The 72,089-nt window shown below is 33.4% G+C and overlaps 1 protein-coding gene across 1 annotated transcript; it reads left to right on the plus strand.

The window, feature by feature from the left end:
- The first annotated feature begins 4,356 nt into the window (after positions 1-4,356).
- GNAT3 (G protein subunit alpha transducin 3) lies at positions 4,357-53,629 on the plus strand. Its single transcript, XM_054563941.1, has 8 exons — positions 4,357-4,474; positions 17,783-17,825; positions 24,031-24,172; positions 35,805-35,962; positions 40,133-40,261; positions 50,012-50,141; positions 50,318-50,471; positions 53,388-53,629. The coding sequence occupies exons 1-8, from the start codon at positions 4,357-4,359 to the stop codon at positions 53,576-53,578; spliced, it is 1,065 nt and encodes a 354-aa protein (XP_054419916.1). The 3' UTR covers positions 53,579-53,629.
- Positions 53,630-72,089: the final 18,460 nt, after the last annotated feature.

Raw genomic sequence — 72,089 nt, forward strand, 5'->3', positions numbered from 1 at the left:
AGAAGCATGAGTGAAAGCTAATTTGGGACCCCCAATTAGAAATGAGACAATAACCCAGCTAAAATAGAGAATGTTAGGAAAAATAATGGGAAATATATTTGTATAGTTGGGTTCTGCGAACTAGATTATTGAGTGCACAGTGGCAGGACTAAGATAGGAGGCCGTAAGAAATAAGGACTTCTTTGTTTTCTCAAAAAGAATAATAATAAAACTTGGGTTTTAGAGAATTTAACCTAGCACATTCAGGTTTCACTGAGATAAGGCACAGACTAGAATCAGAACCTAAGTGGAAGCTGGTCGCAATAATCAGGACTGAAAATACTGAGAAATAAGAGTAAGGGAACATACAGTGAAAATGGTGTATTAAAGAGATATATAAAAAGTCTTGGAAGAGACAGTTTGGGACAAAAAGAGGTATAATTATTTCCAAAAATTATTATATTTAGTCATATCTTAATTCATAAAGAAGAGTATGTAACATAATGTAGAAATCATGTCCAATGAATAAAAATACATGTTTATATTAACTGAAGACATAAGAGCTGCATAATGTTGGCATTGTAAACTTATTGTATTATCTGAAAGCACTAATTTGAAACAGAAAGTTTTGTAGCCCTGGCTGGTGTTTTGTGTGCCTCTTCTCTCAAGAAAAAAAAGACTTCTTTCAGAAGTCCCCAAAGACATGAACTATCTGGAGGAAATACCATGCACAGAGCTCCCAGAAGTGCACATTTGAGTACCATTAGCAAAGGAGGGAGGGTTTGCCTCAAATTTCATGGGAATATGCGAGGATAAAGGTCATTGCTAAGGCAGCCAGGACTCAAACCACCCAGGGACCCGATGCTTAAAGTCAACAACTTCTATAAGATATGAAAACAATATAAAAATGGTACAGATAGCAGACTGTATTGATAATTTCCAGAGGAAATTGAGCCTTTGGAGCCACTTATTGTAGTCAGCCACATGTCACATGCTCAGGGGAAGTCAAGCCTGATGACTGTAGAAGCCCAGGTACTTCTGGCAAAAGACACATTTGCAAAAGTAGAGGCTGAAATATCAATATTAAAAGCAGGTGGGATATAATTGCCTGTCATCTCAAGCTAGGCATTGAATTATAAATTTAAAATAATGACTATTCAATGTTTCCCAAAGCTAATGTTTTCTTCTGAAGATTTCACAGATGGCCTGACCCAAGTAGCATGAAAAAAATTACTCATTACATGTGAGCTTGTGGTTTTTTTTCAGTGACCTTTAGAGCTGAGGGCTTAATCTCTGTATTTTACTCTCAGTCAATGTTTCTTTCTTGCACAGCCTGGTGCCAAAAGATGGTATTCCCAATCGTGCAATGTTGTGATTCCAAAAACCAAAACCAAACAAACAAAAAACCAAGTTTCTTAGAAGTTATTCTCAATGATTATTCTAGCCGAGACTGGTGTGGCTGAATGGGTTGGGTGTCCTCCTACAAACCAAAAGTCCTCCCTCTCATTTCCCAGGCAGGGCACATGCTGGGTTGCAGGCCAATTCCCCTGCTGGAGGCGTGCAAGAGGCAACCGGTGGATGTTTCTCTCCCTCTCTTCTTCCCTCCCCTCTTCCCTCCCTTCCCCTCTCTCTCAAAATAAATAAATAATTTAAAATTATTATTCTAAAAAAATCACGATACTCCAGCACAATGCCTCTTACTTTCTGTGCATGTGCATGGGTTGTGAATGCCAGTGTGTGTGTGTGCTTGCGCGGGTACACAGGGCACTCCGTCTCTTTTCACTGGCTAGTATATGAAACTCACTCATGATAGTGTCTGGGACAGTATCTTGCATTCCAGAACAAACAAAATTTATCGCCACACATTTCCCTGAATAAAAAGCATCTAATTTTCCTATTGTCACCTTCTATCAATTTATCACTATGGAACAAAATGTAAGGATAGAAAAGAAGGGTGCTGGTGTTATTTTTATGGCTGATAGAAAGTATAAATGTTGGGCTAACAGTTGTAATTGCATATATTGACATTATTTCAGACTAACACTAGATTTTTCATTGAACTTTTTAATCACTCTAAAATTTCTAGGGTATTAAAAGAGACCAACTATGATATTAAACCTTGAGAAGAAACTCTAACTATACTGTCACTTCAGCATAACACAATAAGAATAAAGGACTTTAGGCCTCTATCAATTCATTAGCAGTAAATAATTTTTTTGGCATTCTCTATGGCTAGACCAGTGCCAAATAATGTAGAGGGCATCCAAGCTAATGAGCTATTGTCACCACTCTAGTAGAATTTATTATTTTATTTTTATCATTTTCTTAAGTCCGAAATGCTATATCCTAAGTGAAGCAACATAAACAACTTTAGTTTATTGGTGAAGATGTGTCCCAGGCACCCATGGGAAAAAGCTAAGAAAGGGACCTTTCTTTTCCTGGTTCACCCCAAACTCCCTTCCCTAAATATGGATACATCTTGAATTTTATGTCAAGAGTCCTCAGTCACTGATGAAAAAAAATCACATCATAATCTCATAAAGTCAATGATTAAACTTTCTGGGTTACACAGAAAAGTGATGATTCATAATTTTATATGATGAAGAATATGTACATTTCTACTCCTAAAATGGTTGGTCTGTTTTAGTCAGTAACCCTCTTAGGAACTCATAGCAAAATGCATATCCTTTCAAAGCCAGGGTATGTCCCCACCAAAAAACTATGAGGTATATTTATTTGAATACAAATACAGAAAGCATCAAGTCATTCATAATTGCTGTAGAATCTATGAATGTACAAGAATCTTGTATATTCAGGGTCTCATGCATATTTAATTTTGATATAAGAACAATAAGCAAAAAGATTTATTTTAATGTCCGTGGTTTTTTGTGTTGCTATCAGAGTGGACTCTGTTCATGGAGCATAAATAAACTTATTGGTGTGACTCTTGTTCCTTTGGGGCAGGTCCTTTACATTGTAAATGCAATATCACATGATTTGCACAAACCCTTGCATACCTGCTATTCCACAGCTTTACACTATCACAACATGGCTCTGGAGGGATAAAATCCAGAAAGTTTTGACTATGCTTGTGTATCTGCAGCATAATATATTTTTGTGAAAGAGTAAACAAAGCAGGCATATGTATTTAATTTGGCAGCCCATTTCCTTCTTGTATGAATATGTAAAAACCCACCTGTTCAAACTTTGCAGTGATCCCACAAGACAAATACCACTGACATGTTGATAGATGACTATATTCTAACATTTTCTGGTTAGGCCCATTTACAGATCCCAAAATGTCCATTGAAAGATTTGCCTGCTGCCACAGGTAGTCAAATCTGTTTCTAAGAAAAAAATTGACTACCTAAGAAGAACTTCATGTACAATAAAAACATTGTACAGCATAATCTCTGTCCCCAAGCTTGCAGATCTTCAAGAAGTTCATGATATCTGTTGTGGTAACTGAAAGGCAAGGAACATATTTGAATATATCTATTTCTCTTACTTTCCTGTTTCAAAGAACATTGCTTTTTGTTCCATGGGTACCAAATCAATAAAAGCCCTTCCAGAACAGCAACTGCTGCTTAATGGCCCAAAGAGTTAATGCACTGCCTAAACTGAACACAGTTCAGTGTCTATACCAAGTGGGTCCTCAATTAAGGTTGATGGATTGACTTTCTCATGAGCAGTAAAAACTCAGTTTATAGAGATGCATCCTGTGAGACTAAATATCAATAATTTAAGAGCACTATGCACTGAATTCTAAGTGGCAATACAACAATATGTATAAACATAAAAATGACATCTTTTTCCATTTTTTAAAGTTGTTTTCTAGTTCACTGACAATGAGATTCTCAATAATGTTGAATCATAATCTAATCATAGACTATAAATTTGGATGATTCAATGTAAATATACTGATAGCAATATTAGAGTAATTATAAAGAACTTGAAGACTCAAACGTCTTGAAAATAAGATGTAAGTTTGCTATTTAATTATCAGAAGTTAAAATCACAGTAATGAAGATTATCTATTAGTGTGAAACATTCATTTGAACTACTCATTGCATATTATCTTTAGCATATAGATTTTGACAACTTTCTATATTATTGTATGCCATTGTTTAAGGAAGATGAGCAGGTTTGTAAAGAGGTACCAGAAATGCCCATTTAATGTGATCAGGTGACACTCTTTGATCAGGTGAGAGCCCAGAAATCATCTACTTAGTCAAAGCAGAATCTTAGAGCCTGAGGGAATGGGCTGTTGGGTACTTTAGCAGAGGATTGCTTTTGCATCCTGCACTCAAGCCAGAACTGTGCTCTACATCTGAAAAAGTTTGAGCAAACAAACTGAGCTACATTTAACACCACAAGATGGGAAACGGAATTAGTTCAGAGAGTAAGGAGTCAGCCAAAAGATCAAAAGAACTGGAGAAAAAGCTTCAGGAGGATGCTGAACGAGATGCAAGAACTGTAAAGTTGCTGTTACTAGGTAGTATTTTATTTCTTTTTGCTTTCAACCCCTAATGTTGTCTTCAGTTGTGTTGTATTTACTTTTTCAAATTTTAAGTGTATTACCATATGGAATATTTATTATGAAAATGTTTGAAAACAAATGAAATTTATGTGCACTTCACAAATATTTACTAATTTTTATTTAGTATTTTATTACATGATGTTTTGTTAAGTAGAGAAACAAATATTTGATGACTCAATTCTGTCAATAATACAATTTACTATTATTAAGTGAAAACTCACATATGTTTATTATTTTATTGATCCTAATAATTTCTTAATGTTAGCTTTTTAATACTGAAAACAATCCTTTAATTACAAGTTATAAAGGTTTACATTATTTTGTTTGAGAAGAAATATGTTGTTTGATATCCAATTTAATGTTATTGAATTACTTGTGCTGCTAAAGCCAATTAGTCTGAAGTTATTTTACAAGTAATGATAAGGAACTTTAAATTAATTAATAATATTATTCGGGTTTCTGAATACTACCTGTGATATTGTCTGTATACTTGAAAAATACTCCATTTAAATGCTTTTAGAATAAAGCTAAGCATCCCTATACATGCGTTCTCTGTACTTTTTGAACTAAGAACAGTGCTATAAAAGCAGTGATAAAATGTATTAAAAATCCATGTTTCAATAAAATTTCAAAAGAATAGACACATTTTTACCGATTATTATTTTTTTATTAAAGTGACAGGTTAGATCAGAAGAAAAGGTAACTTTTGGTACCACAGATATAAAAGAATCATTAGTGGTACTATTAAATCTTTTACTTTCCCCAAGACAATAACAATTTTATGAATTCACTTCCAGTGTTACCATATAATATGCTTGGATTTATTTGGTTTCAACAATGTGTGCACTGAACTTCTCAGTCCCATCTTATTTATACAAAATGAATCAAATTCTCTGAAGCTTGCCCTGTTTCAATAATATTCTAAACATTTGACTAAGTTTTTCTTTCTGGACTATATTTGAATTCTTTAGGGTGATTAAGTTGTTAAAATTTCAAAACAACAAAGTGTTGTAACAACATTGCTTCAGTTTTCATATTTCTAATTAAACTAATTTAACCGAACACAAATATTCAATTAGGCCCCATTAACACATTATAAAAGCATTCAGTGGAACTATACTAAACCTTCTTGTACTCTCATCCTCAAATCTCCTTATCACTGAAATGTAAGTATATTTTTCCTGTCATTTAAACAATGATTCTCATCTATCAGTTTGGACTTAATAACAGTTTTTAAAATTTATCAGTGCGTATATAATGTGGTACTAACCAGTTAATGTTCTTAGTAATGAGATCCTCAGACTAGCTTTATTTTTATACAAAGTAGAAATCTAAAAAAAAAAAAATTTGACAGAATTTATTCTTTTGTATTGATCTTCTTATTATCCAATGAATTTCCAGGTACTTAAACACATAGCACAACTTTTCAAATTTAACATGTAATATAAAGTAAATGTACCAATTGGAATTACCGGACACAAGATATCGCCGAATCTAGAGGTATCAAAGTGCTACCTTATAAATAAAAAAGATCACCTTGCAGACAGATTTATTTTTTATTACACTTTTCAGACATTTAGTAAAATCAGAGAAGAGACTCCAGATCTGTTTCTTTAGCAAAAAATAGGCTTTTAAGGAACATTAGAGATGATTCATCTATTCCTTATTTTATATCTGCTATTAAGACAATACTGTTATGTGCTTTAAAAAGTTAGCCTGTAAAGATATCCCAGGGTGCATTTTAATAAGAAAAACAAATTATAATGAATAAAATGTCCCCTTTTGTAGACTTCTGTTAGTTTTTTTGTCTTTACTTATAAATATTTGATTAAACTTTAATTCTATTCAAAAAAGATATATGTCATTTAATAGTAGGATCAGTATGGATCATGTTTCCATTTTTACTGTCTCTTTTTTTTTATTTTTTATTTTAAATTTCAGATACAATTGATTTATGTTGCCACATCACTTCCTTTTTTTACTTTTGCAAATTTTCACCATAAGAGTTCATTAGATCCAGAGCTCCATGGGAGGAATAGGGAAAAAAATAAGCTTTTTATTTATATTTGAAATTCTGTCATGTTCACTCTAATTCTCAGTCATGATACTGTAATTAGCTGTTAACCAGTGATTTCCAGAGCTGTCATGGACTGCTCATCATTGGTGTTCTTTTCCTTCAGTTCTAAAATCTTTAATTCTTTCTTCTTCTATGCACTATATTATAAACATCACACTATATTTTTTAAATGGTGCCATCTGAGTTTTATTGTTTTAAAATATATTTCAATTATCTGGCTCCTTGCATTTACTTATAAAAGATGGCGGATGGCAACACCTAACAGCTTGCTATAATGCCCCTTTTTCCCAACAGGCAAAAAGCACTTAGACTAATGTTTTGCATATATTGGGTTGTTTGTTTTAGATTAATTTATCTCTAATAATCAGGACATCTTAAACATAGACTCACAAGTCTGTCACATAAAATATTCAAACCATTTATTAAGGTATTCCATATTTAGCCAAATGACAGTACTTGTTAATGAGATTAAATAACCTGTCCTGCTGAGAATGAGTTTGTTAATTTAAGAGAACTTCTTTATCTAGTTATATCACAGAGCATTTCTATATTTACTTTTTCATTCAAACACTGAACTATTGATTGAAGAACAATGCTATACATTTTAAAACATTTATATAAGCAACATGAGCAGTTAACAAAGTTGTTTACTCCTCCAAACTGTTAGAAGGAGTGTAGTGAGATCTTTGCGTGTGTAGAGGCCCCGAGTTTTACATAAAATAAAATAAACTATGCCTCCTGTTAAGATTTTGGATGCAAATTCAGAATCCACCCTTTTTTTTAAGCTTCCTCCAAATATTGATACTTAAATACATCAAACAGAATTTGAAACCGAAGTATTTAGGATTCAAGGTGAAATTGAGGGTGAGACCCATCAAGGTACAAAAATATTCATTCTATTTATATAATCCTGATGCAAATAAAGTAGAAGACATGGGTTTAATCCCAGCCACAATATTTCATATTAAAGTATAATAAATTTGTTATTTGGAATTGTTCCTCTTTTAAGGTACCTGGAAATGTCACTCTCTATTATTTTATATTCTATCATCTCTCATACTTTCCCACACTTAGGGACTTAGTTTTTTGACTCATTATATTTATTTTAATCAGAGTCAGCCATATTAGTTATGTTTGTTCTAAAATTCTGAAATACTCTGTCCCCTTAAACCTCTACCGTAATTGACATCATAACCAACCCTGTATAATCCCTCAAGGTTCTCCTTTTACCATTGTTCTAACACACTATTCCCAGTGATTTCCTCCTAAGTGATCCCATTTAATACTGTTTCAGGCCATGTAAACTCCTAATTCTCTTCATCTCTAGGTAATACAGAATAAAATGATAGACCATTTTCAGTTTTCTGGCTGACTAATTCCTGACTTTTAATTTTAGCTGGGCTGATAATTATTTTGCTTATTCCTACTTTACTACTAAGATGCTGCAAAAGGCAGATGCGTCCACATTCCCAGCCTCACTTTCATTCAGAATCTCCTCCCCTCCCAGCTCAGCCTAGATGACTACTCGTGTGCAAGGTAGATCAATCACCTACTTCAGCCAGTTTTAACAAAGTGGTGCTATTCTGTTTTCATTTAAGGCTAATTTCAGCCTTTGTGCTATACATTTTGTCTCTTTCCATGCCTAATAAACTTTGTATTATGAATTATTTTGTCTATTTGCCATTTCAAAATTGTTCTATACCGGGTCTTTCCTCTTGGCACCTACCTCTCCATTAGCCTAAAAACCTGACTCCATAAACTCCTTGAATTCACCTTACAAGATATTTATTTAAATGTTAAAATCAAAGTACTTCCAAAGTAGTTCATGCTTTACTGCTTCTATTTTATTATCCTCTTCAGTCTCTTCAGTTAATTATAATCTTATTTTTGTACTTTTCTCTCAATTCACAAAATTCAGACCTCAATAATTTTGAATTTCTCTTTTTTCTTAACTCCTGTTACATTGCAATACCTTCTCATTTTTCATATCCCTTCACTCTCCACTTCAATTATACTGTTCCTCTCTATTTCTAAGTGGTTTCACTCATCAAGGTTTGTCTTTGGACCTTTTTGTTTTATACTTTTTTACTCTCTTGGGGACCTCATATCAGGGCTAAACTATCACTTCGAAGAATGACCCTAATGTCCTCTCTTTTGCCCAGTTTCTTGATCCATATTTGCAAATTTCTGTTATTTATCAATGACCTGATTGCGCTTTGGGAAATGTCAAAATAATTTTCTGAGTTTATCTTGCTGTCTATTCATCCCCAAACTTTATGGTTTTATGAGTTCCCCATTATATTTTTTCTCATTATATCAAATCAATATTTCAATCTTCTTCAGCTCCTTTATTCTTGATCTTTTGCCACAGAGTTTAGTTATAGCTCTCTCTCTGACAAAATGAATCTCAAATTCTGTTTTTTTCCACTGTTTCTTTTATTGTTTTCAGTCTAAAAGAAAACCCTATAAAATACTATTATTTTGGTTATTTAGAGAAGAAGAACATGAGAACTCAGGAAGGTAATTTACTTTCTAAGATCACAAATTAGTTTACAGGAGAACAAATACTTTAACTTTTATCTGTGTCAGTTTTAAATGAGTACCTGGATTCTAAGTACTGTGAAAACAGAGAACATGTCTGGTTTTGCACTTCAGTGAATTCCACTTAGAACAGCATGCTTCACACAAGAAAGCATGAATGCATAGGGTATAAAAGAATGACAGAATCCGAATGTAAAATATTTCTATAAGTTGTTCATAGTGATTAAAGCATATACATACATTTGGCATGTGGAAATCGAGCTAGAAAAGAGCAATCTATGTCATTCATAAGGAGTTTGATTTTTAAGGCAATAGGAAGATGTTGATAGTTTTTAAGAATGTGAGGGTAACACTTGGATTTTTGGGGGGGTGGTTTTTTTTTTTGGTCAAAGTTCATCCTGGGTATATTATGAGACAAAGATTTTATGAGGATGAATGACATAGGCAGGCTAATTAGGAAATTACCAATCAAATACTTGATGAGACTGTGAATTAAGGCAAAAATTGCAAGTATGGAAGTAATATTTGAAGGACATTAGGAAACAAAATTAACATCATTTGGTGGCTGACTGAAAGTGAGAGAAATAATTAAGGGCAGAATCAGGTATGGTGATTATTTGATTCATCATTATGTGAAAATATAGGATAAAGTTTAGGTTGTGGAAAAATGAAAAAAGTAAAAATAATTTGAGATATTCAAATTTGTGATGCTTATAGCACAACCAAGTAAAAATCTATACAGTAGAGTGTATATATGGACCTGGAAACTAGAAGGGGTAATTCAAGGAGGAGTTATAGATTTGATATACTCAATTACCTGTTGCCCCTCTTGCAGATATCCAGTGTGTATAGGATAACCATGCAATTAACCAAGGCCTTTTTTTGGAGGCATTAATTTATACAAAAAGCTGCATGTGTGACTCCTCCCACAATTAATGAACACTTTTACAATATCTATCTATCTGTCTGTCTATCATAATTATCTGTTCCTATCTAAAATAGGCATATGTAAGAAAAGTGACATAATTCTATGTTTAGGGGATTTTTAGCCTAACAGATATATTAATAGGATAAGAAAGATGCAATTTTTAAAAAATACTTCAAAATCCAAGAATACTCAAATACTGTTTTAAATACAGGGTTAGGCAAAAGTAGATTTACAGTTTATTACAGTTATGAGTATGTAAAACCATAAACCTACTTATGTCCAACCCTGTACTGTCAGATATTTTCAAAACAAGTATAAAATTGGAAGTATTCAAATAAAACTTCATTAGAAAGAGAAGATAGTACATAGCCACAACATTTTTTCTCACAAATATATCTGATATCATAAGCTTACTGCTGTGATGCACTGAAAAAAACAAAGTTACAGCATATTTTTGATAAAATACTTACATTGACTTTAATCATCAGACAGATACAGATTATTGGACATTACATTGAAATTTATTTGAGACAAAACTAATGAAAATTGCCAGCAAGCAAGATTTCAAATGCTCCTGAGAATAACACTTTTGCAGTTCATTTTACGCTTTTGAGATTAAGGAGGGAATGTAAAGAAAGATATATGGAGGTGGGAAAAAGCAAGGTTTGGATTGGATTATAGGACAGTTAAAAAGATTATGTGCTCTCTTGAGGGTGGTTACTTATTTCAAAGGTATTTCAAAGGTTTATTAACATAAAACATACAAAAGCAAAGGACAGGTCTTGCTTAAGACAAAGATAAATCTTTTACTAAGGAAGGTATATGACTAGGGCACAACTACCTGCCATGACATGCCCAGTAAGGAATTTATTATTAGATCACCCTGTGAGGGTATTTTGCATGGAACCCCTTTTTCTTCCATGATAAGGGGGTAGAAGAAGTTATGCCAAGAATTCCTGGTTGAAATATTATTACAATATTAGTTAATATTATTCACTATATTGTCAAATTAAAGAAGAAATGTCATTACTATATCAGGAGATACAAACACGCAAGCACACATGCACAATAGATAAACTTATCCATTTCTGATAAAAAGTCTCATCAAACTAGAAAGAGAAGGCAATTTCCTTAACCAGATAAACAGCATGTACAAAAACCTCCAGCAATAATCATACTTAATGGGATACATTTAAAATTGTTGACTATTGTTAGCGAACTTGAGGACTTATGATGATTAATGGGAATTACATAGTTTCTTGCCCTTGACCTTTTCCTTTTCAATGCTTTCTCAAAGATTTGAGTAAAGGTGGATAAGACAGCATTTCACACTTGAGTAAGATTCAGAGTTTGGGAGAAAGTATATAGTGACAGACAAAGTAAAAATTCCACGTGATCTCAACAAGCAGAAATATTTAGGCCAAATGAGCAAAATGGAATTTAATTGACATCTTTAATCAGGGTTCAAAATCACTTATACACATACATTATGTGGAAGAATCTGTTTGCTAAGAGGGGATGTGAAAAAGAAATTAGAAAAATTTAACTGCTACAAACTCAATACAAGAGTTTCATAAACAGTTTAAGTTACAAAAATGGATAAAGAAGACAAACTAATCATGATCTCTATTAAGAAAAGTGATCTATTTATTTATTTTTAAAGATTTTACTTATTTATTTTTAGAGAGAGGGAAAGGGAAGGAGAAAGAGAGAGGAAACCATACATCGGTTGCCTCTTGTACACATCCCCAACACGCCCCCACCGAGGACCAAACCTGCAACCCAGGCTTGTGTCCTGACCAGGATTTGAACCAGCAACCTTGTGCTTTGCAGGATGATGCCCAACCAAATGAGTGACACTGGCCTGTGTAAAAGTGTTCTATTGGGTTGGCAAAAAAAATCATTTAGTTTTTTTCCATAGGATGGCTCTAGTAGTGTTTACTTGTTTTTAACCTATTACACTTTATTATTTCAAGAAAAGTAAAAACACCACTGAAATGCAAAAAAAAAAAAAAAATTAAAAAAAGATTTGTGCAGTGTATGGAGAAGGTGCTGTGATTGATCGAAAGTGTCAAAAGTGGTTTACAAAGTTTCTTGGTACTATTGACATTTTGGCCAAATAATTCTTTGCCGTGGTGTTGTCTTATGCATTGGAAGATGTTTAGCAGTACCCCTGGCCTCTACCCACTAGGAGCCAATAGTGGGAGAGAGCCAACATGCTAAAAATATCTAAATCAATAAAGTTATTGGTGAAAATGAAAAATGTATCTTTTATTTTATGGAAAAAACTGATTGGACTTTTTGGCCAACCCAATATTTAAATACAAGTACCATGAACAAGGCAGACCTAGGCTCTATTCCTGTTGTACTACATCAGATTATCAGTGCTGTTGATGAACCTGCTGATATCTACAGCAAAATTTCAGTGCCAGTGTTTCAAAAGGACGTTGGTTTCTTCAAGGATGGTAAGGGGTATAAAAGTTATATTCTAGAAGAAAGGGTTAAAAGAATGGAACTTTTTAAACTTCAAAAATGTCTTAGAAAAAGGGGCTTGCTTCCAACACAAGAAAGAGTTGAAAGTTCACTGTATGTTAGAGTATTTTCTAGGTATTTTATATCTGTAATTTAATCTTCCCAAACTCTAAGAGGCAGATATTAATAATCCTTTTATAAAAAAAGATACTGACTCTCAGATTAAATATGATCAAGATACCCAGTCTATGTCAGAAATGAGTACAAGTTCATATATAGTTAATTCAAAAACATCATTTCTGTACCCTAAGTCTAGAATATTTGTCATGTTGCAGAGACAGACACTTTAGTTATTGCTCCATGAGAAAGAGTAGAAGAAAGTTAAATTAATAAAAAAAAGACTACCTTACGAATCTTAAGTGTCAACAGTCTGCAAACAGGTGACAGACACTGCATACCAATATATCCGTGAAAGTACACTGATTTCATATTAATTTAAAATAAGTAAATTTGAAATAATCTATGTGTCTAAAGCATTTTGATTTGAAATTAGTAGTGCATACTTAAAAACAAAGCAATATTAAGGCAGGAAATAGGAGTTAGGTGATCTAATTTCTTTGCCTTAAACTAAATCTGGGATTTTGGATGAGTACCGTAATCTCTGCTGGACTCATTTTTCTCCTGCTAGAATGAACACATGTGCATAGCTACTTGATTTCTAAGGTTTCTTTCTACTGTGCCATTAGTGATTTTAAAACTACCTAGGAAATGCATTATGCATGATAATAAAAAGTCAATGTGTTTATTCTCATTTTTCCTGTTTTAACAAGTTCTATCAAATGAGCATGCAACCCTTGAGTGTGTTCACTTGAAGTTCAGTTATAGGTATAGATATCATGAGGCTTTAAAATTGTTTTGACATTTGCAAATAGAACATAGAACAAAATTCCTAATTTATTCTTACTAAGAATAAAATAATTTATGAGTATTAAAGTATGAATTAAGTATAAACTTAAATATTTAATTAATTAAAATGTCTAATTAAAGAAACATATGCATATTTTGTTAAAAGTCCCTCGTATCCCTTGACCCAGAAAATAATTTTAGTGATGACTACAGTTGGAAGGAAGAAGTTTTTCCAGGATGCCCTAAGCCTATGCGACATGCTGTTTTGATATCTATATTTGGCATTGTAACATGATCTCATATTACAAAAATGGGATGGTTACTGTGAACTAAGACCTAGAATCAGTGTGAGAATGGGACTCAATAATTTGTTCCTGAAATAGTTTTGCAATAGAGTTCCAAATAAGAAATGAGATTTTGGAAATTGGCTTTTCTTCAGGAATTTTGTTATGTTAGTTTAGTACTGTGGTTGACTCTCCTGGACCTTCATACAGAACAAAGAAGTCACTATAAAAAATAAGGAATAATTCAGATACCTTTAGTAAAGCCTTCCAATGGAAATATTAATGTTTTATATATAGTTTCACAAGAAAACTATAAGGTATTTAAAAGGACCAAGTCAAGGAATATGTATAAAGGACTCATGGCCAAAGACAATGGTGGGGAGGATTTAAAGTGGGAGGTGGGACGTTGGTAGGGCAGGGGAGAGTAATGGGGGAAAATGGGGACAACTGTATCTGAACAATAAAAAACTGCTTACTTCCTCTGCTGACCTGGGACACATCATGAATAACCAGCTAAATCATAGACTCCTTCTATAACAATATGCCACCTAACCTCAGAAATACCTTTGGAAACTTGCCAGATGTCATCAGTATGATTGCCAAAAGACCATATTTATGAAGTACAGACAATCATCCTGAATGTACCTTAATTCTCTGACACAGTCAAAAAGTCACTTTTCTCCTGTTATGATAAAATTTGACTAGGCAGTCATACAGAATGAATATAATAAAACTTCGGTGTGATTATTTAGAATTTTTAAAAATATTTTATTTATTTTTAGAAAAAGGGGAGGGATAGAAACATCAATGTGTGGTCGCCTGTCACAAGCTCCCTACTGGGGACCTGATCCGCACCCCAGACATGTGCCCTGATTGGGAATCGAACAGGTGACCCTTTGATTCACAGGCTAGCACTCAATCCACTAAGCTAGACCAGCCAGGGCCATTATTTAGAATTTTTAATGTATTCATAGTGTTTCTTAATTGTTCCTGTATTTATCCATGACATACCTAGTACAATTCTGGAAAATCATTTTACAAATGCTTTTTTCTTATTCTTAAGGCAATAATTTATTTAAGTACAAATGTTCTAAATTATTTTCACTTCACTAAGAAATCATAGGTATTATAGAATTTAAGAAAATGTATTTGATAGTCAGAAATAAGACATTCTCAGTCTCAGAGTTTCTCCAAATTATTTTTTCCTAATATTTCCGTTCCGATAGAAGAAAATACAGTATTAAATGCACGAGCATGGACAAGCACTGGAGTTTTTATTAGGCCCATTGGCTTTCCTCCTATGTGCTTATAACTCTTCAATTTTTTTATATAACACAACTGAAAATTATATTTGGAGAAGATATTCTTTTAGTATGTCACCTACATAGGGTGATGCTACAATTCTTAATATCAACATCTATTGTTAAATAGTTTAAAATAAAAACTACCAAGAATAGTTTTATCATCTTATTTGTTACCTTTTTATCAAATTTATGCACAGCCTGGAGCAAAATAGCAAATTGTCTAAACCCAATAAACCAAGATATTATACAAAGCTCATTGATTTATTCTTCCCACTCTCACAAACCAGTGATGCTCAGCCATGTAAATAATGTAGCCAGTTCTCTTCTGTAAACTGGTGAGGTGATATTATAATGTGATTTTTATTTTATTCTGAAATATGCCTGTCTTGGACATAGCAACCTCTATTAAATGAGATAGTTATGACCAATCCGTCAGTTCGTGTTTGATCAGGTTAACAAAATGTGATATGTGATTAAGTTAACAGATTGTGGTTGATTTTGTATTAATCAACTTTGTTACCAAACTGTACAATGTATGGTATAGACCACACTAGCATAAAATCATCAAGGCAAGTATGCTAGAGGTTTAGCCAAGAGGAAGGATCTGTGTATTATCACCAGGTAATGAAATAATATTTTCCATAGCTTTACCACTCTGATTTCCTCCATATTATATATGGTGGACAGCTATTTTAGATAACTGCAGAAACTAGATACATTTAGATATGCCTGAGACAAAACAAATTTACTATGAAGTATATAGTTTAAGTGTAGTTATAGTGTTCCTCACAGCTCAGAAAAGAACATTGCAAATCAGGAAGAAACCTTTCAGTGTGAAAAATGGTATGTAATATAGAGGACAAAATGTTTTTTTAAGTACGGATTTAAAAATTTCATTTCTTTCATTGAGATTCTACCATTAGATACTCTTCTTGGCCCTTCAGACACATCAGTGGAAAAAAAACAACAAAGACTCGGTGGAATTCACCATGCAGTGACAGAAGACACACAGGAAAAATTAAAAATGATATGAGAATAATTTGTAAGTTTGTAGAATAAAAGAAGTCAGGAAAAATGTAGAGTAGGGAAAGGAGGATAAATTGAGAGACAGTGGAGGAAGATTTGACTTTGGGTGATGGGTACATAATGCAAAATATAGATGAATATCGTAGAATTGTACATTTGAAACCTATCTAACCTTATTAACCAATGTCACCAATGACAATAAATTTAATAAATTTTTTTAATTTAAAAAATAGGGTAGTTGGGGTCCTCTGATTCAGTATATATTTTGATATAACTTGAATAAAATTAACATTAGTTTTGCTTATATAAAATCATACTCAGTTTGGTAAAACAAGGCAAACTATTCTGCTATTCTGGCAAGTGATATATTTCTATGTCTATTAGTTTTTCTGAATTTGGACTTTTCCTAGGATATTTTAAAATTGCCTTAGTTGTGCTTTTTTGAAATCTGTCCAAACTTAACTGGCCAACTGGGACTTTAAAAATGTCTTGTGACTCAATTTTTGAAACTTCCAGTAATATATCAGGCTTTTGCCCCTCTGAATGATACAGAAGTTTGTATGAGATGACTAAAAATTTACTCATTAGCATCTTAGGTCAGGCCCTTGGTCAATATATTTTAATAACATTTTTATTAGCAACAGTCGTAACTTGAGGACACATTCAAAGACACATGATTTTGTATCAGTTATAAAAAACTGGGTTATCCTCAATATTTTAGAGATTTATGGGAAATTCTATCTAAAAATTTTATAAACAAATTTGCACTGTAAGACTTCACCAACTATTGTTGACTCTGCTTTTCTCCTCTCTGTAAAACCAGAACTTTCAAACTTAAAGAAGTTGTCTGAATTTGCTCCTCCACACTTCATCCCCCACATGTCTAGGACTCACAAATAAGTAAAAACTAAAAAGTTTGTTTTTATACTCTGTTTATACCCTACATATTATAATATTTTTTTATCAAATTCTCTCATCATTCTCACTCTCAAGAATAATATTGTTTTAGTATCTTTTCATATGTCAGCCCTCTTTATACTGTTAATAATTTTAAACATCCTTATACAAAACCTCGAATCCCATTGCAGATGCTGTTTAAAATACAACTGCTTTGTAGGCTCTTTTGGTTTGCTTACTGTTATTATAACTTTCTTTTGTTTAACCAGAATAGGAAATGCCTGAGTAGCAACACAAATAAGGTGATGAAGAGTCCCTACTTCAATCAGAATGGGATTTGAATAATTTTAGAAATAAAAAGTCATTGCCTAGTTTTTGTATGTGGTTTATTGTTGTTGTTGTTCTTGTTGTTGTTATTTAATCCAACAGGATATATGCAGAAGCATTCTGGAAGATTGAGAGTGATCTAGAAACTATAACGTTTGGATCATTCCCTTGGGATACAAATCCAGGAGATAAAATCTTTGCAAAATATGTTCAAATTCAGTAATAGGATTTTTTTCTGATAGCCTGTAATTCTTGCTTCAGAATATATATTCTGCCTTCAGTCCAACCTATGTCTGATGAGGTAGATGGGTTTTATTTTCTTATGCTAACCTGCAAAGTAAACACCTAATACATTTCAAGACTTGACAGAAAAATTATTTTCCTTCTTTACATAGGAGAGCTGTCTATTAAAGATTTACCCATGAGATAGTGATATCATAGGTTTAATATTTACGTGAATTTGGGGTATATCAGTTGATAACACTACCATTTTTTTTTCAGGAGCAGGAGAATCTGGAAAAAGTACTATTGTTAAACAAATGAAGTAAGTATATATTATTTTAAATGTTTAATATTTATTATCTGTACATCTATTTGACTATTCTTAAAATAAATTCCTCTGGGAAATGTGACTGATAGTTAAATCTGCAATTTTCAACTGGTATGCTATAAGAATTTTTTTTTTAATCCTTAGCCAAGGGCGTTTTTTCAAATTGCTTTTAGTGAGCGAGAAAGAAAGACAGAGAGGGAGAGAGAGACAAACATCAATGTGAGAAACATCAATTGGTTGCCTTTCCTATGCACCACAAACTAGGTATGTGCCCTGACCTGGAATCAAACCCTAAACCTTTTAGTGTATACAGGGCTGTCCAACCTTTTGGTGTTTCGGGGCCACACTGAAAAAGGGAGCGTTGTCTTGGGCCACATGTTAAATACATTGTGACACATATTCACAAAAAATTCTCATAACATTTTAAGTAAACTTATTATTTTTGTCAGGCTGCATTCATAGCCATCCTGGGATGCATGTGGCCCATGGGCCGCAGGTTGCACACCCCCGGTATGGGATAACACTCCAACCAACTGAAAAACCAGGCCAGGGCACACAAGAATTTTTAAAACATGCCACACCTGACTATTTAGTTGAGGGTATTGACCTCTTTTCTCTCAGACTGTCAAATTTAAAAAATGACAACAGCCAACACAACAATAGCTGTCCAATGTGAAAGCCCTGTCTTGAACTATAAATACAGGGTGGGGCAAAAATAAGTTCACAGTTGTTAGTACATGAAACACAGGGTTTATTCTTGCATTTTTATTTATTAATTATCGTGTTATTTTCATTATGAATAACTGTGAACCTACTTTTGCCCCACCCTGTATATAGGTCTTATACCTAATAGAGTTGTTTCTTAGCGGTCGCATCAAATAATTAGATTATATCTGGTTAATTCTTAGTACCAGAAATTCTTATACACAAGTAAAAGTTCGTGATTTTTTTAAAAGTCACTTTGGAACAAAAAGAGTAGGTAATTACTTTTTCTTTTTTTTTTTTCTTTTTTTTTTTTTTTGGTAAACCAATAAACATTATACCTATTGTTTTATCAGGCCAGCAAAAAATGTGGGGTTTTTTGGTGTGACACAAAATTTTAGTAGTTTATGAGCTCCATGAGATGAAAAAAAAGGTTGAAAATTGCTGATCTAAATCACACATGGCAACAGAGCTGCCACCAATTCCTATGCAAACAATCTCCTACCTTTTAGGAGAGAGCATAGAAGATGAGTAATATTATAACTTTCACTTTAAAATTTTTCCTCTTTACAAGATGGAAACTAAAAGCAGTTGTATTATAAATATATTAATCTGAGTGTAAACACAGCTTTAATATTGTGGTCATAAACCATAAACATTTTGAAATATATCAATGATCCATTTTGAATATAGGAAAAAAATATTTTTAACCTAACTGGTATTTTTGGCTGCATAGGAATAAAATGCATATTTAAAGTTATGAATATCATGGATTTAAATTTATTTTTCCATTTATTTTCTCTACTTGTTTCTTTTCATAAATAAGATAAATAAGTAGACACACATTTCTTAATGAGGTAACACAAGAGCGCAAAAATTCCAAAATACAATGCTTAAATGAATAAAATAGCAATTAATAAATGGAAATAAATATGACTGTGTCACTACTGAAGAATTTTGAAGGACAGCTGTTGCTACAGGAGAAGATGATAATCATTTTTTTACTTATTTTTAATTGTATGTTCAAGGATCTTGTTCTTTGGCACATACCATATGAGGGAATGATTCCAGTTAATGATGAAATTTTCTATAATCTAAACTGTAGCTTTTTTCTTCTTTTTAGGTAACATCATGTGTGCTTCATATCAACCAATATTTAAACCCCACTTTTGAATTCTGTCACCTATATCTGTAATAATTATCTTTTTAATAATCCATTTTTAAATTAATTTATTTATTTATTATTAGAGAGAGAGAGGAAAGGAAGGGGGATATGGAGGGAGAGAAACATCGATGTGCAAGAGATACATCAATCAGCGGCCTTTCACACACTCCCATCTTGGGGACCTGGCCAGAAATCCAGGCTTGGTCCTGACTGAGAATAGAACCAGCAGCACTTTAGTTTGCAGGCTGGCATTCAATCCATTGAGCCACACCAGCCAGGGCTGTAACTAAATTTTTAACCTTTTCTCCTGTCTTTGAAGAACACGACTCCTTTTCCTACATCACTGATCATATTGCTCTTGGGTTCTCAGCTCCATCCTTGCACTCAAGTTATCTCATATTTTTCTATTAAAATTACCACTGTGTTCACCTGTTATTTTCTTGCAGGTTATAATCATGTATAAATCCCTTTTATCTTTATTTCTCCTTTCTCTATGAGGTTAAATGCAGTAAGAAAAGGAATGACTAATTTTTTGACTATATAAAAATGAAAACTTTTTAATATATTAAATCATAAACAAAAATAAAAACTTGAAAAATATATAAATATGATAGATAAGTAATTGAGTACCATAATATCTAAAGATCTATAGATTGTTAAGAAACACAATAAGCTGCCCAATATATGCAAATATGAAGAGATTATTAACAGTTTACAAAGACAAAATTCAAATATCTATTAAATGTATATATTTTAGTTTAACCTTACTAATATAAAAAATTGAAACAATAATGAGCTGTTTCTCATTTTAGTAGACTAGCAAATAATTTCAAAATAATATTACCCAATAATAATGAAGTTTTGAGAAATATTTCTCATTACTACTTGTAAAATTATGTTATAGTAAATTTATAGAAGTAATTTTGGCACTTAGGCACAGTAATCTGGTAAAATAATTATTAATCTCTTAAATACATTTAAAAAATTTTAATAATAATTTAAATATGAAAAGGCATGAAAATAAAATAATACAAATATGAAATGTATGCAGAGACTCACATCCATCTTATTTAAAATATTGAAATACAAGATAGAGTAAAATACCTTGAATTAAAATAAAACATAAGCAAATAGATTGTGAAATTATGGGATTATTCATCTTTAAGTTGTAATATTTTGCCTCCATTACAAGTTATATGTATATTAGAAAATTTTAATAGAAGAAAACACTAATATTAACTGAAAACCCAAAATACAAAATTGCATAAATATCTTTACCTCAACTATGACAAAATACATAATGCTTCTAAAATCGAAGAGCATATACCAATAGTGGGATTTAAAGTAGCATTGCACCTACATTTTGAATATGGTGGGGTTTTTTACACTTTCTGCAGTGAACAAGTATTAATTCTATTACTTCTATTAGTAAAAAAAAAAAAAAAAAATCTTCTGGTTTGTCCCATCTCTCCTTCCTTTTCTCAGAGTCATTAAGGACTAGTCAGTGCTAGCCCTCTCTATTCTTCCAATTTCCATTTACTCCTCAACCATTTCCATTAATCTTGCCTCTGTCATGTCACTTTTAAGAGAATGCCCTTAAAAATGTCAGTTATAATCTCCTAATTGCCATTTTTTTGTGAAGTGTTTATATGTCTTTATCGTAATTCCATTTAACTTCATTGGGTTTTCCCTCCTAATACTTTAGCCTGGCTTCTCAAATAACTCTCCCAGTTCACCTCCGAACTCTGTTGGCATTACTCCCAGATTCTTTGAGTAAATCTGAAATGTTGCCATCACTAATATAGTAGGTATTCTCCTCTGCTTATTCTACACCTTCATCAGATTAAGACTGCTGGAGTCCATGATTTTTACTATCATCTTCAAGCAGATTGTCTAGAATATTTCTTTCAAACTCAGACAATTTGTCTAAATAGGGGAAGTAGATACATCTGCCCCTACATTCTATGTATAGGTGCAAATAAGAATAAGCAACACCCACTCCAAATAAAATTTATTACTTTTTCTTTTCCAATTCACATACCACATACAGATGTTGTTGCTATTCATTATCACACTGTACAAAAATTAAATACAAAATTACATAAATATCTTTATCTCATAATCCAGTACTGTCCGATAGCCACATGTAGCTATTAAGCACTTAACTAGGTATGTGTACCACATACAGATGTTGTTGCTATTCATTATCACACTGTACAAAAATTAAATACAAAATTACATAAATATCTTTATCTCATAATCCAGTACTGTCCGATAGCCACATGTAGCTATTAAGCACTTAACTAGGGCTAGTGTGAGTAAGGAATTACATTTTTAATTTCTTTTAATTTTAATTGATGTGTCTAGTGGCTACTGCATTAGAAAGTGGAGCTCCAGTCTATGTTTTGGGGAGGAGGTATTCATTCTCTTCAGTGCATAATATAACATGTTACAGAAAATGCCCAGTAAAAGCTTATTAATTCGAACAGAGCTAGAGGTCAACTTGTAAGAGCACTATCTCACAGAAGTATATTTATGCAGCTTCTAAAGAAACAAGTTGCTTAAAGTCCCACTACAACTGGATTTTTGAAATTCTGCCTCTGTCATTTTGCCTTATGATAGATGTTTCCTTACCCAGTGATGAAAGGATAAGGATCAGAACTTGCGCCAGGAAGCAAATCTAAATGTTCCCAAGTCTACTTGTAACTGGAATTTCAATGTAATATCATAAACATTATACCCATGTATAATGTGCATCCTTATTTTTCCCTCAAATATTTGGAGAAAAAAGTGTGCATTATACATGGCAAACTACAGAAATTAAAATTACTTTTCCAATTTTAATTTTTGACAAAGAACTAGAATTTAACAAACTTATTTCTGATCTATCTATGAAAACATTTTACTGCATTTTTCTATAACCTTTAATTGACTAATTTAAATTATTTAATTGTTTAATACAGAAAAATAAACATGGCTTTATTTATAGTATAAATACAGCAAATATTGGCAATAAAATATTACAATTAAAGAATAGATATAGGTACAGTCTTACTCATTCACTGCAGAATACTTTTTCTTGAAGGTTTTAATATCTTGGCAAATATTGTGCTCTTTTCCCCCTAAGCTAAAATCTCTATGTGTATGGATACAACACGAATCCTTGGTAATATGACATTCAAAATAATGCCTAATGAATACAAAGGATTTCAAAATCAACAAAAATAAATAAGATCATGTTATGCAATAAAGATGCAATAATTAGCATATGCAAAGATTTTAGCTGTTAATAAGTAAATCTATTTTAATTTATTATTCTAAAACTATTTGTTAAAACATCTGAGTTCTGATCGAATGAGTTGAAGGAAAAGAAAAGTTCAGCCAAATTAAATGCCTGGGGATTTCAACTTTGAGTACTCAGTGTCACGTACACAAATGGAATATTACAAGGAATTTAATAGCCGGTAGCCAGTAATTACCTACATTTAAAAAAAAGCCTTTGTTTCTGTTATAAATAGAAGCAGGCAGTCCTGTTTTCTAGCGTGTCTTAAGTGAGAGGGGAAGACATGAATTTTATAATGTTACTTCTCTTCCTCTAGACATGTTGTAAAAACTACACAAAATTTTAGAACTGCATATGCAACTTTATCCTGGGAATCTGGAAATTTTTCTTTGGAAAAGAAATAAACCTTTCTAAGTAAAATGCTCATAATTTCCCTGTTTTTCATAGTGGTTTACCTATAGTAAATCCTAAATCCCCTTTATATCCAATGTAAGGAGTAAACAGCCAGGGGATGGGGAGCGGGGGGAATGTGGGCTATTTGTAAATAGTGTCAACAATATAAATAAATGAATAAATGAATGAATAAAACAGAAATAAAAATAAATAAAACAGACAGAAAAACAGAATGCTAAGATTTACCATTCCATTTGATGCACATTTCTTTTTCTGTTGGTCTGGTTTTTGTTTTTTTTTAATGTTAAGAAGTAAACAAGGACACCAGGAAAATATACCTTTATTTGTTTATTTTCAACCTAAGCAATATTAAACTTCTAAAATTCAAAAAAAGATAAAATTGTGTATTAAACCCCAATGATAATAAAAATCTAAAAAAATAAATGTTCTTTGGTTAATCTCTTCATAAAAATAAATAAATTAAAAATCTAAAAACCACAAAACTGTTCAGATTTAGCACGTACGTATGGACAAAATTCTTCCTTTTTCAACAAATATATACTGTAATTTTATTCAACAAGTTATTATTGATGTGTTTTAATATTAAAAATAATCAATTGTTCAATTGACAAAAGCATTTCATGTTTAAATTATAGGATCATCCATAAGAATGGTTACAGTGAACAAGAATGCATGGAGTTCAAAGCAGTAATTTACAGTAATACATTGCAATCCATCCTATCTATTGTGAAAGCCATGGCTACCCTTGGGATTGATTATGTAAATCCTAGAAGTGCAGTAAGTATGCAGATAATTACAGTTTTCAGTCCTACAATGTTTGAGGAATAAAACAAGACTTAATAAATTTGTAGAACTAACCTATACCAAAATTTAAGAATATAAAACATGAATTTTGTAAACATTAATTTTATTTAAGGTAAGATTTCCTATTTTCCTTTAAAGGAAACTTTGTTGCCTGTGTGCTGTAATTTTATTTAACATTAATTGTTCCTAGGAGTCAAACAATGTAAAACAATAACTATATTAGAGAAAAATAATTGTTATATTTGCTAAACATGAAAGTTTATTACATAAAATCAAAACTGCAATATCTCTACATTTAGTTATTTTTATTTTTTTAAGACTTTGTTTATATTTTTAGAGAGAGGGGAAAGAGAGGGAGAGAAACATCAATGTGTGGTTGCCTCTTGCGCGCCCCTGCTGGGGACCTGGCCCTCAACCCAGACGTATCCTGACTGGGAATTGAACCAGCGACCCTTTGCTTCACAGTCCAATGCTCAATCCACTGAGCCAAACTGGCCAGGGCTTTCTACGTTTATTTCCTTAGTTTAAATATAAGTCATTTCATGTATCTTTTTTAAATAAAAACACTACAATTATTATTGTTTAGTGATGATTACAAAGACTGACACAGGGAAACAATTATTTTATAATTTTTTTAAAAAGAATCAAAAATATGTGATTAATTAAAATGTTTCTATAATAAATATGATCAAGTAGTCATAGTTTTGTTAATAAAATAACAAATAAGTAGTTTCATTTTTCTCCTATTTTATATTTTGTTATAAAATTATTTTATGCTAAAATACATTTAAAATGCACTTGCTTTAAAACCATTTATGTGCAAGCATATAAAAGCATTTTAGTTCACAAATGAAACATATAGTACTATTCAAAGAACAATAGTTAGCCCCATCCATAAGAAAAGGAATTGTGTGCAATTCATAGTAATGACTCACCCCTTTCCCTATTCCCTTCCAGGAACAGCTGGTTGCATCCAGATATTAACTGAACTATTTCCAGAGTAATTTTAGAAACTATGTTATATAAAAATAAAAACTAGAGAGGCACAGTGTAGTAAGTATGGAGAAAAAAGTGACATTTGTTCTTCCTTCTCATGTTTTACTTATAGTTTAGACCATGTAAATTGGAAGCTTTTAGGAAGAAAAATAAATATTTCACCCTGCTAATGTTTTTCTTTTTTTCTTAAAGCATAGTTGATATACAATATTATTTTAGTTTCAAGTGTACAATGTAGCCATCCAACATTTGTATACCTTGTGATCACCACAATGTATCTAGTAACCATTTGTCACTATATAAATTTAATTTGATATTATAGATTATATTTCTTTAATTTCTTTAATTTTTATTTAATCTTTCTTGTATTTTTTCCATTAACATTTAGTCTGCTTATACTGGCACCAGCTGCCCAGCAATCACTACACTATTGCCCATGCCATGAGTCTTTTTCCCTTTTTACTCAATCCTTCTACCCACTCACCTCCCCTACAAATAGCTGTCAACCTGATCTCCATTTATGTCTGTCTCCATTTTCCTCGTTAGTTCAGTTTGCTCATTATATTTCACATATGATGAAATCATATGGTATTTGTCTTTCTCTGACTGGCTTATTTCATTTAGCGTAATTTTCTCCAAGTCCATCCATACAATTACAAAGGGTAAAATTTTCTTCCTTTTTTATTGCCGAGTAATATTCCATTATATAAATGCCTTATAGTTGTATTATCCACTCATCTACTGGTGAACGCTTGGGCTGCTTCCATATCTTGGCAATTGTAAATAATGCTGCAATGAACATGGGGGTGTTTATGTTCTTCCTAATTAGTGTTTTGGGTTTCTTCAAATAAATCCCCAAAAGTAGAATCTCTGAGTAATAAGACAATTCCATTTTTAATTTTTTGAGGTATCTCCATACTACTTTCCACAGTGACTGCATCAATCTCCATTCCCACCAGCAGTGCAAAAGTGTCCCCCTTTCTCCACATTCTCACCAAAACTTGTTGTTTATTGATTTATTGATGGTAGTCATCTTGACAGGTGGAAGGTAATATCCCATTGTGGTTTTAATTTGCATTTCTCTAATGACTAGTGATGTGACCCATCCTTTCATATGTCTCTTGGCCCTTTTTATGTCCACTTTGAAGAAGTGTCTATTCAGGTTCTTTGCCATTTTTTTAATTGGATTGTATGTTTTTTTGGTGTTGAGTTTTATAAGTTCTTTATTAATTTTGGATATTAACCCCTTATCAGATATATCACTGAATGTTCTTCCATTCTGAGAGTTGTCTTTTTATTCTGTTGATGGTTTCTTTTGCTGTGCAAAATCTTTTTAGTTTGATATAGTTCTATTTGTTTAATTTTTCTTTTGTTTCTCTTGCCTGGGGAGATATATCCAATAAAATATTGCTACAAGCAGTGTCCATTATTTTGCTGCCTATGTTTTCTTCTACAATTATCATGGTTTCAGGTCTAACATTTAAGTCTTTGATCCATTTTGAATTTTTTCTTGTGTGTGTTGTAAGAAGGTGGTCTAGTTTAATTTTTCTGCACATATCTGTCCAATTTTCCCAATACTGTTTATTAAATAAACTATCTTTATCTCATTGTATGTGCTTGCTTCCTCCATTAAATATTAGTTGACTATAAAGGTGTGGGCTTATTTCTGGACTCTCTATTCTTTTCCATTGATCTATATGTCTGTTTTTATGCCAGTACTATGCTGTTTTGATTACTACGGCCTTGTAGTATTGTTTGATATTAGGTAGCTTGATTCCTCCAAACTTGATCTTCTTTCTCAGGATTGCGGTTGCTATGAGGGGCCTTTTGTGGTTCTATATAAATTTTTAAAATATTTTTTCTAGATCTGTAAAATGTGTCATTGGAATCTTGATAGGAATTGCACTGAATCTATAGATTACTTTGGGTTATGGACATTTTAATGATGTTGATTCTTCCTATCTATGAACATGGTATGTACTTCCACTTATTTGTATCTTCTTCAATTTCTTCAATGTCTTAAAATTTTCTGAGTATAGGTCTTTTACATCCTTGGTTAGATTTATCCCTAGATATTTTATTCTTTTTGTAGCAATTGTGAATGATATTGTTTTCTTAATTTCCCTTTCTGTTCATTACTGGCATATAAAAATACCACTGATTTCTGGTTATTAATTTTTTATCCTGCTACTTTGCTGCATTCATTTATCAGTTCTAGTAGTTTCCTGGTGTAATATTTAGGGTTCCCTATGTACTGTATCATATAATCTGCAAATATTAACAGCTTTACTTCTTCTTTTCCAGTTTGGATCTCTTCTATTTTTTCTTCTTGTCTGATTGCTGTGGCTAGGACTTCAAGTACTATGTTGAATACAAAAGGTGAAAGTGGACATCCCTGTGTTATTCCCAATCTTAAGGGGAACAATTTTAGTTTTTGCTCATAGAATATGATGCTGGCAGAGGGGTTGTTATACATGGCCTTTATTACGTTTAGTTATGTTCCCTCTATTCTCACTTTGCCTGGAGTTTTTATCATAAATGGGTGCTGGATTTTATCAAATGCTTTTTCTGCATGTATTGATATGATCATGTGGTTTTTAGCCTTCATTTTGTTTTTGTGGTGTATCACATTTATTGATTTGAGAATGTTGTACCAACCTTGACTTCCCAGAATAAATCCCACTTGATCGTGGTGTATGATCTTTTTGATGCATTGCTGTACTCGGTCTGCTAATATCTTGTTGAGGACTTTAGTATCTATGTTCATCAGTGATATTGACCTATAATTTTCTTTCTTTTTTTTTTTTTGTAGAGGCTTTATCTCTAAATTTGGAATTAGAATAATGCTGGCCTCATAAAATGAGTTTGGGAACCTTTCCTCCTCTTGAATTTTATGAAACAGTTTGAGAAAGAGAGGTGTTCTTCTTGGAATGTTAGGTAAAATTCATCTGTGTAACCATCCAGTCCAGGGCTTTTGTTTATTTGGAGGGTTTTTTTTATTACTTCTGTATATTACATCCCAGTGATTTATTCATTTCATAACTGGAAATTTGTATCTTTTAGTCTACTTCATATATTTTTACTCCCCCCCATATAAAAGTGAACTCATAAGCTTTTTGTCTTTCTCTGACTCATTCTATGTAGCATAATACCTTCTAGGTCCATCCATATTGTTTCAAATGGTAAAATTTCATTCTTTTTTATTCCTAAGTAATATTCCATTGTACATATATGTGTGTATGTGTGTTTATAGATAGATAGCTGTATGTGTGTATAAAAAAACAATTTTTTATCCATTCTTCTATCTATGTTGCTTCCATATTTAGGCTATTTTGGATAATCCTGCAATGAACAAAGGATCCTCATGTTTTTTTTTTAATTAGTGTTTTGTTTTCTTCTTATAGCTACCCAGAAGTGGAATTGCTGGATCATACAGTAATCCAATTTTTATTTTTTTGAGGATTCTCATGCTCTTAATTTTAAAGGAAGTAGTAAATTCCATTTAGTTCTGCCACTTTCTGACAAAGAGCATGTAAATGTCCTTAGGGCAAATAGTTTGTAAAGCAAAGTCAGGAGTTCTGGTCGGTTCTCCTTCGATTTTTAGCTTACCCTACAACTTGGTTTCAGTAAGTCAATTACTTGTCTAGGTTATAGTTTTTTCTCTACATGGAAAAGGGGAACTTGCAAAAAATGAACTCCAATGCTCTTTCATTTTTTATCATTCTATTTCTTAGGGATCATGTTTTTATTCAAGGGTAGTTCAGTCATCACTCTGACCGTAGCATTTCCTTCAAATCTAGGATTTTGAACTGGCCATTAAGAGACAACCTGGTATAACCTCCTTACTTAAAGATGTAAAAAATAAGGACCACAAACGATTAGCAATTTGGCATCCCTTAAATTGTTGGAGTTTAAAGCAAAACCCACTTCTGGCTTCTATTAGAGTACTTCTTCTTTTGCAAGGTATTTTGTAAAAATATTAGTAATAACTATCGTGTTTCAGCTATACAATAATAATACCTGAAACAGGTGTTTCTTCTGCATTCCCTTGAGAATGATTTAATAATGTTTTAGTTGCATGTGTAATATTCCATATATTTGCATCATTGAAGTTGGAAATCACAACCTTGCCTATTGCTACTTATTTCAGTATATTGTATGCTTCATATAGCCCAGTGTTTGCCAATAAGTGATACCAGTAATCACTAAAGACCTGAAATCTGTTGGTGGAGAGTCTTAATGATCTGGCATTCAGGTGGAGTGAAGATAATAGACTGTGTACATTGCTGCCATTATGCTGACTAAAACATAAAAGCAAAGTAATTTATTCAAACTGTATGCTGAATGGAATAAACAGATTAATTTAAGCAGCACTTAGTAATTGGCACAACTCAGGAGTACCTACGTTCTCAAATATCAAACATCAGGTACTACATAGTTCATATTTTGATTTAAATTAACATAAATAATGGCAGTTTTAATCATATTCTTTGCTATTTGATTTTAAAATTAATACATTTTCTGTATTTGGCTTAAACTGCATATTCCACAGATTGATTTCTAAATACTTGACCTACATGTAGCATTCAGAGTTCTGTTTTCCTACAGCTTTGTATATAACGTTTGACTTGTTCATTTATAACAGGTTATAAATTCTTACATAACCATTTGTATATTATTACACAGATTGCTATTTAGGGAGAGAAAGACTCGACGGGAAATTTACATGAGCTTTTTGGTCACTGGTTCTATAAATTTAGACGTTACTTAATGTCTCTAATTTCAGATTTTTTATCCAAAAATGTTAGCACTTTTCTCACTGAATTACAATTATTATAAAACAAAGCAGAAATATAAGAAATCCATTTAAACACAAACTATTGCAGGATATAAACTCCCAGTAAATATTAGGTATTAATATTTTTCAGTAATCACTTTGAAAATAGACAAATTAATACTTTATGTATTGAAGTCTCCATATCTAACATCATTTAAAAAACAATTTTCATTAAACTATCGATATTTTTTATGAAAAACATCTGTCTAGGCACCAGGGATATGCTGAAAAATTAGTAAACAAAATGGAAATAGTATTTGCCCTCAAAAGAGGAAAGACATGTTGAACAAGTAATTACAAAGTATCATTTATCTCAAAAGGTCAGCACAGCTGGATGTGGAGCTATTCAAGAGTTCCTCCTCATTCTTGGAAAGAATTACAGAGAAAGGGAATTCTATTACTAGTGGGGATTGGGGAGAACTAATTGGTTTTGTTTTGGAAGTGTTGAGTTTGTATAAGTTTTGTGAGATCTCTACATATGCAAGCAGTTGAAAATGTGCATTTGAAGTTCAAAAGACATTATTTTGGGCAGACATCTAAATGTTGCTGTTATTAGCATACCTTTACATTTTAGCGTATAATTACACTGAGAAAATAGGATGACAGAGGGCAAGCATTTAGATTGGGAAGGGTATTAAAGAGAATAGAGCCGCAGGTACAAGTATTGAAAAACTGTAACATTTTCTGGTCATTTGAGAGGAACAGAAAACCATGTATGAGATGATGGAATAGTAAGAGGAAAACCAGGAGTTTGTGGAATCACAGAATTCAAGACAACTTTTCTAAAGAAAGGTTATTTGTGTTGAAACATCAAGAATGAAGTATATGTAAAAAGCATCTATTGGGTTTAATAATATACAGGTCATTGGGTATGTAATGAGAGGTTTCAGAAGAGTTTTGGACACAGACTGTATTGAAATGTGTTGAGAAATGAGAAGAGGATATGGGAATAGTTTAAAGAAATTTCTGGAGCTATAGCTGAGAAGTAGGAGAGAGAGAGGATCTGAAGTTAAAAGGCAGCTTGTTCTTACTAGTTTTGGTATAAAATTTAATAGAATAATTCCATTAATATAGAGCTTGTAAAGAGAGTAAAGCTGAAGAAACAAGAGGGGCCATAATAAAGGCATTTACTGAATTTCTATTTACACGCTCTGAATATTATTATATTCTACTTTAGAACATCTAAAACATCCACTAGACCAACTTAAAAGAGGAGTAAATGTTATCACACTTTTATCACACAATCTGTGTGTTTTTGTGACCATTTTTGACATATCGCCCCACAAAGTAAACCCTACAATCTGAACCAAGGAGTATTGATTCCTGAATATTCTCTATGATAAAAGTTCTGTGATCAAATAAGTCTGAGATACATACATACTATTCAATATTACACCTTCTTGGAAATTTGCAAATATTGGTGACAAAAGGCTCTGAAAATATGTAGCAACAAACCTGGCATTTTTAAACTGGCATTTCACCGGATTACTAGGCTATGGTATTCTTTACTTCCTCTGATAGATATTTTTGTAATCTTTGGAAATATGAGTCTAGGGTTCAGAATGAGTTTCATGAACTTTAAGGATCAACTGAGGTCCCTAATATTGATGAGGGAGTTTTGGATAACCTGTAGAGAAAATATATATCCTGCTTGCCAAGGAACAGCTCCAGAACTACCATAACTCCCACACTTTCCCAAATAAATCATAAAGAAATAAAATTTCTTCAGGATGCCACTCACCCCCCATTGGAGCTATAGGAAAAAGTGTGGGAAATTGTTGGAGATCCCTTAAAATTTCTCTAGAACACACGGTCTGAGTTAATTAGCATATTTATTTTATTGATTCATTCATTCAACAATATTTTAGGGACATGCACTATTTATTAGGTTCTGTTCTTAGTCTTAAGGATGCAGTAGTGAACAAAATAATAAAATCTCTGACTTCAGGTGCTTACAGCTTAATATAAAAGATACAAAATAAAGAAATATGTACTACATAAGTATTAATAAGTACTATGAAAAAATCAAGGAGTGTAAGGGGCTAGAAAGCAATGGAAGAATGGAAGAAAGGGTGGCCCTGGATGGCATCTTTACAGGGTTGGCATTTGGGAAGAGACCTGAATGAGGCAGGAAGTGAGCAACAGGATGAAAAGAGCTCCGAAATGGGGCGTTGGTGAGTTCAAGGAACAGTAAGGAGTCCAGTGGTTCCTGAGGAAATGGGACAGGAAGAGGGTGGGAGTGAGAGACAGAGGGAGAAAGAGAGATAAAAAATTAAGGATGAAAAGAAAGACATGGGTCAAAACATGTAGAGCTTTGTGAGCAATACCAACATATTTGGCTTTTATTTTGAGTTTGATAGGAAAGTACTAGAGCTGTTAAAATATGGCAGTAAGATAAGCAGTAGGAGTTCAGTTTTTAATCAATTTGGCTACTAAGAGCATGACAACTTCTCATAATGCCTGTTAATTTTGGTGTTATATATTTTAAAAATTTGTTTGGTGGGCCCAATCCCTTAAACACATGGGTTTTCATTATTTAAATCAGCAGTCCCCAACCTTCTTGGCACCCAGGACTGGTTTCATAGAAGGCAATTTTTCCATGGACAGGGGAAGGAGGGAGATGGTTTTATAGCCTGCCACCAGATGCAGCTTAACTGTCACTTGCCACTCACTGGTAGGGTTTTGATGTGAGTCGGCAAGCAATTGATTTATTATGATGGTCTTTGTGCAGTCAAACCTCTCTGCTAATGATAATCTGCATTTGCAGCTGCTCCTCAGCGCTAGCATCACCCCCTCAGCTCCACCTCAGCTCATTAGGCTTTAGATCCTCAAATGGAGTACACCGCGTAGGATCCCTGCAGGAACAGTTCACAGTAGGGTTCACACTTCTCACAGAAGGGTTCACATTTCTATGAGAATCGAATGCTGCGGCTGATCTGACAGAAGGCGGAGCTCAGGCAGTAATGTGAGCAGTGGGGACTGGCTCTACATACAGATGAAGCTTCGCTAGCTCTCCCTCCGTTCACCTCCCATTGTGCAGCCTAATTCCTAACAGGCCACAGACTGGTACAGGTCCACGGCCCATGGACCCAGGGGTTGGGGACCCCTGCTTTAAGTTACCGTGTCAGCATTTTAATAACTGAAGAAAAAACTTCAACAATGGGAACGCAGTATGTCTAATAAGAAATTACTTATGTTTGTTTGTTTGTTTTTTAACTGTATATCGCCAAAGATTCCCAACTCAGGCTGCACATTTCTGTCACTTGAGAGATTTTTTTTTTAAATTATCTTCACAGAAACTGACACCAAGAAATTCTGACTTACTTTGTTTGGGTGAAGGTCCTGGTGTCAGCATTTTTAAGAAGTGCCCCATGGGCTTATGAATCAGTGCCATCAACTTCAGCTATGAATTCAATAAAGTAAAAAACAAAAATGTAGAAAGACAAATTGATAGGATTGCTTGCTCTGAAGGAAGATTCTAGAATTGATGTGGTCATCAAAGAAGACTTAGTGACATTTAAATGTTCAAGGTGAGACTATGTTCATGATATCTATACAAACAAAGTGTATTTAAATTAAAAATGGAAATGTAATTTTTTCCCTGCAGGGACAAAACTCTTTGAGTAACCATTTCATTGCATCATTTCTCCTAAATGACATTTTCATAGTGGAAAGAGGTAAATAAGATGATGCCAGCAAAAGTGGCTGCGTCATATATTGCTGGCTTTGCAATTCTCTCTCTCATCTAACTAATAAGGAAGAAAGATTTCGATCTTACCCTGTGCTGATGCAAGAAAATGGGGTCAGGCATTTGATTTGGGCCATTCAAAATTTTTGGCCTAATGGTCATTTAATCAGTTTGGTTTGACAATAAAATCCCAATGTGAAGGAAGACAATTTTAAGATTTTTCGTCTTAACAGAGCCTCTCTCTAACATTAAGAAACATACCTTTAGTTTTTCATGCAAAGAGTAGATTTTTAATAAAACAGTGAAATAAACTTGGATCAATTTAAAATAATAATAAATTAAAATGCATCAGAAAACCAGCAAGTTCTTATTGGACATACTCCTGACATTGCACAAAATATATTTGGGTTTGATTCTTCTTCTGATGCTTGTTGTCTTTAATGATTTGTCAAATTGACCACCTAATTTCAAGTCCTCATTCGTAAAATGGGGAAAAAATAGTGTCTACGGACTGTCATTGAGAATTGTGTAAGATAGTGCATGTACTTTCTTGAGAATATAACATGTGCAGGAAAGAGTATAAATTTTGGAGTCTGACAACCAGAATCTGAGCCCCTTCTTCTTTTTTTGCCTGGTCTATAATGGCCAGTAATTATTCTGAAACTCAAATTCTTGGTCTTATAAAATGTTTTTCTCACAAAATAGATTTGATAATTACTTTAGATAAACTCTAAGCCATATTGTTTACTCAGTGTACTTTTATTTCTTTCTGCTCTTGCCAGGTCCAAATATCTCATTAAGACTAACACGGTGTTTGCTTTCTTAAACTTTATTAAATTTATTAAGGTAACATTGGTGAATAGGGTCATACAGGTTTCACGTGTACGCTCCTAGGACACATGACCTGTCTATTGCACTGTGTGCCCACCACCCTAAGTCAAGCCGCCTTCTGTCACCATAGATTTGGTCTCCTTTACCTTTTACCACCCTCCCATCCCCTTCTCTGTGGTAACCACTATACTGTTGTCTGCCTGATTTGTGAGTTTCAATTTTATATTCCACATATAAATGAAATTATATGGTTCTTAGCTTTTTCCGACTGGCTTATTTTACTTAGAATAACATTCTGAAGGTTTATCCATGTTTCCCCAAATGTCCTTTTCTTCTCTTTTGTTTTTCATGAAATCTGACCACTGCCCTATTAATTTGCCCCAAAGGTATGCAATTAACAATATACTACATAGATGTTCAAAACTTCTAGTGGATCAAAATATTAACCATTACTTGTTTATATGGTTAATCTAAGTAAGGTACATGATGGCAAGTAATACCGAATATCAATTTTTAAGCACAATTTTAGAGTATTGAGTCTTATTGTCCATTTTTGTTCTAAATTTTTCATGGCATTTTTATTTCCTAGGGAAAAAAAAAGGCTATGATAAAAGAAAAACCAATTTAGATCAGATCCATTACCCTTTTAGAGCATTTTGAGCATCTGAGAGCTTATTTTGTTTGGGTAAATGTCCTGGTGTCAGGACCTTTCGTGTAATAGATTTACACTAAAGTATTATTATCCCTTTTCATGTCATATTCAAAAGTTACTTATATGTACCAAAATATCCTTTCTTTTAAATAATAATATTTAAATGTATTAGTTTTTGCAATGGTGTACTCTTCCAGGTATCAGCCAATGATTAAAAGGAACTTTAGTTTTACTAACTTTAAGACATATTGAAGAGATATTCAATGGAATTATTACCTAAAGAAATAATATAAAGTCATCCTATTGAGCCCAGGCTTGTGTGGTTCAGTGGTTTGAGTGTTGGCCTGTGAAACAAATGGTCACTGGTTCAATTCCCAGTCAGGGCACATGTCTGGGTTGCCGGCCAGGTCCCCAGTAGGCAACATGCTAGAGGCAACCACGCATTGATGTTTCTCTCCCTTTCTCCCTCCCTTCCCCTTTATAAATAAATAAATAAAATCTTTTAAAAAAATCTTCCTATTGTAATGCTCTTTTTTTAAAGAAAGAATGTTATTTCAAATAACAACAGATTTTTGTTCTTTTCTTAAACACATTGCCACAGGAAGACCAACAACAACTCTATGCAATAGCACACGCCCTGGGAGATGGTGGAATGACGCCTGAACTAGCTGAGGTGATAAAACGATTATGGAGAGACCCTGGACTTCAGGCCTGCTTTGGGAGGTCATCTGAATATCAGCTCAATGATTCAGCAGCTTAGTAAGTAAACATATTTTGATGGGAATTGTTGTTGAAATATTTAAAGTTAAGAATTATAACTGTATACTCTGCCTTTGCAACCACAAATGACAAAAGTAAATGGCTTTACATGTTATTATACTAAAATAAAAAATAATTCAAGAGAAACAAAAAAGATCAAAATGAGATGTAAAAGAATATAACCAGGAAAGCATTTTAAATAACTAATTTGAAACTATTTTCCTGATATATTCATGTTTTAAATATGTTCTCTGAAATAAAAAGAATCAATCAATCATTTTGCATCATGCTCAACAGAAATGCAGATCGGTGACATGCACACTAAGTCTGGGGCTATTCATTTCATCCCTATTCATGTTACTGAACTCGTGCTCTAAAGTAATCTTATTAATGATGATGCTTTGGGGTTCCTTTGGCTCAAGGAACATGGTACAGAGTTCTAGAAATAAGGTATTGAAATCCACAACATTTGTATATTTTGGAATTCTTTTTGAGTCTCAAGAAAGATTATATAATTTTCATAGCTATCATCCAGTTAGCAATTATTAGCCAAAAGGAAATTAGGAGGTGGCATTATTTATAATTTCACTATCAAAATAATTTTATTTTTATTTTAGTAAGTGGTTCTTATCCCATTGTCATATATCTATGATATGTGTATATATGTATGTGCATGTAAATATAATTTAATTATTAATTCTATATTTCTGTCCATGCATATGAATATGTAAGAAGGTATAGAGTCCTTTTGATGAATCCCCAACAGAACACTCCATCAACCTTAAAAGAAAAAAAAAAAATAATGCAAAAGTGAAAAAAAAGAAAGATTATTTGAGGACAAAATAATAAAACTTGCATGATATTTCAGATTTTTAATCATGATGGGCAGAAGGATTATGGAGAGAAAACAAACCATATAAATTCTAGGAAAAGATAACAGCCTTCTGTGATTACTCATTCACATTCATTTTAAATTCCAAACCCAATGGGCACATTACCCTTGACTAGCTCTTGCCTCACTAAAGAAGTAGAGAATGAATATCATCCTGTGATTATATAAACTTAAAAAACTTTTTATGTGTCTCAGTACCTAGTCACATTTTAATACTAAGAGGACCCTTTGTAGTATAGAAAATATTGCTTTTCTATATGAATCACTGACAGAAGTAGTCACAATTAACAAGAAATGAAAATATGTAATATTTTCATAAAAATTTGCTTAGCAAAGTTCTGGAAAAGGGAAAAATATTAGATAAATTAGGTAGATAGATGATAGACAGCTATAATTAGTTTTATATACACATTATTGATTTAACATGATTTTCCCTTAAAATATCATAAGAAATATGTTTACAATTATATTATCATATGTTTACCAAACTCTTCGCTCTTTGATAGCAAAAAATAATTAATATTATAGTCAAAATGGGCAGGTAAAATGACATTTCATTGTATTTTCTATTATTTTTAATATTCAGTTTTAGTTCTTTTCTTTGTTTTGACACATAAGATATATTTTACACTGGGACTATCATATAGATTCATATAAAGAGCAATTTATCTGTTCTTCAAGTTAAACACATGTACACAATATCTATTTGCACCCATCTTGTGAATTTTCCTAATAATGGAATGGTTTTTAACTATCCAGATTGAGTTTCAGGAAAGTAGAATAACAACAGCAAAGCTGATTTCCCCTAGCACCACCCCCCAGCCATGTCTAAAAATGATTTCACATAAAATCAAAAAAATTAAATGTTAGCTTTTTTGTTTTTATGGGTCCTTAAAAGGAATATTAAGTAAAAGCTTGCTAAGAAAATAAAATAATTGAATAGATATTTTTTCTTCCAAAAAATTAACAGAAGATCTTTCTCAAATACTGAGTAACATTTACATTTCAAAACTAGTAAATATAATATCAGATTGGTACGAACCCATGTCTATTTCATATGGATTATATAAAGCAATGGCCTCTTTCTTTCTCTCTTCCTTCTCCTTCTTCTCTTGTCTTTCTTTTCCTCCTCTTTTCTCTTTCTTCCTTTCTCCCTCTTTCTGTCATTTTTTTTTTTTGGTAAAAGTGAGATATTTGTTAATTTCTCAAACATAGAGACCCTTCAAGTTGAAGCTAACAGAGATGGGTAGTAAGCAGTGTAAGAAAAAATAATATTGTTAGCAACATAACACCTCCCCTACCATAACCACTAGCAAACTGAAGGAAAAGCATCACGACAGTGGAAAACAGGGGAAAGAATTTAATTAATGCTTGAGGGTTTACTCACTGAGGCTGTCTAGTGTGCTACTGAAATTCCATATGCTTTAAGATTTAACATAGACTTGACCAGGAAAAATAGCATTTTTACATGAATAGAAGAAGAATCAGGTTGTTGTTTTTTTTAAGTAATTTGAGTTATATATATTTAGGGCCTCTGATTTGGTTTAACTTTTAGGCCACATGCTTGAGCACCTGAATCCTATATTTGTTTATAAAAACAAACATTTTAAATGCAAATCTGTCACTCTGCTAACACTTCTGCTTTGTCTGAAATGATTTATATATGCAAATGTGTCTTTCTTTACCAAAGCATTCATTTGGCTATTAAAATGAATTTAATATCTATCATAGCAGGTATGTTTTTGTTTTGTTTAGTTTTTGCCCCTGCATGAACCAATTGACCAACAGTATACCTACCACCAATGTAGATTTTGTCCATAGGGAATTCACAAAGGAATTAGATTAACAAAATAGAAAATGGACAAGCTAGAAAAATATTTCAGTATTTTATTATGATATATTTATATCTTTTTTTCTTTTTTAAGAGAATTGAACTTTATTAGACAACAGAGTGATATATTTTCACATTATACACATACATGTTTCTGAAGTGTGATCGTCTCTTTGTCCTTGGCCAAAATCCCTTAGGGGTACTTACCTATTCTAAGTTTATTTCAGCTCAAAAGGAGAAAGATCCTTTAAGAATAAATTATCTGTGTTGCTGTTGAGTTTATTTTTTAACAAATGATTAAATAGCTTTGCTTTTTTAAGGCATTATGGTAGGTGCTAAGGCATAAACAGCTATTTAACTTAGTCTCTGAAAAATTCAACTTTTAAATATACAATATTCAGTTGGATTCTACCTCTCAAATTCTGTCTTTATGGATGTAATCCCATACTTATCTTTCTATTTAAGCTGTATGTGTAAACTTGGTTCAATATAATGGCAAATTTTGTCATAAAAGCCTCACCAGTCTATTACTATCTCTGTATAACATTTTCACAGAAATAGCCATATTGCTAAGCTACTAAAGCCTCTGTATCAAAAGTCTGTAACAGTGGTTTTCAACCATTTTTAAAGCAATGAACATTTCTTTTAGTCAAAAAACATTATCTGGTTTCAAGGATGAAGCTAAGAACTGTTTCTTTCCTCTAATCTAACAGACTCTTCCCATAGAGCACACTGCTTAATCAGACCTACTCCTGCCTCTCATCACTCCTAGACACTGTAAGCAGAAAAAGGATAGTATTCAGCCTGGTAACAGTAGGGTTTTTAAATATGGCCTCCAGTGAAGGGTAGGACACACTAATGCATCAATGGAACAGTAGAAGAGGTAGGAGTGGGGGCAAAGTGTAGGCTCAGTTTTCTATCCCCAAGAATGCTGTCTCAAGGGTTAGTAATATATGTCATGAATTAGTTCCAGTGTGAACCAGCAAGAAAGTCAAAATTTTGTTTCTTAAAATTTAAAGTTCCTAAATACAAACTATAACACTTTGAGACTAGTCTTGTGATTACTAGACTAGTGATCACCATTACATCATTTGGATGATATAAGTCTAATAGAGAGAACTTTTCTTTCAAATGTCTACTTATACACCATCAAACCTATCACATATGCCTCATAGAATGCAAGCTAAGGCAGCATTTATCTTTTTACTTTTAAAAGAGGCCTCCACCCCCACTGGTCAGCTGTGGACCACACTCAATATTCTGCAACATCCCTTCCATTAAGCTCTTGTAATTCTGATGAGCAGAGTTTGAAAATTACCAGCCTGGACGTTAATACTTTTAACAGACCCCAAATGGAAAAAAAATCATTTGTACTAAACCCTGGTATCTTCAAAGGCAAAGTTAAAAATATGTATGTTATTTTATTTTGTTTTTGTTTTTTTATTAGCTACCTTAATGATTTGGACAGAATAACAGCTCCTGGGTATGTCCCAAATGAGCAAGATGTTCTACACTCTCGAGTAAAAACAACTGGAATTATTGAAACTCAATTCTCCTTTAAAGACCTTCATTTCAGGTATAAGCAAATGTCTTTCCTAACTGTCAACAGAAAATCTGTCATGTTCAATATTTCCACACAGAGAAAAGTTCTAACTCATTTTCAGCTGCTGTGAGTCCTTGGGATTGCTCACTAGGCCTAGTTTACTTTCAGTACCACTGACCTTTACTGCCCTCTTGTAGCCTCACATGGCGACCCTCATCCTGAGCCCCATCCTTCCTTCCAAGAGCAGGTGGGAGCTAGATTTTGTTTTTGTCATACTTGAAACTGATATCCTGATTTAGAAAGGAAACATATTTAAATAGCATTTAAGCAACAGGTGCCAGAGGTCCTATATCTTTTGCCTTCCAACCTTCCCATTTGCTTGAAATATTCTTATTAATTTGTTTCCTTAATTTAAAAATGCAAATAATTGAGAAGAGAATTATTTGAATATGATGCTATTTACTGCAATAGCAAGACCTAACTTTTAAGTAGGGCTATTAAAATGTGTCTATTATTTTTGTTGCCTTTGCATTATGAAGACCTTCATAGAAAATCTATTTCAAAATTACCCCTTTACATACCAAGAAATACCTATAGAAATCCATATTGTTGTGTTAGAAAGTGTCCCTTGACACTTAAGCACCCCCTCTTATCAATTATGGATAAGATAGAATATTAAACATTAAAACCATGTTATGCATGTATCCATTAATAATGAAAAAAGTCACTAAAGTATAATTAATAAAGTCATTCATGTATGCAATACAATATTTTTTAAAAATAGAAAAACTAGAAAAAAGCTGACAAATTATTTGTATCAATTTGTGAAGAAAAATTTATTGTAGTGGGATAAATGTTTTTAGGTTTTTTAAGTATTAAAATTGGTATGACACAATATATTATTAGAATAGTTATTACATAGATGGCCAGGATTTTTACAAGTTAATGTGGAAGAACACTCTTCAAAATTTATACCTAAAGTTCAGGCCCACAAAGAGTTTTTTTTGAAGGATCAAACAATATAGAAGGACTGCAAAGACTGGCATCAATACCCCCTGTTGGCAGTGTAAGCAAAGTTTGTCTTCAGTGCTGTCATCCCTGTGGTGCATTTCCTCTTTGGCGACTACTTTCCCTAGTCTCCTGATCTTTGATCCAGTTTCTGGGGTTTTCCTTTGGAAGCTCAAGTCCAATTGCTCCTATCTCCTCCGCCTCCCCTAAGCCAATCAAAGTATTTTTGGCACACTTGCCTTTTCTTTCTTACTCTCCTTTCTCCCCTCCAAATTTCTCACTGAAACACATACCAAAAGATAGGTGTAGGCCTCGAGCCTAGTCCTTCCAAGATCCCAATCAATGTTCTCTATTAATTAGCAGAAGTTGTCAAGGAACGAAGGTACTTTTTCTTTACTTATCTAATGAGTTTGTTGTAAAGTCCTGGCAGAAAGTTATAACTTGATGTTAGAATATCTCACATAAGGTAATAGAATTTTCCAGATCATAGACTGTCTTGATGATGTCAGTTTTAAAAATTAACATCACATGTTGAACACTTACAAGCTCACAACTCTGGTCATTCTCTACATCACCAATCAATTTAGTATCTTCTCAGATATAGGCACCATCATAAATTATCTTTTTTTATACAGCTATTCCTTGAACATTCAAGCCATAGAGCTGTTGTACTTGCTCTTCTCCTTGTCTTATAAACGTTCTGAACTTGGATCTCTGCAAGCACTGGCTTCTATTTATCTTAAGTCTTCAAGCTAGCTCAACAGGGAGCCTTGACCATCCTTCAATCATTCTTGCATATCCCTGTCACTAGTACATGTAGCAGTGCGCTGGTAAAAGTGTAAGAACAAGCTTGCAGGGGCAAGAGGAGAGGAAAGGCTGATTAATGGCCCTTGATGATTTTCTTGGTGTAAATACCCTGACAATGGCCAATTTCAGCCTACCAACATGGTGTCACTAATGTAGAGTTGGGAAAAAATACAAAGTAACAGCTCTAAGTAGCTGCGCCCATATGAGCCGATGTCATTACATCATTGATATATGGCACTATTTTCTTGTCTTTTTAAAAATTTATCACTATATAAAATTGCCTTTTTTCTCTTTCAGTTTTTCAGTTTGCTCTTTTTGTTTCTGTTTCTGCCTCATATGCTCTGAGCTCCAGGAGGCCAGGAGCCATGTCTGTTTACAGCTCTGTCTTCTGTGATGATCAGTGTGGCTAGCACAGATTAGGCATATAGTCAATTCTTGCTGGATGAATAAATGTACTATTTCACTCTGTGTACACTGTCTTTATGCTCTCACTGTAACATAATGAAGTAGGCATTGCTATCCTTACAAAGATTAAAAAATTAAGAAATGGAAGCTAAAACTAGGTGAAAGACTTCTCCAAGATCAAACATAGAAGTGCTAGAGGTGTGATTAGAATGCACAACTTTATAACTTCAAAGACCACACTTCTTACATTGCATAGCACTAATGGGCTATGAGTGATATGCAGTCTAAATTGGGGTGGAAACCATTCCCTTTTTAAAAAGTAGGTATTTCTTCTAATGTTGTTGGTCATTCATAATCCCTTTCAGAGAGAAGAGAGAAGGAGAAATAAAATTAAATGAGAGTTTGTTGGGGATATATCTTTGAGTTGACAGGCATCTGTTGAACTTCACAAGTCTGTGATTCTAAAACCAGTGTACAGGATGATTGCCAATGAACACACAAAGCCTCAGAAATCGTGTTTATTTTCTGGAATATCTATTTCACTCAGTATTAAATATAAATATATTCAAAAATTTATAAAACTGATATTCTTAGTAGACTACATTAGCATACTTTTTAAAAAACAGTATTTTAAAGATATATTTTACGCACAATAAGCCTCTTCAGATTAGACCCGTAGACCTCCATTGGTACATGATTTTATTTTATTTTTTTATCCCTTTGTAGTTCTGTCATTAATTTTGTACATGTTGTCTTGTCATATAGGAATGTGTTCTCCTAGTCTACTTTCATATACTTCTAGTTCTTATGGAGGAATGAGAAAGGTTTTACTAATTCTTTATTAAGTATCAATGCAAAAATGCAATATGTTTGTGAATCGGATTATGAAGCACAGTTAGCACTTATTTTGACATAACATTTTCTACACTATGCAATTGCTACCTCTTTGCCACCCACTAAAACCAGTTTCCAGCTCTTTTCTTTCCTTAATAGGTTTTGCCTTCTGACTCAAGAGGGTAAGTTATTAAAGACATCTTCTATAAGGAAGAGAACACAGAAAATTTCTCTACAAAATATTTTAAACAATAAAATTTTTAAATATTTAAATTATATTATAAAATATTTAAAAATACAATTATATCTTACGGAATTCTTTAAAATCATTTAAATATGGTATTAACGATTATGGGAGTTTAGAGACCCTGACTCCCTATGGTTGTGAGTCCTTTTGATTCTGTTTTTTTAATTACAGGCAATTAAGGAATTTAGAATGACTCCTGTGCACATACTTTATGTCTGCAAGTATCTACCCTAATTTTTAGAACTGGGCACAAGAGAAAGACTTGATTAGGCCTTTTGCTCTGACTGTGAAGTGATAACACAGATCCACTCATTGTCCCTGTGATGTATGTAGCCATTTTAAGAAGTTATCTCAATTGTGAAATAACCACAATTAATAAATTGAATAAATCTCATTCAACAGAATAGTTGAAAATAAATTTCAACTCAGATTAGATCTTATTTTTCTTCGGTCAAATATATAGATGTTAATAATTATAATTTTTCCAAGAAAATCACAAGGTTATAGGATAGCAAAAACATATACCAAATGAGTTAGCTGCAGTAGCATTATTGGTTTTTAGCTATCTTATATTATATAATGATTCTGCAAGCACTGTAAAGAGCAGGTTAATAACAATCTATTCTGATATGAAGTATGAATAATCTTGTGAGGTAAATATTTAGCCAATTGTTATAAAAACCCATAAAACTCAAAAGCTTCCTGATTATTTAAAATGGACTATAAATTCAACTGATTACTCAACTGTTTAATTTAAAGCCATAAAACTCTGATGACTTGACCTACATTAATACTATGGGCAATTTAACAAATTATTGATGTTCAGCTATTACTCAAAATCCTGGCTGGTCAATTTTTGGATGCATCATACATTTCAGACATTTAAAAACAAAACAATAAAATAAAGATTAAATAAAATACAAAAAAAAAAAGAACCCTACCTTAAGTACCTTACCTAATAAGGAAATATGTATTACCCAAACAAAAACAAAAACCTTTACTCAAAAGGAGAACTTCAAGTTCCCTTCAACATTATTATGGCACTCTGGTTACCTTAACAAGTTTATGGAATTAAGGGTATTAAAGCTGTATCACATGTCCATTCACCTCATTTATTTTCCATATAGATTTGCCTAAACCAAATGTTCATCAGCAAGTATATGAGTTTCTGTCTGGTTTCTATTTTTTTTTCACAGAATGGTCATGATGGAATATACACACACCCATATATAAAATTACTTCTTCAGTGAAATATATAATAATTAAATGCTCTACTCTGGGAATCCTCTAGTTGTTACAATAGGATATTACACTTTATACCTTTAAACATAAGCCTCAAATTAAAATTTAAAGGAAACACTAAGGGGAAAATTGATGTATGAGAAACAAATTACTACAATAGCAGAAAAGCATAATATAACTTTTCTTAAAGTTAACATAATATTCAGAAGGACCAATATAGAGGCAAAATTCCAGCTTTTGGTCTGATTTGCTAGTGAGCATTTCAACTCAGTAATGTTTTCATTACTAGGGACTCTGTAAAAAAAAATTTAAAAATTAAAAAAAAAAATCGGCATAAAAGAAATAAGATTATTCTGTCTGAGGTAACATATTTGGTTATCATGCAAGAAACCTGAGCAGTTATCCAGAGTCACCTTAAGAATATTCTCAGATTTGCAAGATTTGATTATATTTGATTAATAATATAAATGTGATTAAATGAAGGAAGTATTCATCAGAATGGATGGAAATAGCTTCACTGTCCATTAAAGCAGAGAAAAAGAGGCTCAAAACAAATGGTAACAAGACTAACCCAAGCCCTGTTTTGTGGAGAAAATTTAATCACGATGTCTCGTGAATTAGCTCCTCTGACATCATTATTTTTACTGTGGAATTTGAACGTTGGGCTCTCAGTACAAACATCTCACTCAGCCAGTGACCTTTGTCCTAATGCCATTATTAGTTAGCTTTCCATTATAGGACACCCACCATGGAGGCAAACCCTGAGGAGAGGATTGCAGCCAAAAAGAAAAGAATTATGGAGGTTCTCACATGTTAAAATCTAGTGGGTGGGAATGCAAAGAGCGGTTTTAGTTTGAAAAAGCCACCGTAAGTTTAAACCCAGTGATCCTAATGATGTATACTCCATCCTCGATTCACCAAGTTAATCTGCAAGTTAATGCATCTTTGTCCAATCACATTATCACATTTCTTTGCCAACAAATGATCCATCATATATTTATATTTGATTAAATAGAGAATATGTGCAACACTTAGAATCCAGACTGTCTATACTATCTCCATTAGAAAAGTAGGAAAAAACACCTACCTGCAAGGGGGAGAGTTTGCCCAGTAACTTGTTGACAATAGGTAGAAGTACTGCCTGGTCTGGGAAAGAAGGATAGACTCTCCAGGAAAGATCATTGCAATTTACTTGATGAGGGTTTGAGAATTAACTACAGACAGTGTGTCCTATTCAGGGACTTCTGGTCTAAGTAAGTAGATTTAAACTTAATGAGATTCACAACAAAGCTTAACAACTTTCCCAGCATAAGTACCATTCCCACAGAACGTGCCATGGTGCCTGTTACATAGCAGCACCAAACAAATATTAGTTGAATTAAGAAGGCTTGGGCTAATTGCTTAAAAGGCTCATATGAAAAATATAGCTAATAATTGTACCTGTTTTGTAAGTTTACGGTAAAGTTTAAATGAGTTAATTGTTGTAGAATGCTTATGCTTGGCAAAGAGTAAGTTCAATACAAGTTGCGTTGTATTAAAACATTACAATTGGTAAGGCAGAGATTTACGGAGGAAATAAGTTATAATCTGAATTATTTTTATTTATCCCACATCTTATGGTTAATTTTAATATATGTAATTTCAATAAAACAATAGATAAAACTTTATTTCTCAAAGTTTGAAAAAAGACTAAGATTACTTTTAAGGACTAACAAAACATTTGACTAAAAGTTTAAAGGTCTGAATGCATATTTATTATCCTTGCTTAAATAAGAATGTTGACTGATTTAAAAAAATAAATTTGTTGGTTAATATTTCACATTTCACATTTCAGAACCTTAAAATAAAAACCCCATTCTCTTCCTCTATTTATATTGCAAGCCTGAAACTACAGAGGCTTTGGTAATTGGCAGCACATATAATGGCCTTTATTAACACAATTTAAATTTCTAAACCATGTGACTATTAAACTCTTAAATATTAATGAGCATCTTCTCTTTCAATCTACTATTGAATGGAGTGATTTTACATTGGTGCATATCTATCTATAAACCTGCCTATCTATCCACATACAGGGTGGGGTAAAAGTAGGTTTATGGTTGTTCGTATGAAAGATAACACAATAATTATTAAATAATACAAGAATGAACCCTGTGTTTTGTAAACCTATTTTTTCCCCACCTTGTATATACACACTATATACATATATTTGAGGAGTTTTAGTTCTATATGTCTGTTCTCTACTTGGTTCACTTGTGAAGAAGGGTGAAGTAGTAGAGACATGCAATGTACAGTACTTTCAATTGTCTTCAGTAAGTCCACTGATTGACACTTATTATTCCAAGTATAGCTATTACCTTTGGAAACTCTGTGGAGCTTGGATGCTTCTTGTTAATATCTTGTTGTTAAACTATTACAAAAGTCCCATAATTTATTTCTTTGCCTCAAATCTATCTTCCAGCTTCAGATCACAGTGATCAAAACATAATAACAGAAACAGCAACAAAAAAAGTTAATTTCCTATGCAAAACTCTCTCAGAGTCCCCTATTGGCTGCAATATAAAGTATCATTTTCTCACATAGTATAAAAGACCCAGTAAATGTATTTCGAGCCTAATGCCTTGGGCTTATTTTTGTCTGCTTGGACCATTTGCTCTGCTGTTTCCTCTGTTGCCTCTACCCAGAACTTCCTTCCCCAGGCATCCATTTGACTCAATCCCTCAAATCTAATTTTCTTAAGTTTTTACATAAGTATCATATTCTGCATTTCTAATCATTCCATTTCAAATTACAACCCACCTCTAATATGTCCTATTGTATATGGATACCCTAAGTCTATACACAAACACACACCTTCCCCCACTAGCAACACCACCAACACCAGATAAGAGGATAAGAGGTTCTTGAGATTGAATCTTTCTCTCCTGCCTGGTAGAAGCAATAAATACGTGTTGAATAAATGATTAATTATCAGGTCATGTATCTCAATGGTTTTATCTTAATTTTTTTAAAGATTTAATTTATTTATTTTTAGAGGGGAAAGGAGGGAGAAAGAGAGGGTGAGAAACATCAATGTATGGTTGCCTTTCATGTGCCCCCTCCTGGGGACCTGGCCCGCAACCCAGGCATGTGCCCTGACAGAAATGAACCAGCGACCCCCTGCCTCATACTCTGGCACTCAATTCACTGAGCCACACCAGCCAGGGCAATTTTTACCTTAATCTTTGTGTTCCCAAAATATAAATTACTTGTTTATCCCAAACACATCGTGCTCTCTCATTCCTTGACTTGCATGTGCACTTTACATAAAAATATCACGTCCATCCCATTCACATGGAATACTCATTTATTAGCCAATATTTATTGCATGTGTATTATATAACAGTCATAGTGCCTGGCACTGAGGATGTAGCCGTCACTAATATAGACAAGGTCCTTGCCCTCCTGAGGCCACAATCTAGTAGGAACATAATAGATATTTAACATGTAAAAAAATAAATAACCAACCCAATAAATGACTGACTGTAACAATTACTATAAATGAAATAAAGAGACTGATGTAATATTAAATGAGGGATAGAGAGAGCCTTCTTGTGGAGGAGATATTGACATTGAGATCTATTGAGAAAGGAGAAGTGTTGTGTAAGGAAAAAGGAAATCATGTTAATATAAAAAATAGGTAGATTGTAAAAATCCTGAAATAGAAAAAAGTTAGGTTTTTATTTCAGGAACTGAAACAATAGCCTTATGATTGAACTGTTTTAAAAAAAAGGAAAGTGTTATGAACTAAGCTTGGCTAGGTAAATAAGAACTTAAACAGTTGAAACCTTAGTGGCCATCAAGCCATTTTGTATTTAATTCTAAGGGGGAAAGAAACCATTGAATAGCAGAATTCTTGCAGTAGCCCTGGTCAAAAGTGTGAGTGGCATATACAAGAGAAAAGGAGTTGGAAAGAAGTGGTTGAATTAGATGTTCCATATAGACGTTAAGGGAAAGAGAGGCATTAAAAATTTAGTTCCTAGTTTTTGTATTGAATTGCTAGGTCTGCAATGGTTCCTTTTATCAAAATACAAATTTTCAAACACCTCCTATGAGTAAGTTTCATGACCTCTCAGGCTGACTTAAACCTTCCTCTAGGTTTACATTCTATTTTGTATATTAAGATATTTATTAAATATGCTATAATAATATGTTTGTTTTTTGCTCTACAAAACAGAGAGCTCTTTGAAGATAGCGATATTATCTTCCATCTTTGCGTCCATAGGTTTAGCACAGTGTCTACTAGGGGTGTCCAGCCTGTAACCCACGAGCCGCATGCAGCCCAGGATGACTGTGAATGTGGCCCAATACAAAATTGTATATTTATTTAAAACATTATGAGATTTTTTTGTTTTTGTTAGTGTTTGTGTATTTAATGTGTGGCTCAAGACAACTCTTCCTCTTCCAGTGTGGTGCAGAGACGCCAAAAGATTGGACACCCTTGGTAGTGTATGGATTTATTTCTGAGCTCTCTCTTCTGTTCCATTGTGTCTATGTGTTTGTTTTTATGCCAATACCATACTGTTTTAATTAATATAGATTTATAGTATAGTTTGAAGTCAAGGAGCATGATACCTCCAACTTTATTCTTCTTCATCTAGATTACTTTGGCTCTTTGGGTCTTTTGTGGTTCCATACAAATTTTAAGATTGTTTGTTCTATTTCTTTGAAAAATACTGTTGGATTTTGATAGGGATTGCACTGAATCAATAGCATGGCCATTTTTATAATATTAATTCTTCCAGTCCCTGATCAAAACCATAATCATTTGAATGAATAAATAAATGAATGTGGGAATAGCTAAGAAAATAGGCAAGAATCATAGTACCTGGACTATGATAGCTTTCAATCTTCTTGTGGATTATGTTAATATAGGAGTATATATAGACTGCCATCAAAATCTCCTAATGTTAATTACTTTCTTACTAAAACTCTAAATTACTTCAAATTTCTCACATGTTCAAAGTCAGTATGTAATTATTTTACTATAGTTTGCATGAATTAAAAATGTAAACAATGAAATTTATTTTTCAGTCTTTGAGTTGCAAATTGGCCAAATCAAGCTAATAATCAATAAAAATCAAAGGAATACATTTTAAAGATATAGAAGTATGCATTTAGAACTCCAAACATTAATTTTAATGTGGATTATGGAGGATATTTGTAAGATTTGTTATTCTATTATTTTTATTTTTCTAAAGAATGTTCGATGTAGGTGGACAGAGATCTGAGAGAAAGAAATGGATTCACTGCTTTGAAGGAGTTACATGCATTATATTTTGTGCAGCACTCAGTGCCTATGACATGGTCCTTGTGGAAGATGAAGAAGTGGTAAGTCTAAGAGGAAAATAAGGCCAGGGTGAAAAACAAACATTTGGTTCCAATATTACTACATTTTCGAAGTAAGGCCTTCCAAAGATGTTATTTCTAGATCGTTGTTTATAATACCCAGCATTAAAATTTTGCAAATAATAATTCTACACATTCTTATCTTTTAAACCAAACAGAACAGAATGCATGAAAGTCTTCACTTGTTCAACAGTATCTGTAATCATAAGTACTTTGCAACCACCTCTATTGTCCTGTTTCTCAATAAAAAAGATCTCTTTCAAGAAAAAGTGACCAGAGTGCATCTTAGTATCTGCTTTCCAGAGTACACTGGTAAGATTCTTTTCATTTAATTACAGAGTAGTAAATTCTTGTATGTATATATATTCCTGTTTGGATCTTCACATGTAATATTTAAGAGATTGAGATGTGTGATAATTTTTTAATCATGTGTATGATCCTAACTGGAAAGAATCTTATAAAAAGGAAACCTCTCTACGTTGTCTGCATTAAAGCAAAGCCATAATGAATAAGTGGGAGGCAGTTTAGACAGATGGGGGTTGCTACTCCATGTAGTGTGTCAAACAACTTAGCAAACTATTATCTTAAATGTTATAGTAGGAGTGTAAATTTTATTTCAAACTGGAATTTTTTAAAGGTTTTTTTAAAAATATATTTATTCTTAGATAGGAAGGGAGGGAGAAAAAGAGGGAGGGGAAAGAAACATTGATGTGTGAGAGAAACATTGACCATTTACCTCTCGCATGTGTCCCGACTGGAGACCAGACTCACAATTCAGGCATATGCCTTCCTGGGAATCAAACTGGTGACTTTTCACTTTGCAGGTAGACACACAACCAACTGAGCCACTCCAGTCAAGGCTCAAATTGGGATTTTTAATAGTTTCCTAATGAAATCTCATAATGTTGCTTTAGATCTCAGGGGTTTCTCAAAGTCTGAATTAAGTTTCCTGACAAATAGAACAAATGAATTTAAAAATAGTGGCACCTTCTCTTTTTCCAATTTTCCAAGATCCTGGAGTTTTAGCGCTGAGCTTGTTAATCAACGATTATAAATGTCATGTTCTGTTGAGGATTATTTTCCCTTTGGAGACTTTTTTTGTAGTTATATGCTCTGTTGTCAATGAAATTGGTAAGATAGAAATATTTGTAATTTAAACACAAATACAAGTCTGATTTCACCACCTGATACATGGGTAGCCCAGGTACTAGATGGAGCCATGCTAGGAGTATGGCATTCTGTCATAATAGCTAGATGGCTAGCCTATAATCAGTGCCAATGTCTTTCTTCTGTATTTATAAATATTAACTATATGTTCACATATATTTAATAACCATGTGTGATTTAATAATCACACATGGTTATTAAATATCATGATTCTATATTGAATGTATAAATTAAATATAGACTCATAATAACACTTTTTTTTAACTACTAGAATTTACTTCTTAGGGCAGTTTTTAGTTTAGAACAGAAGATAAAGTTTCCATATACTCCTTCTTTCTGGTGAGCTCCCACACTTTCACCTATTAACATCTTGCATTACTGAAGTACATTTGTTATAACTGATGAACAGATGACACATTATTAACTAAAGTCAATAGTTTGCATTAGTGTTAATTCTTTGTATGGTACAGGTCTGTGGGCTTTGCCAAAATGCGTGTCGTGTAACCACCATTACAGAGTTACAGAGAATACCTCCACTGTCCTACAAACCCATTCGTGCTGCTCCCCTCCCCACCAGCCCCTGGGGACCACTGTTCTTTCCACTGTTTCTATAGGCTTGCCCTTTCCAGAAGGTCATGTGTCTGTAATTAAACAGGATGTGGCATGTTCTAACTTCTTTCACTTTTCAATTTTAAATGCAATGTCCACTTACATTTCCTCCATATCTTTTCATAGGTTGATAGCATGTTTGTTTTTATTCCAGAGTAGTATTTTGTTTAATAAACAAACCACTTTCTTTATCCTTTCACCTACTAAAGGACATTTTGGTTGCTTCCAGTTTGGGACAATTTTGGATAAAGATACTATAAACATCCACATGCGGGTTTTTGTATCAACGAAAGTTTTTGTGTAGATGCCTAGTGGTACAGTTTCTGGACTGTATGGTAATACTATGTTTAATTTTGTAAGAAATTGCTAAACTGCCTTTCAAAGTAACCATACCATTTTGCAATCTCACCAGCAACAAATGAGAGTTTCTATGGCTTCACATCTTTGCCAGCATTTGGTGTTGTCAGCGTTTTGGCCTTTAGCTGTTACGTTGTTTTAAAGATCATCCCTCAAGGAATTTTTTTCCTGATAACCATAAAGTGTGGAACAAATATTACCTCCTTGGAAAACTTGTATGCTACTGCCTTATCCTGTGTGAGGTCTCCACTAAGCATATTCTGTTATAACATGATCAGTGGGCCCTTTTTAGATGTTCTGTATTGCTTGGCCTTTCTATTTATTTCTGCCTTTTCCCAATTGATCCATTTTGTGTCCTGCTACTAGTATAAACTTTCTCAAGCACAGCTTTCATTGGCTCTTTATTTAACTCTACTAAAATATCAATCAAGAATAGTTCTCTATAATCTTCTATTTCTCATTTTAGCTACTTTGTTTATTTAGGAACATAGTCCATAATTTGTCCTATACCATCTATTCTACTTGATTTACAGCAATCCCTCTACAAAAATCTTTCATTTTCATCCAGGAAGAGTCTCCAAAATGCTTTTACTTCTCAACCCTGCCTTAAAGTCTAGTGGAACAGTCCATTCTCACTCTTACTTTTATTTTTCACTCATAAAAGTTTTCTGTGCTCTTCTAGCTATTCCTCAAATTTCAGCTCAAATTCTACCTTACTATGTAGTTCACTCTATAATTTCTATTCTTACATCATTTAGTTCACATTAAAACACACATACAGGTACAGCCTTTGACATACATTTAGACTTTATCACTCACTCACTTGGTTGTGTAAATATATTAGTACTTCTAATATATTGTGAGCTTTTTGATGTAAAGGTTAAATTTTAGCCACTGGAAACCCTCAGTGGGTAAGTATAGTTCCAAGCACAAAGTAGGTGTTGCATAAATCCCAAATAATTGGCCATTGCTAATATTGATTATTTAAATACAGAGTACATCAAATAGAAGCACACAAAGTAACATCCTAAAACTTACTGATATTTATAATTTTATCTTAATGCAATTAATGTTTACTTATTTTCTTTTAACAAGGGCCAAATACATTTGAAGATGCAGGAAACTACATCAAGAACCAGTTTCTAGACCTGAATTTAAGAAAAGAAGATAAGGAAATTTATTCCCACATGACCTGTGCTACAGATACCCAAAATGTCAAGTTTGTGTTTGATGCAGTGACAGATATAATAATCAAAGAGAATCTGAAAGACTGTGGACTTTTCTAATCAATCTTTTTTTCTTCCATTCTTGCTCATGAATGTTTTTCAAGATATACTAGGAAAGGTGCTGTGTGATGTGCTTAGTTTTAATAGATAATCTAGAAATATAAGTAGTGTCATAAAGCAAAAAGTTTTCACACCAAGTTTTAATGTATTATAACCTGTATCTGGATCAGTTTCAGTTTCTCTAGGACATTGAGGAGAGAGGCATCTTATATCTTCAGATCTGAAAACTCATACATTTTTTAGTTTATATCAGTACATACGACTGACATTGAATTTGCTTGAAAATTAATTTCTGTATTGTGGCTTATTTTTAATCACTAAACAATAAAAAATGCAAGGCAATCCATATTACTTACATTGGCCAAATTTTGACAGGCATTTATTTTAGTTGATAATGTAACTATGCCTGTACTATAGAAAATATTCAAAGATGTTACATGTGGTTTTTTATTAGTCCATTATTCCTTTTTTTTAAAACATGAACTTTTTTTTAAGATTTTATTTATTTATTTTTAGGAGGAGTGGAGGGAAGGGAGGAAAAAAGGGAAAGAAACATCAATGTATTGTTGCCTCTCACATGCCCCCTACTGGGACCTGGCCCGCAGCCCAGGCATCCCTGACTGGGAATCAAATCCTTTGGTTTGCAGGATGGCACTGTTGGTCTATTATTCCTATTCAGCCAAAGTATTCACTTCTACATAGGAAATTACATATGCAAAAGAAATGCATGCAATTTTATATTACTTTTTCCCTTAGAAAATGTTATTAATGCTGAATTTACCTCTAGACATGTGAATTTCAATATCTATCTCTTTGCACCAAGCTGATTGAAAACAGGAGACAATATATGGTCAAGTACACAGTGTAAAGCTCTTCAGGCTGAACAAGGACTCTGAATGGGGCACTCATTTCCCACGTTTTATTCCAGGACAGCAAGGAACATTATTACAATTGATGATTTGGGGTCAATTCTACACTGCTAGAGAGAGTAATAATTCAATGTCTTAGCATTATTATGTTTTAGTTTTGTGAATAAGTAGAAAGAAAGAAAGAACAAGTAAGTAATTAGGAGATTTTTTCTTTTTTAGAAGAGAAACACTGAGTTTCTCTATTAGTATTTCATGGTCCATTCTAAATGTTACGTGATATTCTAGTAGTCAAAGCCTCCTTTAAAAAAATTAATTTTGTGCCTTACAATACAAATCATATTATTTATGAACAGAAGAGATGACTTTTTTCTTTACCATTTATAACATATACTTTTCAAGCATGTCTCAATATTGTTTACTCTCAACACTTGTATCAATAGAAGAAGGTGATATAGATCAGAATAGCAGACTAATGCATGAGATTTAGAACAACTCCAATATGAGAGCTAATTAGGTTTTTCCCTTCTAGATGGCATGAAGGAAATGTAAATCAAACAATTTGCCAATCTGTAGCTCAGGTTGATTTAACTGCTCTGTTTCTACTCCATTGTTCTGTAATACATTTCTTTTCTAAAAATATAAGGCTGATCACTATTCAGTCAGTTACCCTGAGTAGAGTGTCTCTGCTTGTATCTTCAAAATCACAAAAGGAGTTATAAATAAATTTGTCAAATAAAAACTGTTATAATAAGAAAATCTATTTTGAAATTCCTCTGCTGAATATAAATTATAAAGGAGTATAAGATACCAAGGACAAAAAAAGCATGAAAAAATATTAAGTTCAGGTACTCAATAAAATTTTCTGGCTAAGAGACAATATTTATATAAGAATAATCCAACATTTTGCTAGGAGATAGTCAATGCTATGAGATTTAAATTGAGGTTACAAGTGCTACATTTTCATCCATTGTGCTTTGTCTTTTTTTCCCTTCTACTGTACTTTAGCCTATTTTTTCCCTCAGTGTAAGGGTAATTTTCCAGGAAGGAGTAAGATATTTTCTGAAATATTTACTATAATTGTTATTTAGATTTTGACTCTGACTTACAATTAGGAATCATCTTCTTTCAGGTAACATAGGTATAAGGAGTGAGATACAAAATGGTTCATTTTGTCTTTTAAAAATACATAATACTTTTAATCTGTGCAAAAAAGTCACAGGCATCAATATTTATTTATGAAATATTATTATCTGAGAAGTGTAAAAATGTTAAATGACCAAACCAAAATTAGAGGTAAGTTTAGATTATTAAACCAAATAAACAAACAAAAGATATAAATTTATTCCAATATGTGATTGAAATTAAAAGACTTTTCTTCACAATCAAAAATAGTTGCTATGCTAAACAATACATTTTAATTCAATAGAGATGTTTAATAGAGAAAATATAAAATAGATGTTTGCATTATTTCTTTAATCATTGCACTCCTTAAATTTAAATTTGAGTCTATTTCTGAGTTTATTTTTTAAAGTTTCAATAAAAAAAGGTTGGGGTAAATGCACAGCATTTGGGGCTAACTTGTAAAGAGTAACAAAATGGAAAATATGAAAGCTATGATTTGGCTGGAAGAAACTCACACTAAGAACAGCAATGTTAAAGTTGCTTAGAACTGAAACACCTATTTCAATTAAAAATTCAATGTTTTAACTGTACAGTTAAGGTTTTTGCTTTTATAGTAACTCAAAAAAGCAGTCTTAGCCTTTGTCATTTAACATTCAAATGTCTTTATACTCATATTTTCCTTTTCTGTTATTTGGGGTTTCTTTTCTTGACTCAGAATGTTCCCAAATCTGCTTACCTTAGTTTTTTAACACTCCCAACTCATCCATTTCTAAGATTTGTCCAATTATAGACACACTACACTACCTCAGGGAACTGCTACAGGCTTATATCCAATGGGCTCATTAACAACTATTCCTTGCAGAGTTTTTCCAGAAGCATGAGCTGGTCAAGATAAGTCCTTGTATAATGGGACTAGTGACTAGAGAGTTAAATGAAGAGTATTAACTAGGTGATATCATTGTGTCAAAATAAAATTATTGACAACTCTACAAAACACTCTGTGAAAAGGGCTTTCAAATTCTGTGAAATCTACAATACACATTATAGATATCCAATATCTTGTTAATTGACAAAATTTATTTTAAAAATCAGTAGTTTTCATATACATCACACAAATGGACAAACTACTTTTTTAGGCCATGGACCAACGCTACTACAATTTTTTTACTTTATCTATTATCCTATTTAATCACAAAAATATATTTTAAAATACTTGCAGAGAATCACTCAGGCTTGACTTTTAATCTAACAATATGTATATGAGGTAAGTGTTTTGTGTTGATTTATGTGTTTTTACTATTTATACCACTACACAGAGGTAGATGTGTTCATTAACATGTATAGCTCTTAAAAATAAAATTATTTGTAAGAACTATAAGAGATATAGTGAATCTTCTATCTTTCAATAACTTTAAAAATAGGGGAGACAGCCCTCTGCCTTCAATGGAGTAAGTACTCACTAGACAATAGAACCAGTTAAGGCTCTCTTTCCATTTAGGTCTTTTCTGACATTCTTACAAACTTGTCTATAGCCACACGGGGGCACACTTATATCATGTGTTTTTCTACTCAAATGTGGCAAAAGTAATAAACTTGGATTACCAATAACTTTAATGAAACATATCATTAAAATCCTATTAAGAACCATAGTTAATTTTGTACTTCTCACTCAGTAGTAAATGATCACAATATGCACTATTTTAGTCAAATTTGTGAATAACAAAGATATTGAAACATCTCCAAATTTGTTTCGTGTTATGAAGACACCTAGTCTCTTCTCATACTCTAATTTCTTTTTTGCTACTTTGAAACTGTTGTTTAAATCTATGTCATCATTAATTTTGTAAAGTGTGTTTTTTTATTAATCTGTATTGTGCCTGAAATTTTTATTAGCTTGCAGCGACGGGTAGAAGCAAAATGAGTTGATGCTTAATTACTATTTTGTGAATAGTAAGCAATTGGCTGCTTGTTAATGTGTATCTTTTTCAGTAAACCGAAGTAAAATTTTGCTCTGCTGTAACATTAACCATTCCACTGTTCTGTTAATTACTACTTTTTCCACAATCACCACTCCATAATATCAAGAGGAAAACGAGTGCTGTGACATTTTGCTATTATAGCAGCTAACAACACATTATTCATTAGTACACTATATATCCCAAGATATAGATGTTAATATATATCAATTGCCTCTTGAGACATATATAGACAAATGAATTCAACATTTTTAAAATTAAACTCATGACTTAAAGAATTTAGTTAAATTTATACTCACCAAATCTATGCCATCTCCATGATCTCTCTCAGTTGTTCAATCCAAATTTAGGCTTAACCTTTTTTTTCATATGTTTCCTATCTCAAATTATTCAACAAGTTCTATTGAGTCTACCTGCTAAGTGTTGTCTTCTTGCTGTGAAGTATAAAGGTGCTAAATACAATCTGCTGCATCATCTAATGCTTCATGAAAAACTAAAATACCTTCACTAAATATAGTTCAAAAAATGTTTTTTAAACTAATGAAACATTTCAGTTATTTAGTCCTTGAATTCACAAATTTAAGTCCAATCATTTGTGAGTTTAAAAAATTTTTTAATATAATTCATAGGACCTCTTAAATGAAAAATTGAATAAAAATTTTAAAGAAAGTTTCAGTAGATTTCTGCTGTTCCTGGACTCAGTCTGTGTCATCTCTCAGTTATGTTTCAATTCTAAAAATATAACTAGCATCAGTTTCTATTTTTAAAGAGATTTCAAGAGATAAATTTTTCCTGATGCATAAAAATGACCGGACCAAATTACAATTAGCTTGCAATCTATTAAACTCACACAATGAGAATGGTGGATGTATACAATTTGAGTTTGCACAAAATTTGTTGTGATATTTACCTGCTGAAAACAATATTTTCACTTTAAAAGTATGTTTCCTTTTTTAAGCTAAATCAAGTCTTACTCCTTGAAAGTCCTATCTTCAAACCCCATTCCATCCTGGCAGATATCTGTTTATATTATTTCTATGAGCTATGACAGCAAAAAGCCCATTTAAGCTCAGCGGTTTACTAGTGTTCCAAACCCAGGAGGCTAGCATATCAAACATTTACCTACTAATTGTGATATTAATCTCCAACCATCAGCCGACTAAGGCTGTTAGAACTGTATTGGAAACATGTTGCAGATTTAAATCACTTTATCAAGCAACTCAGGTAGTGCCTTGTTTTTTACTATTTCAACAAGGAGTGACAAAAAAGCAAGAATGGCATAGCTGATATCTAAGTTATGTAAGCTGAATATAATAAAACTGTTATTTAGAACTCAAAAGGCATTAGTTATTTTTGATGTTCTATATGAGGTATTTCTTACTAAATAGGGTATTTAACTAACAGGGGATTTGCTCCTTTTAAACCCTGGTATCTTAAACCATAAAGAGTACTTCAATGGCATTATAGACTATCCTATCAGAGGTAGAATATATTCAACATATTTTGTCCTTTCATTAATGATCACAATAATTATAATGAACAATAATTGTTATATTGTAATGCAATAATACCCTGGGTTTTAAGTTAAACATGTGGGTTTTATTTTATTCAATGTCATAGGGATAATATAGTCAGAGCTAATATAAATTATCAGGAGAAAAAGTTCTTGTCTTTAAAGACAAACAGGCAAGATAAGTAGGAGAGAACAGTGTCAAATAGAGTTGTTCATGCCATTGGTATTTTAATAGGAGTTGCGTTGAAACTATCTTGTAATCCATAAACATGGTATATACTTCCATTTATTTGTAGCTGCCTCATTTTCTTTCTTCAGTATTCTATGGTTTTCTGAGTACAGGTCTTTTACTCTTTGATTAAATTTATTCCTAGGAGCTTTATTTTTTTGTTGTTGCTATAGTAAATGGGATTTTTTTCTAGTTTCTCTTTCTGATAGTTCATTGTTGGTGTAAAAAAAATGCCATCAATTTCTGAATATTGACTTTGTATCCCGCTACTTTGCTGGATTCACTTATTAGGTCAAATTGGTTTTTGGTGGAACCTATAGAGTTTTCTGCACTAAATATCTGAGCCAATCTCTACTCTCTTACTGATTAGCAGCATAGCCTTGAACAAGGTCCTTAACTCCTCAGTATCCATTTACATAAAATGAGAAAAATAACAACAGCTACAGTCAGAGCCCAGGAATGAATTAGACAATATGTCTGGATTGCTTAGAAGAGTACCCGATAGATAATAGAGATTATAGGTTATTAATGGAGGAGCCAGAAAAGTAATATTGAATTGTAATGTTGTATATAGAAATACAAAGAGGGTTCATAATATAACAGAAAAGAAGGAAGGGATTTGAGGAATGTGGAAGTAAAAGAGGAAGAGATTCAGAAGAAGTATCCTCTAAAATGTTAATACATTGATTTAAAAGATGATATTAGAGGATATTCTATATATGTGTTACAAATAATTGATAGCCTCTAACTTTAACAACTCTTATTTCATCTTTACTATAACAATCTTTAGTAACTAAATTCATTGTGTTCGGCCTAAGGAGCATTTTTATTCATTTATTTCATTGTTAATCCTTCCATCTATCTGTTCATCCATCCACTAACCCATTTATTTATTCACTCAATTTTTCGACAAAAAACTAGTACTATAAATACGCACTTTGAAAGTTTCTGTGGAATCATTAAAGTTCAATATGAGGATTCTTTCACTAAGATAATTTCATATTAATGGAACAATTTCCCACTTTAGTTTAATTCAGCAAAAATAAGAGTTGAGAAATTAGTTTTATTAAATTTTTGACATAGAAGGTTAAATGAAGTTAAATATTTCTTTAATTTTGTATATTTTGAGAAGGAGAGACATTATAAGAACTTCTTTTGGACCCCTTATTTTTGTAGCTACTGAATTGGGAAATATGGCTTGGGAAATTTTTGATAACAAGTTAACAATAATATCATTATTGTGTGGACTTTGTGACTGTTTTTTAAGGCAAATGCCTTTTCTACTTCCTAGTATTCAGTTCAGTATAAGATGATGTGACCAAAAACAAAAGTCCAATGAAATAAGGAACTATTGCATTCCATTAGATCCTACACATGGGCAACATACTTCAACACAGTAAAGGGCTCTTGATGATTGACAAAGCCCACGTCTCGGGAGGAGAAGCGACGTCCTGGGCCTGATGAAGCTATCTTGTGGATAATGGTTTTGTGTGAGAAGTTAGCATTGCTTTTTTCTGAATAGAATTTAGATATTTTTTGTGCAGCAATTTTCTTAAAAGAAAAAAAAGTCCCTGGATTAGTAGAGACCCTTGGAATTTTCCAGGGACTTAATTTACATTCTGATTCTCTAAAGTGAACTGAACAGCCATATTTAAGTTATTAAATTGTAATGCTTAAACCCAAATTCTACCTTAACAGAAATCTTGTTCCAAAATAGGAACCATAAGAATGCCAGTAACCTGATTTATTATCACTTTAAAATGCTGAACCAAAGACATGGTCCTCTCTCTCCCTAGGAAACCACTTGCTCTTTTGTAAAATCCTTAGAAGGTCATTCATCTGAGTACAACTCTCTTTTGACACTCTAATTTTTCACTAAAGTACTGTTGTAGTAATCTCAACAAGGTTTTCTCAGCCTAGCTATTTTCCAGACAATTTAGCCCGCACAACTTAACCTAGAAAAATGTTAACATTTAGGTTGAGATTTCCCAAAAGAATACTCAATAAAATGTATGAGACATAACTGCACCATTGTGGATCAAGATATACAACGTATTATTAGGTACAACCTCACTATCAGCATCCAATCTCAACCAGTGTACCTCCGACCCGGAGATACAAGTAATAACTTCTTTATCATGCAGGAGGACAACGTATTTCTGCCCTTAGCAAAAAATTTTCAGATGAAATTCAAAGCCTACTTTGTCAATCCGGTGAAAGAAAGCAAGGTTTGTAAGTCTATTGTAAATATATTTGATTTTGATTTTGAACCATATCAACCATATCAATACAAACATAGATGGAAGAAAGGAAGGTAGAAGAATAGAAAGATGAATATATATTTCCTTAAAACATGTGTGAATGATATAATTGGTTTGTCCTTATCACTGTCTATTATAAATATAAATATATTAACTATATTACATCAATGTTTCTCAAACTTGTCTTGCTAACATCAAGGAGGATTATTTAAAAATGTAGGTTAATGGGTTCCTACTCTGATTCTGTCACTTTGAAGAACACCCAAGAATTTGTAATAGGCAGTAGGGGAAACATTTCTTAAAATATCAAATACAAAACACAAATATGAATTGTTTAATCTTCACTTTTTTTAGTTTAAATGTTAACAAAGCACTTACTAAATGCCAACTCATACATTTGAGGGAAATGTGAATCTATCAGTTAGTATCTTACTTTCAAAACAAACTATACTAGTTAGGAAGATAAGCTGTGTTTCTCATGGGGAATTATATAAGAAAGGTAATATTTTTAACTATTCACTTTATTCATTCACTTAGTGAATATATATTTACCAATTACAGAATAAGCATTGTGTCCAATTAGGGGGCTACAATAGTAAGCAAAAATAAGCACCGTTCTACCTTCTTGGAATTTATAGTCTAGCAAGGAGAAAGTCATTACACAAATTTATAACAAATATAAAATGCGGTATACATTATGTAAGCAATAAATATGATTCCATTAGCACATGCCATGAAAAGAGTGATTTAGTCAGAGAGGCTGAGAAGTTTTTTTCTGAGTAAACACACTTGAGCTTAGGATGAGGATGCAGCAGTGAGATGAAGGAGGAAGGGAACTATTCCAGGTCACAGAAAGCACATGTGCAAAGGTCCTGGGGTAAGGGAAGTCACAGTGCCCATAAGAGACTGTGGTGCTCTAAGAGGAAGAATAGAATGAGTTAAGGTTGAATAGATCATATTTCTCTCTTAAGGTACATCAGCCCCTCTCTTAAGGGTCTCTTAAGATCATGCATTTTTGTCTTTATTTTAAAAAACAAGTGTTCAAAAAAGGGATGGCTTGAGAGGATCTGCAATTTGAAAAGGTTACTTTGGCTGTAGTGTGGAAAAATGACTAAAGGAAGGAAGACTAAATTTGTACAGATGAGTAGGCAGCTTCAAGATGTTTCAAAAGGAGGTCAGAATAACCTGAACTAAGACAATAAAGAGAGAATAAAACCCCAGACAGACAGAATATATATGGAGGCCAAGCAACAGACCCTGGTAATTAATTCATCACTCTCAGATATGGTAGGAGTTACTGGGCAGGAGGAGAAAATTTCAGGGATGGTGGTGATTTACTGAGGTAAGGAGTGGTAAAAGAGGGACACGTCTGAGGAATAAAGAGGAAGTACAAGAGAATAGTTTTGAATATTATGGGTTTGAGGTGCCTTGGCAATATCCCAGTGGAGTTGAGTAGATAATTGGAAATTCTGATCCAGAGGTCAGAGAAATCATCACTAAATAGATAGTAATAGAAACTGTGGTGCAGATGAGATTGTCTAAGGATATAGAGTAGTTAAAAAAAAAAAAAAAAAAATCTTGGGATACAGCTTTGAAGAGCTGTAACAGTTAGCAAAGAGGAAGAGACTGCAAAGGAGACTGAAAAGGAAAAGAAGTGGGATTCAGACCAGGGAATGTACAAGACATGACATTTGTTCTCATCCCTAAGATATCCATCCTTCCCTTTTACCGTGAGCAATACTCAATCAAAGCTGCCCAAGGACTCCCCACTGGGATGTAACTTGAAGGTTCTGGCACTTGCTGACCTCAAGCTCAAGCACTTGATTCTATATTGCAACACAGCCTGACGTCAATACAAACTGGGTGACCCCATGGATGGATGTCTTAACTATAATACTATCCTCCAGCTCAACATTTACTGCACTCAGTTCCTCCTTAGTTTTAGTTCTTGAGAGGAGGAGATTTTAACTTTCAGCAGGGATTCCAGGCTAACCACTCATCTTCATTCAAATTTGCCTCATTCTGCCACCACCCCTCACTCTTGTTTGTCTTGCTACAGAGTAACTGCTGTATTCCTTTTCCAACTGAGATGCACTCTGACCCCTTAAAGCCTTGCCCTTTTCATCAACATAACCCAGCAGGGGGTAACACTATTCTTTACCTGCCTAACCCAAGTCCTACATTCAGCTCTGGTTTGGAATTAGGCTTGGTTCCACTGTGCCCACGTTAAATAAAAACAAGGGTACAAAGAGGGAGAAGAATCTCACTCCCTCTCTCCCATACTGTAAAACATTCTATATTCTCCTCCTGGAGACCTGGGAGCTGCTAACTCATGGGAAAATTTGGGCCTGCCTCTCATTGAAGAGAAAAAGCGACATTTTAAACTCAGGCCACTTTACCACCTCCTTCACCTGACTGATGACCTTCTAGGAGAAGCTTGCATTTCTTTCCCTACATTTTTGAAATGCAAATACCTGGTCTTCTTCAATAACTCTTGTCTAGGCCATCTTTTAAAATACAAATTTTGGGGAGATAATTCTTTATCAAAAGGGAGAAAACCTTAGCTATATCTGAGCGAATCAACTTATTTCATCTATTCTTTTCTAAATTAGTAAATTCTGATAAAAGTTATCAAATGTCTAGGTATTTTGAAATAACATGAAATACCAAAACATCAATTTCTAGACCTGCTTTTGGCTTTTTATTACAAAGAGGCTGTAGAGAGGATCTGGAGTTACAGATAAATGTTTTGTGTTTTATTGGAGGTGGGTTTCTTGAAGGTGAGAGTGTGTTTGCCAGCAGAGGAACCTATGTTTCTAACGGTCATGAGATGTGTTCACAAGTCAATCTGGGGAATGTGTACTTTTTGGTCATTATTTGAAATCGAGGTTTCTAAAAGTTAAGTTCAAATTAAGTTGGAAAGAAGTTGCCTGGTTTTAATAATAGAAAGCATAAAGTTTGGAGATGCAGTTTTGAAGGACAGGGATTGAAAGTGATTTATTCTAAAAAATGGTTATTTCTAAAGGGATAAGAAAGTTTGTGAAAGTTGCAGAAAGTTTTGTGAAAGTTGTGAAAGTTTTAAATTTGTAAAGAAAGAAACTCCAGGCTCCAGTACCCCTTCCTCCACCTAATTTCTCTCTGGTGACATTCTTTGATGACCCTAGTGGTATGTGGCGTTGTTTTCATTACTCTTTCTCTTGCTCTCATCAGTGTGGGAAAACCTATCTGTCAGCTATGGCATAAATCCTTCATCAAGATGTGTTTTGTCAATGCTGAAATGGAAGCTAAGGCTACTATCTGGACAAGGAGTCACTCCACATGACCATCCCTCCGGTGATACCTGGACACGGGGTCCAGTGAGTCAGGAACCGTCACCCCTGATGTTCGAGGGGACCCATTCCTTCCCTTTTGTTTGGTGCTCTCGTCATTGGTAAGGTCACCCTCAGGGTATGGGGTAAACACATCCACTAGCAGGAGTGAAGCTGAGTCCCCTGTCTGAGTGGGGTAAATCCATACCCAGGCAGTGAAAGTGGATCTTGGGGGGTGCCATGGGCCTTTGACTGACCTCCTTTGAGAGCTGGTGGAAGCTAGCCTTGGTGCATAGCATAGTCCTGCCCAAGCACACCATGGTCCAGCAGAGGCAGCCAAAAATTTTGGATCACTTTGTAGCTCCAAAAATTGCCCAGGGACAGTCACAGGCAGCATCTGACATTGACCTACACCACAGTCTCTCCCAAGTGGCCCCAGAACAGACACACCTAGAGGCCAGTTTCAGACAAATCAGAATGGGATTCAATTAGGTTCAAAAATGGCACATCAAGGGAGATCTTGGCAGGCACCAGACACTTCTGAGGTGAAATGCATTTCATGTGGTCAGTACCTGCACAACAGGTCATACACAGTGGTCAGGGTTGATACTCAAGAGTTAACAATGATGCACAAGCAAGCCAATAGCAATCAAGACATAATTACAACAGGAGGGCTCACATAACACACAAGGGACATTTCTGGAGCACCCAGCTCAAGTAATTAAGGAGACTGAACCCCTGAGTGCCAACAATACCTACTATATAAGGTTATGCTATCAAAACTAGCAAATATAGCAGATTTACCTAATACATAGAAACAAACACAAAAAGGCATTTAAAGATTTAAAAAATGCCCCAAATGAAAGACCAGGACGAATCTCCAGGAAAAAAGCTAAATGAAAGAGAGACAAGCAATTTACCGGATATAGAGTTCAAAAATATAATTATAAAGGTGCTCTAGGAACTCAATGAGAATTTAATGGAAGTTAATGAGAATTTCAACAGCATGATAAAGAACATAGAAACCATGAATAAGAACCAGTCGGAAGTGAAGAATACATTCTCTTAAATAAAAAAATACACTAAAAGAAATAAACAGTAGGTAGGATGAAGCAGAGGATCAAATCGGTGATTTGGAACATAAGGTAGTAGAATACACCCAATTAGAGGAAAAAATAAAAAATAAATTTCAAAAAAATGGGAATAGATTAAGGGACCTTTGGGACAACAAGAATTGTGACAACATCCACATCATAGTTGTACTAGAAGTAGAAGAGAAAGAACAGAGATTGAGAACCTATTTGAAAATCTAATAACTGAAAACTTCCCTAACTTGGTAAAGGAAAAAGACTTACAAGTCCAGGAAATGCAGACAATCCCAAACAAGATGAACTCAAATAGGCCCACACCAACATACATCATAATTAAAATATCAAAGGTTGAAGACAAAGAGAGAATCTTAAAAGCCACAAGAGAAAGAGTTATTTACCTACAAGGGAGCTTCCAGAGACTGTCAGTTAATTTCTCAACAGAAAGATTTCAAACCAGAAGGTATTGGCATGAAATATCCAAGATGATGAAAAGTGAGAACCTACAACAAATACTACTTTACCCAACTAAGTTATCATTTAAAGTCAAAGCAGAAATAAAGAACTTCCCAACCCAAAAAAGCGAAAGGAGTTCATTACCACCAAACTAGTATTACAAGAAATGCTGAACGGTCTTCTTGAAGAAGAAGAGAAGAAGAAGGAAGAAGAAGAGGAGAAGGAGGGGGAGGAGGAAGAGGAAGAAGAAGAGAATATAGTTATAAAGAATAAAATTGAAATAAATGCATACCTATTAATAATCACTTTAAATGCAAATGGCTTAAATGCTCCAATAAAAAGTCATAGGGTAGCTGAGTGGATAAGAAAACAAGATTCATATATATGCTATCTACAAGAGACCCAACTGAGAAGATACAAACAGACTAAAAGTAAGGGGATGGAAAATATTTCATGCAAACAGAAATGAAAAAATAAATCTGAGGCAGTGCCCTGACCAGTGTGACTCAGTTGTCTGAAGTGTTGTCTCACAACTGAAGGGTTGAAGATTTGACTCCTGGTCAGGGCACATACCTAGGTTGCAGGTCTGATCCTTGGTCTGGGCACACATGATCCTCCATGTGTATTGCAGGCAACAAATCAGTATTTCTTTCATATCAACGTTCCTCTCACATCTATGTGTCTCTCTCTCCCTTCTTCTCTTCTTTCCTCTCTCCCTAAAAGCAATGAAAAAAATCTCCTTGGGTGAGGATTAAAAATTATTTAAAAACCTGGGTAGCAATACTTACATGTGACAAAGAATATAAGAGACAAAGAAGAACACTACATAATGATAAAGGGAGAAAACCAACAAGATGATATAACCCTTGTAAACATTTATGCACCCAACATAGGGGCATCTAAATGTATAAGGCAAATCTTGATGGTCATAAAGGGAGAGCTCAACAGTAATACAGTCATAGTATAAGGTTTTAATGTACATTGACATTGATAGATGTTCCAGACAAAAAATTAATAAGGAAACAGCAGCCTTAAATGATACACTAGATCAAATGGATGTAATTGATATCTTCAGAGCATTTTACCCAAAGTTACAGATCATACATTTTTCTAAGTGCAAGTGGAAAATTTTCTAGGATAGACCGCATGTTAGGAAACCAAACAAATCTCAATAATTTTAAGTGGACTGAAATTATATCAAGCATCTTCTCTGACCATAAGGGTATGAAACTACAAATCAATCACAAGAAAAAAACTGAAAAACACACAAAGACGTGAAAGCTAAATAGCATGTTACTAAACAATGAGTGGGTTAACAATGAGATCAGTAAGAAATAAAAAGTCACCTTGAAACAAATAAAAATCAGAACACAACAACCCCCCAAAATGGGATACAGCAAAGGTATTCATAAGAGGGAAATTCATGGCATTACAGGCCTACTTGGAGAAACAAGACAAGTCTCAAATAAAAATGTAACTTCAAACTTAAAGGTACTAGAAAAAAGAACAACAATCAAAACCCAAAGTAAGTAGAAGAAATGAAATAATAAAGATGAGAGCAGAAATAAACAAAATAGTAACTAAAAAATCAATACAAAAGATCAATGAAGCCAGGAGCTAATTTCTTTGAAAAATAAACTAGAATGACACATCATTAGTCAGACTCATCAAGAACAAAAGAAAGAGAAACCAAGTAAGTAAAATCAGGAATGAAAGAAGAAAAGTAGCAACTGACACTACAGAAATACAAAGGATTGTAAGACAATATTACAAACATCTACATGCCAACAAATAGGACAATCTGGATAAATTCTTAGAAACATGCAATCCTTCAAAACTGAATCAAGAAGAGTCATAAAATTTAAGAAAACTGATTATAATTAATTAAATTAAAGCAGTAATAAAAAATCTTCCAACAAACAAAAGTCCTGGACTGGATGGCTTCACAGGTAAATTTTACCAAACATTCAAAAAAGAACTAACACTTCCCCTTCCCATACTATTCCAAAAATTTTAAGAAGAGGGAAGACTGTCAAACTGATTGTACAAGGCCAGTACTATCAAAAACCAGATAAAGACACTACAAAGAAAAAAAATTATAGGCCATATCCCTGATGAACATAGATGCTAAAATCCTCAACAAAATATTAGCAAACTGAACCAAGCAATGCATTAAAAAATCATACACCATGATCAAGTGCAATTTATTCTGGGGATGCAAGGTTGGTAAAATATACACAAATCAACAAATGTGATTCACCACATAAACAACATAAAGAATAAAATATCACATGATTATATCAATAGATGCAGAAAAAGCAATTGATAAAATTTGCTTTTTATCACCCATTTATGATAAAAAAAACTCTCAGCAAAAGGGAAATAGAGGGAATATATCTCAACATAATAAAGGCCAACATCATACTCAATGGGCAGAAATTAAGAGTTTCCTTTAAGATTGGGAACAAGATAGGAATGTCCACTTTCACCACTCTTATTCAGCATAGTGCTGGAAGTCCTAGCCACAGCAATCAGGTAAGAAGAAGAAATAAAAGGAATCTAAATTAGAAAGGAAAAAGTAAAACTCTCATTACTTGCAGATGATATGATACTGTATACAGAGCCCTAAGGTTCCATCAGAAAACTACTAGTACTCATTGATGAATTCAGTAAAGTAGCAGGATACAAAGTAAATATCCAGAAACAAGCTCCATTTTTATACACCAATTGTTAACTATCAGAAAGAGAAACTGAAAAAAAAAATCCAATTCACAATTACTTCAAAAGCATAGAATATCTTGAAATAAATTTAACCAAGAATGAAAGTCCTGTACTTAAAAAATTATGACACCAAAAAAGGAACTGAAGATACAAATAAGTAAAAGTAAATAATGTGTTCATGGATAAGAAGATTAAACAATATTAAAATGCCATTACTATCAAAACAATCTATAGATTCAATGAAATTTCTATCAAGATAACAATGGCATATTTCATGGAACTAGAACGAATATTCCAAAAATGTATGTGGAACCACAAAGGACCGCAAATAGCCACAGAGGTGGCTCTCCTGAGGTGTCTCTCAGGCTTTGGCTCAGGCTCTTCTTTCTCAAGGACTCCTGAGTGATCATGCTGCAGCCGCCTGCATTTCCCGACAGTATTTTGTATAGGAAAGAACTCTGACCACAGCCTAGGCTGGCCTGGCAGAGGGTGGCAGGGTTATTCTTTAGGTTCTAGAGGGAATAGGCTATGAGGCAGAAGCCTGCCATTCTTCCAAAACTGTGTAGTTTTGTATAGTATGTTGTTTTTAGTTTATAAACTAACCCTATAGAAACAAGTTAACTAAAAACAGGAAAAAAAGAAAGCTAGGAGGACTCAGGTGTTAGAGTTTAGCCTGTAGCCTTAAGTGATTAAAGCTGTGACCTGATAGGCTTAAGTAACTGCTTTTTAATAAGGACTCCTTTCCTTTATCACCAAACCTTAGCCTCTGGAAAGGGCAGCGGCAGCGGAACCCCAAGCACTGTTGGGTAACAATACTACTATCATGCGTGTCATTCCCCTGCAGAAAGAGAAACAGGGAAGACAAAGAAAGGGGTTGCTAACATTTTGAATTCTCTACCAACCCTTGTGAAACACTCTGGGGAAGCTATTTCATGTGTATATTAGGGGGAAAAAAATATTCAAATGATTACAGTGATGCTTCAGCCTCTGGAATGTCAGGAATAGGGTTGAAATATCAACCCTCTAATTCCATGTTTGGTTCTTTTAGTAATCAGGCCCCATTCTGTGGTTAAATAGAGACTTTACAAAAATTGATACAAACTCAAGTGGTTGAAAGGGCTTGTTATGAATATAAAAGACACCTTTATTGCTCTTACCACCCAGGAAATTCCAAGGTTTTCAGGAGCTCTGCGCCAGAAATAGGAACAAAGACCTAATGTTTATTTCTATTGTAAATCATAGCATCACAGAGGGGCACAAGGAAACTTTTTGGATATTGGAATTATTTGTTATTTGCATTGACATAATGGTATTACAGGTATATACAAATGTAAATACTAACCAAGTTGCAAATATGGAGTTAATTGTATTTCAATTATGCCTCAATTAAGTTGTAAAAAATATAAAGATTTTATTACAAGGCACAGCCACTATTAAATGTACTTCACAGTTTAGTTATTATTCCCCATTGCAGAACCTTACATTTTGATTGTTTGCAGATTCTCCAAAAGGTCAGAAATAGACTGCAAGTCAGAAAAGGAAGCCCAGCACAGTACATCAAAGATAATAGTAATCCAGGAGAAGAGCGTGGAAGGAAACTGGCTGCCTGAAAATGTGGAGAGCATTCCAGGGAAGAGAGACACAGGAATCAGAGAAGGAGGTTTTCTTTCTGACATGGCTTTTTCATCATTTTCCTGGATGAAAACACTGTCTATAACTAGAGTTCCTCCTTTTACCCCATCCTCCCTTTTAGATTTAGAAAATGTCTTCTGAGGTATACTGATAGAACAATGGAAAAGGAAACTTTGGGGGAACATATTTTTTTACTGGTCCTTCTGCTGCATTTGATCTCAATCTTTCTTAGGATTCTTTGTTGTTGTTGTTGATTTGAGTTATTTTGTATTTTATTTTTATTTTTTTTAAAGATTTTATTTATTTATTTTTAGAGAATGGGGAAGGGAAAGAGACAGAGAGGGAGAGGAACATCATGGTGTGAGAGAGAATCTGCTGCCTCTCACTCACCCCTAACCAGGGACCTGGCCTGCAACCCAGACATGTGCTCTGACCGGGAATCGAACTGGTGATCATTCGGTTCACAGGCCAGCGCTCAATCCTCTGAGCCACACAAGCCAGAGCATTTTTTAGGATTCTTAATTCATGAGAGAGCATTCGATATGAGTTGGTGTCATTAATGGGGTAGGTTGGACCAGAGGTCCCTGGAAAATGGGGGAAAACCCTCACCCCCTCAAACCCTGCAAAGAGGCAGGAAAGCAGGAAGGGAGAAAGGGTGATGAGACAGCAGATTAAAAATACCACACCTTCCCCAAGGCAGAGGGGTGCCTAAGGAGCCTGAGTCTCAGGCACTTTGCATAGCAAAAGCAGAATAAAGCAGCCTGTGCCTTTCTGAAGGGAAGGACTGTAGAAGGAGGCTGCTGCCCTGGGCAATCTGTAAACAAAGAAAACATGGCTATATGAACATGCAGACATGCACTGGGCATGACATGGGTGGGAGGGCAGCCTGGACGAACAGATGTGATGCATGTGCACCTGTGAGTGGCGGGGGGAAGCTTTTGTCCTTATTAAAATGGCAGCTGAAGGAGGGTCGAAGACGCTGGGGAGCTGACAAAATGGCAGACAGTGACACACCACAGGGAAATCTGGAGAATCCTACTGGCTTCCTGTGCACGTGGGATTTTTTAAAGCAAAAGCAGAAAGGTTCTTGCTCTTTTTTCTCTCATGCACTTGGTACTGAGAAGTCACTCTCCTGGTTCAGTTCCTGGTTCAGGGCTTTGGAGCTTGGTGCAAGCTCTCTCTGTGGGCATTTGGTACTTGGATGTTCTGGGCCTCTGGCCCTGCTCCCCTCACAAATGGGAGAGTTTGCGAGACCAGGCAGATGGCAGTCCCACCAGGGGTTGAGACCTATCATGGCGGGAAGCCCCCTCCTGGAGGGGACCATGTGCCGCCCTGG

The sequence above is a fragment of the Pteronotus mesoamericanus genome, unplaced genomic scaffold, assembly GCF_021234165.1.
Source record: "Pteronotus mesoamericanus isolate MK-2021 breed Mesoamerican mustached bat unplaced genomic scaffold, CSHL_Meso_final scaffold_85, whole genome shotgun sequence".
Lineage (NCBI taxonomy): Eukaryota > Metazoa > Chordata > Mammalia > Chiroptera > Mormoopidae > Pteronotus > Pteronotus mesoamericanus.

Excerpts from the sequence above, each read along its gene's own strand:
- GNAT3 (XM_054563941.1), top strand. The coding sequence starts at position 4,357 with ATGGGAAACGGAATTAGTTCAGAGAGTAAGGAGTCAGCCAAAAGATCA. Across the intron at positions 17,826-24,030 it reads ACTATTGTTAAACAAATGAA|GATCATCCATAAGAATGGTT; the intron begins GTAAGTATATAT and ends TTTAAATTATAG. Across the intron at positions 35,963-40,132 it reads CTCAATGATTCAGCAGCTTA|CTACCTTAATGATTTGGACA; the intron begins GTAAGTAAACAT and ends TTTTTTTATTAG.